This window comes from Suricata suricatta, chromosome 3, assembly GCF_006229205.1.
Source record: "Suricata suricatta isolate VVHF042 chromosome 3, meerkat_22Aug2017_6uvM2_HiC, whole genome shotgun sequence".
NCBI classification, from domain to species: Eukaryota; Metazoa; Chordata; class Mammalia; order Carnivora; family Herpestidae; genus Suricata; species Suricata suricatta.
Window position 1 is genome coordinate 24,832,933 of NC_043702.1, and position 72,089 is coordinate 24,905,021.

A 72,089-nucleotide genomic window follows, 5' to 3' on the forward strand; every position below is an offset into this window, starting at 1 on the left:
CAGCTGAATCTCAGCCATGGGCATGTGTCTTACAAATATATGATTTCTTTTATTATATGGGAAAATAGAAATGTGTTCCAATAAACATTTTATTCTTTCAAATAAACTTTAACTCTCTTCTGTATACATCTTGTGGTTCATTATATAGGTGAGTAAGTCCTAGGTCCATAATAATCTCTGGTGAAACTAAGCCTCTATTTATTTCATTCTGAGAAACAACTTCTAAAATAACACATCATAAGAAAATTATGTCATAAATGTTCTTTTAAGACACACTGAGTTTCAGAGTCCCCAATACAGCTTTCCCCAGCAGAATATATATCAGTTTTGTAGTCTTTAGGCCAAGATAGTAGAACTGCATACTACTACCCCTGTGGACCATGGACCGGTTTTATCATCATTCAGAATATCAGTCTTACTGGTCCTTTGTCCCTCACCCCCAACACACACATTATAGTTTGAGAAGCGCTGGTCTAAACAATGGCATGAGCTTGTCCTACTTAAAGGAATACATGGTTTAACCACTACACTCCCCAACTATTCTAGATTTCAATTCAATTTGAGATGTTTAATTCAGTCTCTTATACGTACATTGTAAGTCTAACATAGAAACAGCTCAAGACAAGGGTAAAGCAAAATCATGAGACTGAAGCCTTACCAGCACACAGGTTTAGTGGTGATAAACTTGTGTGGGCTAAAAGAACTCAAACTACCAATGACTAAAGACAAGACATATTTTGGTTTTATATTAATAACGAGAAGGTACTTTTATGTCTTCAAAATTAATGTTTCCACAGAGGATTACATCAAGGATCAAACTAGGTGAAGAGTATAGTGAATTTTTGATCTTTGCATGTATGGCCACAGAAACAATAATGTCATTGAGAAATTCTGATAAAAAATTTTTGTACTTCTATTTTTCACAAAGGCTAAACAAGTTGGCTGACATAATTCTGGGATATTTATAGTTTAATGTATAGCTTTGGGCATTATTTTGGTATTAGAATAAGAGAAAATTAAGATTAATTAACCTAACAAAGAAGAAAAATGTGAAAAAATCCCCAAGAAAACAAAAAGAAAATCTAATCAGAAAAGTAATAAATATATCAATCATTTGGAAGCATACATTTGGAAAAAATAAGAAGGAAATTTAGAGTTATCCTTCAACAAGAGAGAATTAATACAAAATCATTTTAGCTTCATTTACAAATAAGTAGTCACATATTTAATGTCGAGGGGATCTCCTATAGTACCATCTAATTCTATTTTTTGTCATCAAATCCAAGTATTATCAAAATTATTTCGAGAGTATAAGAGAAATATAATAAAACCTTGGTTTGCAAACATAATTCCTTCCAGAAACATGCTTGTAATACAAAGTAAATTTCAAGAGCCACTGGCCCACTTGTGATCATGTAAAGTTTGGCATCATGTACTACTCATATAACAAGACATCACTCCTTTATCAAGTTAAAAGTTATTTCAAATGTTTGCTTGTCCTGTGGAACACTCACAGAACAAGTTACTCGCGATCCAAAGTTTTACTGTACTTTGATTTTGCCAGTGGCAAATGTAGACACCAAGCATATATTTGAATTTAGGACATCTATAAATATAAGACAGATTCTCCAAACCTTCAGGGAGTGGAATCTATTGTTTTTAATTTTTTGATGTTTTTTTTTTTTTGAGAGAAAGAGAGAGAGTGTATCACAAAATCTGAAATAGGCTCCAGTCTACGGCCATACCACTCTGAACGCGCCCGATCTCGTCTGAAATAGGCTCCAGGCTCCATGCTGTCATTACAGAGCTTGATGCAGGGTTCGAACCCATGAACTGTGAGATCATGACCTGGGCCAAAGTCACACACTTAACTGACTGAGCCACCTAGGCACCCCAACAATGGAATCTAATAGCTCTGCTCCTTTTTCTTCCCCATCTTCTTTCTGATCTACTAACTTCTTATCAATGTAATTACAACTGTCTTCTAGCTGTCAGCCTACCACCACCACACCCCCTCAGAACCACGCTACCTGCATTTGCCAGAATAACCCTTACTTCAGTTCTAATTGTCTCATTTCTGTATTCAAATAAATACATAACATTTTCTTTATTTTTAAGAACACTTACATTTATTTCAAATCCCTTCTAAGTTCCTTCCCTTGGTCTCTTAGCCAAAGTTATGACTAACATTAACCATTAATATTTCTTGATTGCTGAGGCACTATGAATACTTAGGCACTATGCTAGGTAGTGGGGAAGATGGCAAAGTTGCTTTCACTAGTGCTTTTTTGAATGACTGCATAAAGCAGGGCCTACTTGCTGCTGTTATAGGAGTAAAAAATAAACTTGTATTTTATTTCAGCCATTACATTTTTGCGTCTATTTATTTCAGCTATTTAGCATACCCTAACTAATATAGATAGGTAGCTTTTATTATTCCTTTTTATTATAGATGATGAGATGGAGACTGAAAGAAGTAAGGGAGTGTGCTCACCATTCCACAACGAGCTGGTGGTAGAGCTCAGATTGAACTGAGATTGGCTAAGTCTAGAGCAACTGTTCTTAAACACCACATCACAGGGCTCCAAAAAGACTAATTTTAGATTAAATTGTATTAATCTGTGTATGTACCACACAAGCCTTTGCAATTTTCAGAGGCCAATATCTTTGGAATTAAATGACATTAATTTTTCAGAAAAAAATCAACATAAGAAGTTGGAATCCAGTTGTAATGCTTAATTTTATGTATTTACTTGCTCGGCTAGGGTGCCCAAATGTCTAATCAAATAAGTCTAGATGTTGCTATGAAGAAAATTTTGAAATATGATTAACATGTAAATCAGTACACTTTGAATAACGCAGAGTATCCCCTATAATATGGATGGATCTCATCCAATTAATTGAAAGCCTTAAGAAAAAAAGACCAAGGTCCCCAGAAGTAAGAAAGATTCCGCTCCATCCTGATTTTAGACTCTCCCTGGCTCTCCAACCTGCATGTGTGCCCTACAGAGTTTGGATTTGCCAACCACCACAATCACATAAGCCAATTCCTTAAAATTAATATTTCTCTCTCCCTCTCATTTCCCCCATATATATAATTGGTCCTGTTTCTCTAAAGATCCTTAACATACCAGTTATTATAAATTTGTTATCTTATGCCTTCAAAAGTCTATGCCAACCAAAATTAGTCACTATGTCAAATAGAACCTTGGTAACACAGCGGACAACATATGAATAAGCCCTGTGTCTGAAATCTCAGGGTTGCAAGGATGCCAGGTTACAAGGCTTATGTATAGGGGTGCCTGGGTGGCTCAGTTGGTTAAGCCTCCAACTTCAGCTCAGGTCAGATCTCACGTTCGTGGGTTCAAGCCCCACGTCAGGCTCTGTGCTGACAGCTGGCTCAGAGCCTTGAGCCTGTTTCGGATTCTGTGTCTCCCTCTCTCTCTGACCCTCCCCCTCTCATGCTCTGTCTCTTCTGTATCAAAAATAAATAAAACATTAAAAAATTTAAAAAAAAAACAAGGCTTATGTATAAATAAAGACATCCACAACCAGAACTCTTCATCATATAAAACTTGCATAAAATCTTCCAGCAGGTTCCCAGACCATGCCACCCAATTTGATGACCAAGTAAGGCATCTCTTGCAAATCTGTAATAGGTAATTTATAAGCACTAAACCAAAGGTTGAAAGAAATGAATAAAAGAAGACATCATGATATATTAAAACCTGCACTTTCTCTTCACAGCAGAGAAAGCATCAAATTGAAGAGATTCCTGTTACACCGTAGATTAGTTCCTGGAATGACACTGCTGGCAAATGTTATTTTTAACATTACTATCATTTAGAACCCATATTGTTATGTGCCTGGGCATATAGAAGGCATCCTCCCAGGACGCAGTAACAGTTATAGGAGAGGCAGATTCTAACGTAAATACATGTTCAAAGTCAATCATTTCCTTTGAGACTTTGTAGACTTGAGTTTCAGCAACATAACTGTCACTTTTATGAGTTTAGAGCTGTCTGGTAGAAAGAGCAAAGGCTTTCAAATCAGTATCCCTGAGTGTGTATCTCTGTTCTAAATATTCAGTCTATCTAATGCCATAGGAAACTATTGTACTTCTCTGTTCCCCCAGTTTCTCCATCTATAAAATTGGGGGGAAGTAGTATTTTCCTTGAAAGTTTAAGAAAATTAATTAATTAATATGCAAGAAAGAACCCATGAAAGAGGCAGATATTGAGTAGAATGTGGAATAAAATCCCAGGATGGTGTCATTTATAAAGAAGTAACAAATATTGTATTTCTTAAAGCAATATTTAAATTTTCTTTAGAGATAAACTAAAATGAAATTATAATAGCAAAATATAGCCCAGTCATATCATAAAGAAAAAAGTTTTACATATCATGATACAAAGGAAAGGAGAATTAGATGAGAGTTGGGAACTGGGATTTGGAAAACTGAATTGTCAAGAAAATCATTTTAGTTGAAATTGATTACACAGACTGAACAGGATGATGTTACAAGAAAGGTATAGGATGAATATCAGAGCAAAAGGTAGATACCCTAAAAATAGGCACAGAAGCTCATGCCCTAGTAGAACAGTTTGGAGAGTTTTCTGGCCTTAAAAATAAATTCTATGAGAACCAGAAATATTCTGGTCTTTCTCAGATACTTCACTAAGTCTGTATAAGCACACTCCACAGAGTATGCTAATATTTATGCTTCAAAAGTAGGCTTAATGCGGGCTCCATCTTTGAATCAAAACTATTTAGACAATTTAGCCAGATAACTGGAATAGAATTAAGAACATTAATACATCATCCTATCTGGGCTTATCTTTTTGGAGGGCTTTGATAAAAATATCAACAGACTGGGTAATATAGATAATAGTTTGTTAAGGAGCATAAAAATATACGCAAGCTCTAATTCTGTAAGAACAGCAAGATACAATCACTAAGTCATCTGGTTATCTTATGGCTCATCGACAGCCTATCCTGACAAGGATCTCTGGGAACTGGATCCATTTCAGAGAGAGTTGCAGAAGAAATTAAGGTTCAAGGTAAAATATGCATTGCTAAGCAGGAAACTGCTTTAATTAACAAGGCCAGCAAAGAAAATAGTTACTAAAATAGTAAAGACTGTTCTAGACATTTGAGAGACACCTTAAGGGAATAAGATACCCCCCAAAACAAAAACGAAAGCAAAACAAAAAAAAAAGGAAGTAGTTGTTTCTCATAGAAATAAGAAAGAAAATGAAGATGTTGGCCTGTCCCTTTCACAGAGTGGGTTTATACTATGAGGGTTAACTGTCCCTCACATCCAGAAACTCCAGCCCCGTTGATAGTCCTCAGTGAGAACTACCAACTAAGGAGGCAATGCAGCATCGACAATTATAGCCTGTCTTTATGAAGTACGTGTAATATGCCAGGACCAGGACTCTGCAAAGCACCTTACATGCATTGTATCTGTTAATTCCCACCAACCCAATAGGGTAAGTTCTGTTATTATTCCTCTTCACAGGATTTTATCTTGAGAGAAATAAGTCTCACAGCAAATAAGTGGTAGGCCTGGGACTGTACTCTTAGTTTTTCAGTTTTGTTTTGTTAATTCATATCCTATATTCTTAGCATTATGTAATCACTATATCATCTCTTGGTACAGAGAAACTACACAATGGGCATGAAAATATAAAGAGAACCTTAATGTTCTTTTTCTTGATAAAAACATATTTTATATTAAAACAGCATTATGACATTACCCTTACACCATTAAATTATGGACTGGCAAAGAAGCCTAGGACATTTTAGCTTAATTAGTTCATGCTAATCACATGCATATTATTATTGTCCCTCTTACAAATCACTGACGTCTTCATCAAACCATTTTTCAAATCACAGCAGAATTTGCACAAACTTGAGAGAACTAGAACGTTGACTACAATCATACACACAAACTATGCTTTTAAACACCTGCTAGAAGTATATATGCATATTCACAGATTTAAACAACACAAACTACAAAAGTTTAGTAAGCTCAGTCGTAGCTCCTGTGGTTGGTATTTGTCCCCTGAGGTGGAACAGCTTCTTCTGAACCATCGTCACACTGGCAGAGAGAGGCCCCTGCTCCCTACTGGTCCTGACAGTGATGCCTTGTCTGAAGACCTTGTTTGATACCTAAATAATTATTCAAAGAGCACGAATAGTAACTCTGTGAACGCAAGTTAAAAAGAAACTCTGTGAACTCAAGTTAAAAAAAAAATGTAGAGACAGAACTTCACCCTGTTACCATCAAAATATTGCAGAGAATATTAGAAGGAAGTCAAGTCTTCGGCAAAACTCAATTCTCAGTTGTCAAAGTCTGTATTTTGTGCAAATTTGTAAACAAAATTTAAGATCTGATAATAAGCTTATAAAACAGAAACCCAGCGAAATAAGGTCACATAAAAGGAAAACAACGGATCCCAATTATAGGAAGGCTATTCCCTTAGTCATGCTGATGAAGCGTTACAATTAGTTCCTTAGAACAAGGGAGTAGGAGACTACTTGGATATCCTTTGTAACTCATTATATAGGTCGTTATCTCAGTAAATGCAGTGCTGTTCTAATTACACACAGTGGGTCCATTCTCAACAAATCCTATTGTCTTCCTTATAAAGCCCATAGGTAAAGGAAAGTGTCATGGAAGATTAAATAGATTGTTGAATCAGGCAGAAAATATATTTCTCTTACAGAGTGGGCCAAATATGGTACAAGAGATTTCTTTCAGAAGGCCGGCTGGCTGTGTTACATCACAAAAGCAACTTGTGAGAGGTAAAGAGATGTCAAGTGTTTTTAACCTAAAGATCAGACAGAAACCTTTATTTTGCCTTTAGGGAATCTGCAAACCTCTTAAAGTTAACTGTATATGCAAACTGTATGTATATGTGCATTTTTGTGGTAAAAGATTCCCTGGCTTTTATTTTTCTCAGAGGAATTCATGACCCCCTCCAAAAACAGTTAAGAACTGCTGAACTATATACAGTATTATACATAAGAAAACATATCTGTACCACTTTAAAAGGCAACACTGAAAAGCAAAAAGCCTCTCATTTGTCATCTTGAGTAAAGAGAAAAAAACGAGCCTGGTAAAATAAGTGTTTATTGTAGAGAAGAGCAAAAGAGGAGAAATACTCCATAAGTAAATAGTCATACAGAAAAGAGTTATTTCCCTTAACAATGTCCTGAACCCAAATTATATTATTCTCATTTTTTCTGATTTTTAAAAATTTACTTAGGTGTGCCTGGGTGACTCAGTCAGTTAAACTTTCAACGCTTGCTTTCTGTTTAGGTCATAATCTCATGGCTTGTGAGTTAGAGCCCCATATCAGGCTCCATGCTGACAACACCAACACGAAGCCTGCCTGGGATTCTCTTCCTCCCTCTCTGTCCCTCCTCTGCTATCTCTCTCAAAATAAATAAACTTAAAAAAAATTTTTTTAATTAAAAATAAAATTTACCTAAAAGGAGATAAGTTACCTAAAATGCAAAGATAATATACAAGCAGAAATCATCGTGAGCTTATATTTCGTGCAAGGTGTTTTTATTTTAAAATTTTATTGTAATATCATTTGCTTTCAAAGCACATGTATGAATAGATTCTCATCTCTTAATTATTTTTTCAGGAAAGATAGAGAAGTGATGGCTGGTTAAACCATTTAGCAAACACAGTAGACAGGTCAAAGAATAAAAATGAGCTCACTTCAAAATTAAAAGAGAGAGAGAGTAAGAGGAAGGAAGGAAAAAAAAAAAAACCTGAAAAAGATTAGGCATTTAAACTGCAGCGTTAAACGAAATATAATTAGACCTACCTTGGCCCTTCTCCCAGAGTTCATAAACCCACACCAAGGAGCTCTCCAGGGAGTGATAGAGTCAAATTGTGTCTTCCTTTAATGACCCATGTAGATGGCCAGCCCTGTCCTACCTGCTCTCATTTTTTTCTGCTTATACCATTCACCTTTCCTTTAAGTACTTGACTGTTTGTCTGTGTCTGAAGTGTTTTTCTAGAGCAACTTGAACAAGGCAAAATAGATTCTACAATGTCTCAGGTTTGCAAGTAAAAGAACCTTGACTATAATGTTAAAATCAGCCACTGTTTGCCTATTTCAGTTGTTACAGCTAAGTCCCCACTTTAATTAATAGAACTATAGATGTGACTCTGATGTGACTATGGAACAAAGAGACAAAAATGAAAAATATGAGGAAACATGGCTTAAATTAATTTAACTGGAAAACAAGTCTGACTAATGATGGATTTTTTTCTTAAATAATTAAGTGCATAAGGAAAAAATCTAAACTTCCAAGGTTTTATTTTTTAAAGTTTTTTAATGTTTTATTTATTTTTGAGAGAGAGAGACAGCATGAGCAGGGGAGGCTCAGAAAGAGAGGGAGATACATTATCTGAAGACAGGCTCCAAGATCTGAGCTAGTTGTCAGCAGAGAGCCTGACACTGGGCTCGAACCCACAAACCGTGAGATCATGAACCGCAAGATTATGACCTGGGGGGAAGCTGGATGCTCAACCAACTGAGCCACCCAGGCGCCCCTAAACTTCCAAGGTTTAAATCCCAGCCTAGACTTATAGTTTCAGCTCCTTTATGTAAAGAGCTTGGAAGTTGTCACTCACCTTTCAGAAGAAGAAGAAGAAGAAGAAGAAGAAGAAGAAGAAGAAGAAGAAGAAGAAGAAGAAGAAGAAGAAGAAGAAGGAGGAGGAAGGAGGAGGAGGAGGAAGAGAAAGTGGAGGAGGAGGAGAAGCAGCAACAACAACAACAGCAAACTGATCATCAGTGTCTTTGCTTGGACCCATCAAAATACTGAGGTCTCAGGACCATCTTGAAACCTAGAATCCCAGTTGAGAGACAAGATCTTCTTACTGGGAAGAGAATCTGCTGGGAACTCTAGACTGTAGAAAAATTAAGTGGTAATTTTCAGAAATTGATGAAGGCTGAGTATGGATTAGCCTGAAAGTGAGAAACTTCTGGGGGCCCACAGTCTTAGAAGGGATCCCACTTTTCCATGGGTTTTATCTCCAGAGACTTTACAAAGTTCTCATGGTAAAAGTTTTAAAGATTCCTTTATGGCTCTCGCAAGGGGAGGGCAAGTGTAATCATTGTGAAATAAGCCCAGAGGATTCTTCATAACACAGACCTATTCTCCAGAGAAAAAGACTTTACCAGACTGTGGCTCTGGGAAGGGCTCTCCCATTCCAGCCTTAAAACTAGCCTTCCTGTCTCATATGAGTGAGGGGAAGAGAAGGATCAATGCCACTAGAAACAATTAAAAGTCACAGCCCAGAAACACAAATTCACCAAAATAATAAGATTACAGAATATTTACCCTCCCCATCTTTTACTGCTTAAATACAGTACATCACAGTTAGAAGAGCCGCAAACCAGACTCTCTTCAAAGAAGTCTTAGGGAAAACCTTTAAGGAAGGTCTTTAGGGAAACTCAAATTCAAAGAGAAAGCAAAAACAAGGATATTAGAAGCTGACACCTAAGGCTACAGGAAACAGTTTTAAAAGCCTGACTTCCAGCCAGATGAACATAAAGCTTCATGCTAAAGCCCTATTCACCTACATTCTTATTACCCGATGCAGTGTCTGGTTTCCAACAACAACAACAAAATTAGAAGATATTCAAAAAGGCAGGAAAAAACACAGTGTGAGGAGACAATGACATGGATGTTGGAAGTACGATTAACAGGCCAGGGGCTCTGAGGGAAACCATAGACAACATGTAAGAAAAAATGGGTAACATAAGTGGAAGGACAGACATTCTAAGAAAATCAAAAGGAAATGCTGGAGATCAAAACCACTATAACAAAAATAAAGAATACCTTTGACAGGATCCTCAGTGGACTGGACATGGCTGACGGAAGAATCAATGAGTTTGAAGATGTATCACAAGAGACCTCCACAACCAAAATGCAAAGAGAAAAACAAATTTAAAAAAAGAAAATTCAAAACTGCTACGGAAGTTTTTCAAATGTATTAACATGAGTATCATTAGACTACCAGAAATAAAATTTAAAAAACAGAAGAATTATTTGAAATAGTAACGATAGAGAACTTTCTAACTGTGATGACAGACACCAAAGTACAGAATCAGGAAATATGAAGCATACCAAGCAAGATTTTTAAAAAATTAAAAAAATAAAACAAAGCAAACAAACAAAAACTACACCTAAACATATTAACTTTAAGCTTCTAAAGACCCAATCAAAGATAAAATCCTGAATGATGCCAAAGGGGAATAAAGGAATGCCTTACTTAGCTCTGTAAGAACAGTGAATTTCTCATTGGAAACCATGCAAGAGAGAAGAGATTAGAGTGAAATAAGTAGTGTTTTTATTTTTTAAAAAGAGAGGAAAAGCAACTACCAACTTAGAATTCCATATCCAGTATTATTATGCTTACAAAAGGAAGCAGAAATAAAAACTGTCTCAAATAAAAATGGAATTCAGTGCCAGCAGAAGTATCTTTCAAAAAATGTTAAATGAATATCTATCTTTAAGGAGAAGGGAAATAATATAGATCAGACATCTACATAAAGAAAGGAGCAATGTCAGAAAAGGAATAAATAAATATAAAGTAAACTATTCTATTTTTCTTATTCTTAGTTGATCTAAAAGAAGACCTTGTGTAAAAATAGTAATTATAGGGGCACCTGGGTGGACTCTTGATTTCGATTCAGGTCAGGATCTATGGTTCCTGGGATTGAGCCCTAGGTTGGGCTCTGTGCACTGACAGCACAGAACCTGCTTTGGATTCTCATGCTTTACCTAATTCAAAATAAATAAATAAATAAATAAAACATTTTTAAAAAATAGAAATTATAGGGGCACCTGGGTGGCTCAGTTGGTTAAGCGGCCAACTGCACTTATGATCTCACAGTTCGTGGGTTTGAACCCCGGGGTGGGCACTGTGCTGACATCTCAGAGCCTGGAGCCCGCTTCTCTCTTCAGATTCTGTGTCTCCCTCTTCCTGCTTCAGATTCTGTGTCTCCCTCTCTATCTTCCCCTCCCCACTCGTTCTCTCTCTCTCTCTCTCTCTCTCTCTCTCTCTCTCTCTCTCTCTCAAAATAAGTAAACATTAAAAATTTTTTTAAATAAAATAAAAATAGTAAATATAGCATATGAATAAGCAAAGTGAATGACAGCAATGTTGTATGGAATGGGAGGGAAATACACTGTGAGAAGAAACCTATGTTATACATCAAGTGGTAACAGTGTCATTTAAAGGTGAACTTCATCCCACAGATAAATTCTGAATAACCACCATGGGTTAACACATCTGTTAAATCTGAAGCCAAGAGCTTCTTTCTATGATTATTTTCTTCATTCCATCCCCATTTCTCAAAACCTCCACCAATATCTCCTAAAATACTGTAAACTTCCTACTTTGACTTATGGCAAGAAACAGGACTGCAGACTTTAATTATATGAGATGAATTCTTGAAATATATGTTTATATAACATTGAATAGGGGGGTTAGTGCTCAGATTATAAAATGTTATAATTAGCAAGAAATTATATCATTTTCTAAGTGCTATAGTTGAGCTGTGTTATAGTTGTGCTCTGATATTTTCCTATAAACACCTTTAACTGAAAATTGGCAATGGAAGGTATTTGAAAGTAGATTAATATAACCCTGAGGCTCTTTATGTATCCCTACCTTTTCCAAGGGAAATAACTCAAGCTACATTTGCTGGCAGAAACCAGAGAACAATCAAGCACCTGTATAGGATTTCTCTGGCTAAGAACAAGCACAAGAAAATAAGGAAGAAATGATATATAAACTCATTTCTTCCAAGGAGAAGAGATTTTATTTTGGAAGTTAAAATCGCTTTGAAAATAATAGAAGGGAAATGTCATGGTTTGGATCTTAATTTCCCTTTTAGAAATTAATAATGATAAAAGGATTTGAGACCTTTATTTGTAGCTTTTTTTTTTAACACAAGACTTACATAATGTTCTTTAGAAAACCCTCTCTGATGATCTTGGGCAATATAAGTGGCCAAAGTTTGAGATGAAAAATAAAATAGGAAGTGAATCTTCAGCATAATACATGATATACTTTTTGTTAATATTATTATAATCTGCTAACTCAAGTTTCTAGGAGATAAAATCTGAACTCTTCATTTCTCTAATGTCACCTAAGTGAATTGTGGTTGTGCCCACCTTGCTTCACTGAAACCTCAAATATACTTAATGGATATTAAGAAGTAAATGTGGATAATTAAATAAATACAGAAAAAGAAAGAAATTACAGATGTATGTAACTGATATAACAATATATTCCATGCATGGTGATTAGGCAGTACCTTAAGAGTTGGCATACCCTCACTACAACCTAAAATAGGTTGAATCTACAGTGTTGGGTTTTTGATCTGGCAGAACTTTATTAACAACCGGTATGACAATCAAGAAATGAGCTGAGAGCTGCATCTTATGATCTGGAAATATGTTACTTGATCTTATGTTTGGCATGACTCACTAGATTATTTTGATGATAAGGGTAAAGAAAAATTAATTTCCACCAGGTTTCAGTCATCATTCTTATCAATTCTGAAACCTAGTTCATCCTTTGGATGAGTCTAGTTCATAGATAAACGAGCATCTGCAAATATAAGTTTCTCAGATGCTAGATTAAAACTTATCTGGAACTCTGGTGGGTTTTTTTAATTTAAATTTTAGTTAATGCACAGTGCAATATTGGTTTCAGGAGTAGAATTCAGTGATTCATTACATACATACAATTCCCAGTGCTCATCACATCAAGTGCCCTGCTTAATACCCATCACCCATCTAGCCCATTCCCCATTCACCTCCCTCCATCAACCCTCAGTTTGTTCTCTATTGTTAAGTCTCTTGTGGTTTGTTTCCCTCTTTTTAATAACTCTGTTAATATCATCTGCCAACAGAGACCGCTCATGTTCAGATCTTCAGAATCTTAAGTACTTGGTCCAGTAAGCCAACAGGAAGCAATGAAAAATAAAGGATGGAACAAGGAACATAAATCTCCTCTCTCATCACTCTTCTTAGAGGAGGAGAAGATGCTAGGTTGGTTTACTGTCTTTATCCTTGGTTGTAATTCACATAAGTTTAGATCATAGTCAAGTAAGAAAAAATGAAATTATGTATGTACATAAAAGAGAGACCCTATATAATGGTGTGTGTGTGTGTGTGTGTGTGTGTGTGTGTGTGTGTGTGTTTACAGCTTATATGACTAGGAAATACAAAAACTGAGTTGGCAGTGGGACTCCCAAACCAAGTGTTGTTAAATTTTACTCCGCAATCTGTTTTGCTTCCCTTTCTTACTATAAATAGGAAAGAATGAGATCAATTCTCAGAGAAAATAAAAACTCATCCCTACAGGGGCACCTGAGTGGCTCAGTCAGCTGAACGTCTGACTTCGGCTCAGGTCATTGTCTCGTGGTTCGTGGGTTCGAGCTCCATGTTGGGCTCTGTGCTGACAGCTAGCTCAGAGCCTGGAACCTGCTTCGGATTCTGTGTCTCCCTCTCTCTCTCTCTCTGACCCTCCCCTGCTCACGCTGTCTCTCTCTCTCAAAAATAAAAAATAAAAACATTAGAAAAAAATTAAAATAAATTCATCCCTACATATGGTAGAAAGAAAAAAATCAGACATACCTGGATTTGCATAATTCCAATTTAGTAATTTAGTACTCTCCAAAGAATCTCCCTCTCTCTCTCTCTCTCTCTCTCTCTCTCTCTCTCTCTCTCTCTCTCTCCATATGGTAGTATGGCAGAGGGATAAGCCAGGACAGGAATGTTCTCTTAGTAGGTAGGCACAGAGACTTCATTCTTCATGTCTCATGTCTCCTATTAATAGGAGAGCCAGAGCTTGCCTGAAAGCTGACTTAAATCCAGTCCTCCTTCACCACCAATTATGTGCTCTGAACCTTTTGGATTTGGAAGTCAGTGGGGATTTGGAGAACAAAGCATATCTGTGCTCTGGTCAAATGTCTCAGTTCAGTTTACCAGAAAGCTTCGGATTGAGAGTCACAGACTCTCTACTAAAATGGTACTCCCCCCCTCCACCCCATATGTCATGGTCTCTTATAGACAGGGTGAATATAGGTCCCAGTTTTCAAAGGGCAGTCCTGGTTTTCCCGCTCAATTATTAACAGTATTCCCTTCACACAGAAGGGTTCCACTTTGGATTTAAAAAAACTGTTATAGTCAATTCCTTAGAGTTGGTTCTCTTTTCTTAGGAACCTCACACTTAGGAACTGGACTGTACTGGGTACCCCACTGAGCCCCGACCAAATTGAAAATTTGTAAACAAATGCATAATAATTGTTTTAGGCCCCTGAAATTTGGCAGTGGCGGTGGGGGGGCGGGCGGGGAGTGCCACAAACCAATAACTAACTAAAAAATCAAAACCTAAACTGTGTTCTTAACATTAGCCAATTCTCTTCCATGATGACTTTCTGAGAAAGAATTAGCCTTGAGCCTGAAACACTTCCTTGCCCAGGTATAAAGAGTTCTCACAGCTGTGCTAGGCTTATCATCCTGTGTGGGAATATCCTTCCTCCTTTCATTCTCAGCATGTGCTCTTTTGTTCCGTTCACAGTGTGTGCATCACAGAACACCTGGCCAACCTCCCTGCTACATCCGCCCCCCACAGAGTGAAGACAGATTTCCTCATACTCCAGCATGAGAAGAACGCAGTGGAAACACCCTGACAATGGGGCATTGATGCCCACTCTTAATGCTGATTTTGCTCTATTTGATTAAAACACTGTTCCATCCGGTGCCTGACTGTGTGGGGTTTTCCCCAGAGACTGGAATACCAAGATGCAATGTCAGAAGTATTTGGACATCTACCTGTTCCTAGTGGTTGGCATAGTGATGATCTTTGTTATCCTCCATGACTCTTGTGTAAATACCAATTCTCCCCTGGGATTCGTAACCAGTGCACAGTACTCTGCTCAAGAATGATAGGTGGCTTGGGACGCCTGGCTGGCTCAGTTGGCTAAGTGTCCACTTTGGCTCAGGTCATGATCTCACAGTCCATGAGTCTGTGCCCTGCATTGGGCTCTGTGCTGACAGCTCAGAGCCTGCAGCCTGCTTTGGATTCTGTGACTCCCTTTCTCTCTGCCCCTCCTCCACTTGTGCTGTTTCTCTCTCTCTCAAAAATAAATAAACATTTTTTTAATTTAAAAAAATGATCTATATATATCTTCAGAAGTCTCTTTTCCCTCAAGTACCTGTACCATAAGGAGTACCTTAAAGCATTATAATTCCTTCTCCATGAGTTTCTCTTTCTTTTAAATTTATGTATTTATTTTGAGAGATACAGAAAGAGAAAGAGAGTGGGGGGAGGGTAGAGAGAGGGAGAGGGGGAGAGAATCCCATGCAGGCTACATGCTCAGCACAGAACTTGGCTCGGAGCTTGATCTCACAAATCTTGAGATCATGACCTGAGCCAAAAGCAAGTCAGAAGCTTAACCAACTGAGCCACCCAGGAGCCCCCCGCCCATGAATTTCTAATACCTTCTTTGTCACAGAGATTTGATCAAAGACTAATGAATTTATAGTTAGGTTTGGAAAGAATAAAGCTCTTTATGTTGTATTTATACACTTTTCCATTTACTAATTAATAACACAGCAAAAATAACCAACACATTTCATGTGTCTTTTACTCTCTTAATACAATGAGATAAGGAATAAGAATTAATCTATCTTCTGTACACTTTAGCAATACTGAAAATAGTTTCAAAATTTTCTTTCCTCAGTAGCCAGGAATTTTACAATAAGTTTATCATATAATTTATCATATCATTCTTTATGAGAATAATTTTTAATCTGATTTGGTGTAAATTAGAAGAAATTTAGTATTAATCAGGTAGAAAATATTACATTTAGACAGCAATTGTAAACCCCAAGAATTAAAATGATGCGAAAGAAGATTTATGAGAGTAGATTAAAGGAATAGTATATTTTATCTTGAAAAAACAGACATCCTCTAGGTAAATTAATAATAATTATTACACACATGATCAATTATGATGTGCAAGATGTTGACCAGCTGTTCCTTATTTCCACTGAGTACTGACTATGAGGAAATACATTTTAAAACACAGCAGAATTTTAAAAACAATAGCAACAGACTGTTTTAGAAATCCCTTTTTAAAATGTACAGTGATTATTAACATTTAAAAATGTAAGTATAAGAACTATAAAGCTTCTTTTCTCAAAAGCATGGAGTCTGAGTCTAATGTCCTAACACACGATGGCCAGTAGAGCCCTTGCCAAAGAATGTTGGCCTTCTCATGTTAAAGTTTTTTCCTCTAAGATGAAACATACAGTAGTTTACAATGAATAACAGTGTGATTTACTTTAATCTTCAACTTTTTGCGACGTATTATTCTTCTTGAATGTTTCATTATTATTATCACCTTGTCACATTTCATGTATTTGTAATCTAACTGCCTTTTTAAAATAAATTGGTGGGAGAAATTCCTTACAATCACTGAGCCCTTTATCATTTGCCACCTTGCCTGGTTTACCTGTATAATCGCCTACTGGCCTGGCCCCCCACCCCATCTGGTCAGAATGTGGCAGCCCTGGCTTCTCCTTCAGCCTGGAGCTCTCGGTCTTGTACATTGTATGGCTAGCCCTCTTTCTTTCAGGAGATTGCTGAAGCATTCCCATTTCAGGAGGTGATTCCTGACAACACTATTTTATTCTGAAGTCAACCCTATCCACTGCAAATCCTGGGGCACTCTCAATTCTCCTTTCTATATATGTTTGCCCCCCCTTTTTTACAATGCTCAATCACTCTCAAACATATAATATTTTTATTACCATGTTTACTATCTATTGTCTGAGGTATTTTTTCCACTAGAATGCATTGTAATCTCCACACATTTAGGAACCTTTGTCTGTTTTGTTTGTTGAAACACAGATACATCAAGAGCCTAAAATAGTGCCTGGCACTCATTATATATTCATTGAATGAATGAATAAGTGAGTGTAAAAGATAGATCCAATTGAGTATTGGCCCGAACTGAGTCACTGAATGCCTGATTACATGTAATTCCTGATTAGATACACAGATGTCTGCTGTTAAGTCTTAGGAATCCTGTGGTTTGAGTACAATGAACTACAGGCAGAAGAAGTAGATGGGCATACATATATATAACACACACACACACATATATATATACATACATATATATAAAACACACAAAACAGATGTCATAGGATCAAAAGATAATGGCAGGCCTTGCTGATATAGGCTTTATAGAGACTTACAACCCCAATTATCTTAGAATATTATGTTAGCCTTGATATTCCATTTTATATTTATTAGTTCCTGATACTATTAATCTCAACTCATATATGATTGACAATTAGCAAGTCAAGGAGGGATATTATTTTTATTTTTATCTTATTTTACTTAATATTTTACTTATTTATGAGAGAGAGAGAGAGACAGGGTAAGAGCGGCAGAAGGGGAGACAGAGGGAGACACAGAGTCTGATGCCGGGCTTGAACTTGTGAACCACAAGATCATGACCTGAGCCAAAGTCAGACACTCAACTGACTGAGCCACCCAGGAACCCCAGAGGTATATTGTTTTTAAACTTGGAACTAGTGAATCAAAGAAAAAAAAGTTTTGTAAGTGTGTTACATAGAAACAATGTTTTAGGTTTATCATCTCTGGCCCTCTAGTAATGATTGTAAAATACATATTGTTATCCTATTCTACAGAAGAAAAAAATAAGGTTCAAAGAGGTTAGTTAAGTTCTCCAAAATCACACAGCTAAAACATAAAAAAAGCCTGGATTCAAGCCAAGGCTGTGTGGGCTGTTTAAGACCCATGTTCTTTCTGCTACAGCAGATTGCCTTCCTTACATTGATTGTTTTCGCCACTCTCTGAGAGCAGGGGCATTGCTACAGATCAGCAGCTCAATAGCAATTTGGCTTCCTGGCAGCCACCATGAGAGTGAACTCAGGATGTGGGGAAAAAAATCTGAAAATCCTCAGTTCCCTTTGCCACTGTCACATCATGAGTTTTGACAAGACTCCAGATCATCAAATCAGTGCCTCCTTGATTCTGTCTCCTCTGCGTGTTGATCATTCAGACAGATGACTCAGTGCCACAAGCAAAATGATCCATAATCAACCATGAGGCATGTTCTAAGAAGGTTCGGTGAATCGTAGCACAGCTCTGGTTTTTAGCTCTCTCTGGAAAGCATTTTGTCTTTTGTTTGCTTTATTTTCTTGCAAATTAACAAAAAGTTCTCACTGGGTATGTATTGAGATTCAAGGCCAAAACATTCCATATGGTCTCTACACACGAGAGTATGAATGTGAGCTTTTTGTACCTTTTCTTGAATGCTCTCATCCTCTCTTTTTCACATACCACGTTTGTCTTTCCTATACCTACAACCTGTAACTGATGGTCATTGATGGAACTCAAATCCCAGACAATAAAGGCATCCTAAGTAAATATAATTAATCATTCATTCATGAGCTGCTATTTTTCTATCTTGCAATGTCTGACACACAATAAAGAATAAAAGCCAACAAATACTTGAATTTTAAGTAAAATCCATCCAATTTTAATCAAATAGAATTTATTAAAAACAACCATCACATCTACTTGTGAATGAAGATGGTATGTGGTATCTACCTTCAAGAGTTGACAGTCTATGGATTATGAGTCCTACATCCAGTTGGGTGATGCTAGAGAAGTCATTTTACCTACCTTCATCTATAAATATAATAATAATAATAGTTAATTATAAAATGATAACAGATTAAAATATACCTCTCAACATTGTACAGTTGTAGCAGAAGAGAGATGAGCTCACACATTTGAAAATGTGCAGCATATGGGTCCCCTGGGTGGCTCAATTGGTTAAGCATGCAACTTTTGATTTCAGCTCAGGTCATGATCTCACCATATGTGAGTTTGAGCCCCAGGATGAGCTCTGGACTGACAGGGTAGAGCCTGCTTGAGATTCTCTTTCTCCCTTTTCTCTACCCTTCCCCAGCTCTCTGTCTCAAATAACTAAACAAAAAAACACTTAAAAAAAAAAAAAGGAAAGAAAATGTGTAGCAGGGATACTTATGTTCACTCAAAACATCACATTCTCCCCTATATTTCCTTACTCCCCCTCCAGGATCATGTGACTATTTCTTGCCAATGATTTACCAGAAGTGTCGTAAGACACATCCAGACCTAATCATTTAAGGAGTTTGACACCACTAGTGTTTGCCCTTTAGTAAAAGTGATGGCTTTGTCTTGGGATGGCAGAGGAATGAAATGAGAACACTAAAATTACGGGGTCACTGCTTGGAAAACCTATACCAAAATTTTCACGTGTCAGAAACAAACTCTCATTTGTTCTACTGACTTTCAGTTTGTTTTTCATTAACAAGGTATAACCTTTCTTATGGAACAGAAATGGCCTGATACAGGGAATATTGTGGGCATTTAATAAATCTTTTCCTTTTAAAAAAAAGCCATGAATGCTTCATTCTATAGGCAATTTGAGATTGGGTGCTAGCTTGTACAGTAAAAACTACAATTGAAAATTTACCAGAGAAGGGACAGAGATGTAATTGATGTTGGATGGGATTTCATGGGGGTAAAGTAGACAGGAGAGAGCTGTTTATGCAGGTAAGGATAATCATGAGTAAGGGCAAAGTAGACTGGGATAAGCATAGTAAGTAAGTTGTGAGACCCGTATGCTTGGAACAGATAATGTGAGTTGTAGAATGTTACAAAATCATGAGATAATAGACATGCTTAAAGACTGGACAGAATTTAGATCTCATTCAAATACCAATGAAGAGCCAGAAAGGATTGGGTCAGTGATAAAAGTAGGGATTAAGGAAAATGTCTGGCTTCAGTGTTTATAAAATATTAATCAGGACAGTGACTCTCAACTGTGTCTGTACATTAGAATCACATTGGGAAGCTTGAAATATTGCCTAGGTCTCTCCCCTAATTTCTGATTTAATTGGTGAGTCAGGGCATCAGTGGGCTTTCAGAACTAAGCAGGTGATTCTAATTATTCTAAATTGCAACAAGTATTATAACAACTTGAAATCAGGGGGTCTTACCCACTAAAAGGCCAGTTAAGAAGATGATATGCAACACCCCTTCAAGTGTGATGACACCAAAAAATTCTGCTTATTTTACTCAGGGCTTGAGGTAGAAGTTATTAAGGGGAAGTGATACTCTGAGTGTTGTTTTCCTATTTTTCATTCTTCTCCCAACATCAGAGCAAGAACTAACTACATTGGTGCTCTACTGTTCTATTCTCCATTTGTGTTTTCAAAAACGCATACTTTCCAAATATAGGATCTGCAGCACAAAGTGTGAAGTAGGGCCATACAAATTTCTGTCTGTATTCCATCTCATTCACCAACTCCCACTTTAAGCCCTAGATTTTACCTTCATATTACAGAGCAGAAGTTTAAGTAATTTGTTGCATTTACTTGTAAAAGAGTTATCTGGGCCTCCAGATGGTTTGACCAGACTTCCTTGCTCCCATACTTTAATTCATTTTTAACTCTGTAACATACTAAAAATTAGCTGAATGGGTCCAATCAAAATCTTAGATACAAATTATAAGGTACCAATATAGTAGTGTTCTCAGCCATTTATTACATACCTTCTTATTCATGACTTCCTTTCTCACACTCCCAGCAGGAATCCAAACACATAGAATGTCTTAGAATATGCACCCAATATTTGAGTGAGCTTAAAAAAAAAAAACAGCTTTTCCAAAACATACAGACTTCAGCACAATGAAAATTTTCCTTACCAGAGACTTATGATGGTGGCGATCAATTTTTCTAAAGGTTAACAGAATTCCCTCTCACTTTTTAACAAAATTATCCGTCATCAGGAGTTACACAGACCGGAGACTTCAGCGTGTTCAGCTTTATGATTTTGTAGAAAATCTAGTTTTTAAGAGAACTGAAGGTCTCTTACATGATCACACTTATTTATTTGGCCCACGCACTAATGTGTTGGTGTGTTTATTGAGGAGAGCTTTTTGTTTTATTCTTTCTGGCTTGTTGGCTTCAAAACACTCTCTGGCCCCATAGGAAGTCATTTCGATCTAAAGAAGCCACTCTCCAAAGAGCATGGAGCTGCTGCAATATTTATGAAATCTAAAACCTCTCTTCTTGATCTTTTTAATAAAGATCCTAGAGGAAGGTGTTGAGGCTAATAAAGAGAGAAGGGAGAAGGAAAAGCCGCTTGTGAGGGAGTCTTACAGTGCACTCTCAGCAGACTGCTAAAATATAAACAGAGAGGTGATCAATGACAGACTCTGTTTCTAAATTAAGTCTTAAAATGCATATTAATGAATGCTTTTTTGGAAAAGTATTTTACATTGAGAATGACATTTTAGTAAATGGAAGCTACTTTAATTTTAGATTCGGCTTCCCACTCAACTGAGTTTTTTGACTGGAAAATACTTGCAAAGTTAGTGGGTAGAGTTGTATGGTCCATTTTTAAAGTAATCTGGGAAGAGGATTTGGGGGAAAAAAACAACTTCCCAAACATAAACAGGTCAAATGTGGCTCTCAACTCATCCCCGAAGGGTCTCTTAGAAAGATTCACAGCTGTTCAGTTTTATAGGGCCACCTGCCATACTGATGAAAGGGATGGGATCGCTTTGAATAGCAAGGGAAAAAAGCCAACCTCCTGGAAATGAGCATGAAAAACTGAAAAGATTACGATTCAGTATCTTGATTCTATGAAACAACTGTGCAACGTAAAGCATATTCATGAGTCCAAGAAGAAACAAAATTAGAACTGGTCTAATTCAAATTGAATATTCTTCTGAGGGCAGTCGCACAGTGAAACCCCATCTTTCTTTTATTAAGTAAGTGGCTAGATGAATGTGATGGAGCATAAATTAAAAGGCAGAAGAATTTTAAAGAATGAGGCTGGTGAGCTGGTCACAGGCTAGGTCATACAGAGGGTTGCCAATCTTGGATATTATGCAGGCTGATGGCTTTCAGACTTTGTAAAAGCAGTCAGTTCTCTTCCTTTCCTCAGCTCCTCCATCCCTTTTCCTCTCCCCCACCCCCATGTTATGTGGCACTATAATGTATAAAATATATTAACCTCTAACTACTCTGGTTAAGAATGGAAGGAGAGAGTACAGGCTTAGTGAGACGCTGGAAACCATACTGTCTCTATCTACATAAATCCACCCCAACTGCCACCATCGTCATGTGGACCGACAAACATTTCCAATGAACCTTGAGGCTTTCAGAGAACCATTTTGAAAACTGCTCCTGTAAACAATGAAGAATATTTAAAAGTTTTAAGCAAAAGGTTAGCATGTTCCAATTATGAGTTAGATGCTGAACATCATACTAAGGTGGGGAAAGAAGATGGGTTTGAGCTTGTGAACTGGAGGGCAAGGCAAGAGTTAGATGACTATTGCAGTTGTCTCGAAATAGAAGACGAGTAGCCCAAACTAGGACAGAGGTCATGAGAATGAAAGTATAGGTGATATGAAAAGACTTGATAATTGACTGTACATGGAAAATTCAGGGGTAAAGAGGATTTATAAATATACCCTAGATCATTTCCAAGCACCATAACTGGGTGGTGGTGTAAAGAATGCTAGAGGAACAAATGTTTATTTGGTGAGTAGGGATGAATCCAGTTTGGTTACTTTCAGGTTGGGGTGCCTGAGATGTTCAGTCAGCAATAATATATATGAATCTGAGTCTTGAAAGACAATTCTAGTTTGGATATTTTTATTTAGTGCTTTTAACATATAAATAGAAATAAAAATATAGCAAAGCAATAGACAGAAAAGAAGAATTTATTTAAATTTGAACTCTTGGGCCAACATTTAAGGGATTAACAATGCAAAAAGGTAGATGATAGAGTCAGAGAAGATGCAGTATGAGAAATAAGAAGGATAAGGAGAATATTCTATCATGAAAACCACCAAAAGGGTTTAAGAAGAAGAAGATATCAGCATCATTAAATGAAACAAAGAAGCCCACAAAGATGAAAAAAGGAAAATATTTCTTTAGTATTTAAGAAGTGATTTGGGGGGTTCCTGGGTGACTCAGTTGGTTGAGTGTCCCACTCTTGATTTGGGGTCAGGTCATCATCCCAGGGTCATAGGATTGAGCTCCTATGAAGGATGAGCCTGCTTGGGATTTTTTTCTTTCCCTTTCTCTCTGCAAATAAATAAATAAACTTGAAGAAGTTTATTCACACAAATAAACAGAAGAAGAAGGAGTAGTCATTTGGAACTATTAAAAAAAATGTCAGAAGTTGGGTTACAGTCAGTTGACAGTGAATGGAAGCTTAAAAGAAAGCAGTGACAACTACAAAGAGGGAAGATGGGGAAAAAAGCCAATTGGACAGTAGAAGAGGATTTATAAATGAGTAGTGTAGCATGTAAAACAGTGTGTGACAAACAATAGGTATGCAAGCAATTCTGAAGGAATAAATGACTGAGTGATTACCAGAATGAATGAATGAACCAAACAGACAAAATAGTTAACAGGATAAAATTACGGAAACAACATGTTCATGATTATATTTCTTTTACATTCTTCAAGCTGCTTCAAGTCCTTTTGGCAATTGATTGAGAAATTAATCAATTTAATCAATCAGGGATCCTTAGAGTGTTCAAATTTGTCATGAGTCTTACTATGTTCCCTTATCCTTGGACTTATAAGGAAAGGGATGAGAAAGGAAGGGAATTGAGCTAACATTTATTCACGGAGAGTACTTTGTTTGCATTATTGCATTTGATCTGTGAACAATCCTGTGAGGCAAGTATTATTATTTCATCCTCTTACAAATGAGGAAACTGAAGTTCAGAGGGGTTAAATGATTTGCCTAAGGTTTTACATCATTATTTCTATGGTACTATTCTCAGCTATCAAAATCAGCTACTATAAATACTGTATAAGAGGAGAAAATAGGTCTGTAAGTGCAATTTAAAACTCATTTTGACTGGAGAAATTGAGTGGCAATAGAATGTGTCTAGAAAAACAGCATGGGAAACATGAAATTCTTCAAACACTGAAGGATATAGAGGATGAGAATGTAGGTTTTGAGATCAGATTGTCTATGGTCTATGACCTTGGGCAAGTTATTTATCCTTTTCATGTCCTCATATGATGGATGGGGATTAGAGTCTTCCCTCCCTAATTCATGATATAATTTATGCAAAATACTTGGCACAGTTTCTGCCACATGGTAAATAATTTGTGAAAGTTATTTCTCATCCTTGGTATCATTAGCTTTTATTAGGGTGACTAAAAGAGGAAAATCATAACTGTGATATTTCCTTTTAAAAGTATTCAGAGATTGTTGCTTAAGAAGTACAAAAGGTAATACTACAAAATGTTGTCTTAGAGAATGTTCCATCTGGAACAGTGCCAGCAGACTCATGAGTGAAGAGATATATGTGGTCTGCCGAAGAATATGAAAGTCAGGCCAGATTTTTCCAAGATCTATGCCTGAAACTCATTAAAAAACAAAAAATAATATCTCTATTTACAGTAGAGAGATTGTAGGGGAAAAAGTCCTTGAGTTCTATAGCTGAATGGTAATGTGACTTGGTTTGGAACCTTGGATACTCATAATACATGACATGTAGCCAAGCTGACAGGACAATGCTGCTTCTGACAGGTCTACCCTGCTGTGGAATGAATCAGCCCTCTTATCTTAGAAAATGTTCCTCTTCTGACCTGAAAACTCCAAGAAAGAGAAGGCAATTCTATTTCTCTGGACATTGTAGAGATTAACTAATCTTGAAAAAGTAACATTAGCACCCCACCACTTCAGAGTTAACCACTGAGTCACCTATTCTGACCATGATGTGCAGTTGTCTTTATGTATCTCCCCATCTTTGGGTGAATCCAGTCTGGAAAGAGGGTTACAACTGTGGAAATGGTACTTCCCCTTCATAACATTAACAGCAGTGGCTAAGTGAATTGAAACGAGGATATATATATATATATATATACAATTCTAAAGTCAAATCCACATGAAAACAAAATAAAATTCTGGAAAAAAATAGGATGGCAAAGTACAGTTATTTATCAGGCATGGAAACTTGATCTTTGAGTGGCAAAGTCGGCAGAGACCATGTCCTGTAATGGAAACAAATTCCTTAAAGGGTGCCTATGGGAGTCTAAGAGCACATAAAAGTAAAATATAGCTGAGGGCTAGAAATGATGAAAAGATGACCTGTGGTCCCTGGGCATCCCTCCAGTCTAAGGAAACATTTTATTAGATTGGGATAAAAAGAACAGCAAATGATTTTCTCCCCCTCATTTCTCTTCTCACTACCTCTGAGTGTAAATGCCACCTATGGATCATAAATACAAATACTACAGAGTAGCATAACAGATTGGAGGAATATGAATGAATTTAGTGCAAAACCAGAATAAAGATGATATAAATGCAGTTTATTTCTAGACACAAGTATGAAAGGAGATCTATTATCATTGTGTGTACAAGCCTGGGCACTATCACCAAACTGTCCAGGAATGAATCCTATCAGGTGTTAGCAGTGTGCTCTTTGGCAAGTCACTTGATTTCTTTCAGCCTCAGTTGTCGAATCTGTAAAATGAGGATTACATTGGTACCAATGTCATGGTATGATGAAGAAAAATGCTTTTCTTCTTCCTTAACTATGAGTTCTTCAAGAGCACAGAATGTTTCATGTAGTCATCTTTATATGCCCAGTTCCTAATAGAGTGTCTAGTACATAGCAGACAATAAAATATTTGTTGGATAAGATATGGAATAAAGTATCCTTTTAGCACAACCACTGAATTACATATGAATTTTCCTAAAATACACCCAAAATCATGTTTTACTTAATGCAAAACAGAATCAAGTATCATTTACATGATCCTTAGCTTGCATTTCTGAAAGACTTTTTAATAAAAAGCATTAACACTGTAATCAAATTTTGGTAAGCCATAAAAGATAGAGATCGAAAAGAACTGTTTATTAAAAATAGTTTAACATGAAAAAGTCTAATGGACATTCTAAAATCACATTGCTCCTTAGTGTTATCAGCTATATAAAATTAGGCTGTCAAATGCTGCTTTATGAATAGTCAGTAAGGAAGAAAAAGAAATCACAAGGGACAAATCACTGTCATTCACAGAAGACTACCTGGCAGTCTAAGAATTAAGTTCATTCTTCAGGGCATGCTATCCTCAGCTGTTATGAACATGCCAGAATGCCTCTGTCAGCAGGCTCAATAAAGAGGCTGCCTCCACCAATATGGTGCTTGTAAGGTGCAGTCTGTTGCTCAGAGGGAAAGGGAACAAAGACATTTTGTTTCCAATTTGCCTTTTAGCTCAACTGAGCAATTTCATGACCAGTAAGACAGACAGGATTCTGAGCAGTAGAGTAACTAAACAAAATCCCTCTAATTAAATGACACTTGGCAAGGGCAGAGGACACCCAGAGTCTAGTTCAGAGCAGGTTGTCTCTACATGGAGTCAGCAGCTTGGCATTTGGGGATTCGGAAACACTTTTTGTGCAGACTACTGCACTGCCTCATTCTGAACTACTTTTAGGCCTTAGCTATGCCTGAATTTTCTCAGGGCTCACTGATTTATTAATCCCTTACAATATGTCATGAAATAAATAAAATTCTTTGATACAACCATGGTCTTTTACAAGTGGTGTACAATAGCAGCTCCTGATCCACCTTTCTGCCTGCTTTCATAACTAAATACTTTATTAACCTGCATACGGGGCAGCATTTGGTGCTCTCAAGTTTACATATTTAGCCTACAAGTTGCCAGAGGTCAGAAAGTGGTTTATACACTGTATTTAGGAAAATCTGTTTTCTTAAGTCATGGAAACGGCAGGCCTGTGAAATTGTAGTAGAACCCATCTGCAGCTATTCTTTAAAGTCCTAGGTCTAAAATCACAGAAACTTCTGGAACTCTGAGATCTAAGAAGCCCCAGGGACCAGGGCAGAAAATGAATGGCAATGCATGGTCAAGTGATATCCATGGACCACTGAATAAATGAAGAGAACATAGCTGTACAAATCAGAACACAAAATATCAATGGTTATTTTCTTACAGTCATTTGTGGATCATATAAGGCTGCTCTTCTAGAATTTTCCAGTGGAATTCATTGAACTACTTCCTACCCTAGAAGCTACCCTGGGGGCCTCTTTGAAGTAATTAAGAGTCTTCAAATCCAAATGCAAAAGAAGATTTGCTAGTAGAATGAATAAAATGTTTTTTGTACATGAATACTTTCAAATGTATACTGACACTAATAAATATTTACTGAAAGCATAGTCTATTGATTGTTATGTGTTTTTTTTATTATTAACTGATACTAAAAGTTGAACTGACAGCAAGAATGTGAAGAACCATAAAAAAAATATTGGTAATCAGGCCGCCTGAGTGGCTCAGTAGGTTAAGTGTCCGACTTTGGCCTAGGTCATGATCTCACCGTTCCAGAGTTTGAACTCCATGTCAGGCTCTGTGCTGACCGTTCAGAGCCTGGAGCCTGCTTCGGATTCTGTGTGTGTGTGTCTCTCTCTCTGCCCTTCCCCCACTCATACTCTGTCTCTCTCTCTCTCCAAAATAAATAAACATTTAAAAAAAATTTTTTTAATGTTGGTAACCAAGTGAGTGCCTCTAATTCCAAAGAGTTTAGAAGATTCTCCAAAGAGAAAACAATAAATGTGATATATATGAAAATAGAAGGGAAAAAAGGAAAAGTGTTTCAGCTACCAAATTTTCAAGCCAAAGAAGAGATCTGGAATTACTAAAACTTATTCAAAGTGAATTCAAACCTATCTACCTCTATACAGTGCCAGCATTCTACTGTACGGGACATATTAATGTGGCTTTCTGATTAGTTCTTTGATATTTTTCACCTTACTCTTCCTTTACGTGACAGCAAGATCTCAACACTAAATTTGCCGATATCTGTTGCAGCATAAGTTTTATGAGACTTTCAGTAAGCCATTACGCTTGCTTACTCATTCTTTTTCTCTCTCACCTTCTATCTGTAGAGTTCTTAGTCATAGATGGGTGGTTTATGCTGACATGCTGAGAATTTTTTTAACATTTATCTTGTGATAGGTGAAATGGTCTACACATTTTAATATCTGAATATATCCTCCACGTCTAATTCAATTCCCCAAGCAGTATAGAATATGGTATCTAAACATTACAGGTGGAATGAATAATTTACATAGAGAAGTAGTTCTTGCTAATAGCATCTAAAATGATTTATATTTTACTCATGGAGACATGAAGAGTAAGCTTTCTCTACTAATGACCTTCACATCATGACATGGATCATATGGAACTTAAAAATGTAATTATGAACTATAAACCCTCTAAAGGTAAATATTTTAATCCTTTTTTCATATTATGTTGTATCATTGACAACTAACATAATAACTGATATAATGTAGATGTTTGTTGGTTTTTTAATGAATAAATAATCAATGAGTAAATCAGTGAATTGTATCAGTGATCTAGTAACTCAGCAAACTCACTTTGGCCTGAAATAACTAGCTTAGTAGTGGAAATAAGGTGTAATTGGGATAGGGAAGAGAGGGCTTTAGAATCCATGCCTCCATCACCTCTTCTCCGAAGCCATTTCAAACAACCATGAAATCTAAGTTAAAACAATTTGCTATCTTTCTACACATACTTCAGTTCAAAGTTGGTCAACTACCACATTCTTCCAAGAAGACTATCCCAACCCAAGCTTGTTGTACAATGAGATTCTAGAATTGCAATTGAACCAGTAACTATAAATTGTTCATCATTTCATTTTTCTCCAAAATATTTTGTTAAAACTTCCAAACTTCTGTATAAGTCTGCCATAGCATTGCCTCTCTCTCTCATTACTCTGAATCACAAAATAGAAGTTCCATGAGTACAGTGGTTTTGCTCAATTTGTTTAATAATGCATGTCTAGAACCCAAACAATATTCAGCATATAATTGACACTAAATATTCATTTGTTGAATTTTTTCATATTCTATCCAACTCAGTTAATCACCCCATAGCCTTTGATGCTTCATAACATTGTATGATTCTCTGCCTACATTCATTCCTTGCTCTCTGACCGACACCTTTTTGTCCAAATTATGTTCTCTTAGCTCAAAACCCATTAACAACAACAACAACAACAACAACAACAATAAACACCACTACAATCAATATAGTGGAGACGCTTAGTTAATTGGAATCCTACTTAGATATTGCTTCTTTGAGTGTCCAGTAGTGAAATACTATAAGGCTACCACTGAGCAACAGAAGAAGAAGGTATCAAAGCAAAAATGTCAACCAGTCATCCCTACCCACATCAGCAGCTACACTTCACAAAGCACTTTGACATACACTACCTTATTTAATCTTCATAACTGTTTTGTAGAATCAGAAAGATCTTATGTTCTCAATATTCAGGAAAAGAAACTGAGACTGAGTGAGGTTGAGTTGTCTAGGTAAACACAGACTAATAAAATTTGACCAAGTCCTGGGGCAACTGAGTGTCTCAGTTGGTTGGGTGTCCCACTCTTGGCTTTGGCTCAAGTCATGATCTTACAATTTCATGGGTTCAAGCCCCTCATTGAGCTCTGTGCTGTCAGCACGGAGCCTGCTTGGGGTTTTCTCTCTCTTTCTCTTTCTGCCACTCCCCCACTAGTACTGTCTGTATTTCTCTCAAAGTGAATAAGTAAACTTACCAAATCCTGACCCATTCTTTTTAGAAATTTGCTTTCTCTATAGCACTCTAGGTCCACATGCACTCCACAGAGTTCTTATACACTTAGGACATTGAAAACAAAGCAGCAAATACTAAAGAGAGGATGTGTCTTATACTTGCCACACTGGATTTCTGTACAATAGTGGTAATAGTGAAACTAATAAATAAAATGAAAGACTAAAGAACAAACCTTAAACTCCAAGAAACTCCTTGTCCCTTCAGTGGAAAAATCCATGTGCAGTAAAAATTGGAAAACTGTGCAGAAGACAGAGAAGTTTGTAAAGGCCCAGGTGGACAACCTTTCAAAGTGAAAAAGATAATTGTAATTCTGCAGGGACACACACCCTCCAGACCATGTGGCAGCTGCTTTCCAGACCTCTGTCACACTCTGCTCTGCATGCCCCTGAAGTCAGTGGGGGAAGGAGGGCTTCTTTCCTTTCTCACTAATCATCCTTGACATCCAGTTGGCACACCCATCAGAGACAGTCTATTTGTGGCTTTCTAGGTCAGCCCGGCACTGTGCGAGGAGAGTGTCAGTATTTATAGGTAGCCTAAGGTTGTAATTAGAGTCACTTTGCATTGTTTGGGGAGCTCTGTGACACCTGCACTTGCCCTGGGATTCCACCTGCAGATGTGTTTCCGTGTCCTTTGAGGGAAGCAGATTCAACCCGAAGTTAAAGAAGTTTATGCTGTGGGACCCCTCACGTGCATGGGCCCCTCCAAGACCCTGGGGAAAAGTCCTAGTGATATCTGTACATAGTCATATAGTTTGCATAGTTTTTCTGTATGTGCTATATTTTTCTGTTGTATCTACTCTTCTATTATATTTTCCCTTAAGTCTGGGGGGCATTAGAGTAGCTACTGGCACTTTTTGGAACTGGCTAAAGGGGATACATTAATTTGGGTTTCCAAATATATTTGTGTAGTTTAAAGTCACTTTCATGTACAGTTAAGTTACTGCTAATAAGTTTGTTCAGCTAGTAAGTGTAAGAGATGAAACTTAAACTGACCTTTGACTCTGATGCTAATGAACTTAGTACTACACTATATGGCCCTTCATAAGCTTAGTGATCCACCCACAGGCATTTGATTTCTTAACCTAAAGGCAGGAGTAGAGGGCTTCAGCCACTTGCCGATCTTTGACAGCAGATCACATTTCTTCACCTGACTCTGACACACTTGTCTAGCCTTACCCCTGATCGCTACCTTGTTGTACACAGTAAGTCTGCTACAATCCCCTATATTCTATTCATATAGGTCTTCTTGCACATGTTCTTTCCTTGGCCTAAAATAGCCAGACCCAATACTATTTCTACAGATTTTTATTAAGTTCTGATTGACTTAACCCAAAGTACTGACATTTACAAATAATAAAATCATAATAAGCCGCTGCTTTGAGGATACCAATGGCAATTTCTTAATGATATTATCGAGTTAGACAGTATTTAAGAATACTCGTGGACGTGTAATGCTGTGATACTTTACAATTCAAGTAAGAAACTTTTTTCCTAAATCTAACAATTCCAAGAATTCACTTGACAAAACCAATAGAGCTGAAAAGATGTAAAGAACTTTACCCTGTTGTCAATGGGGCACCTGGGTGGTTCAGTCAGTTTAGCATCCAACTCCGGATTTTGGCTCAGGTCATGATCTCATAGTTTGTGAGCTCTGCACTGACAGTGTAATTCTCTCTCTCCTTCTCTTTGCCTCCCCTCTGCTTTTGCTTTCTCTGTCTCTCTCAAAATAAATAAATTTAAAAAAAAAAAACCTTTACCATGTTGTCAAAATTAGATAAAGTTGGGTTTTTTTTTTTTTTACAAACACTGGTAAAGACTTAATCATGTTTCTCTTTTCTCTGTAGAAAACGGTATTTTAAAATTGTTGTCAAAGACTATACAGCCAAAATGTAGGCCAAAAGCTCTTACAGAGGTGTGTCACGCATTTAATTCATAAAAAAATAACATACTATTTTTCCAGATTGGATCATTGTTGTTGTATCTGTTGCTTTTTTCAAAGTTTGTACTTTGTTGTTGATTTCTTTTTTTCATTCTACATGAAATATTTATTTTGTATTGGCAATTTTATATTCTTTTTCTTTCTATTTTTTTATTTTCATTTTTATTTATTTTGAGAGAAAGGGAGGGAGAGAGAGATTCCAAAGCAAGTTCCACAGTGTCAGCACAGAGCCCAACACAGGACTTGATCCCATGAACTGTGAGATCATTACCTGAGTGGAAATCAAGCATTGGACACTAAACCAACTGAGCCACCCAGCCACTGCTATATTCTTTTTCTTAAAGATGAACCCCAAACTGAGTAGCTTCAGGCTCATAAAAACTTGAGTTTGGTTTCATTGGAGGAGGGCTTTAAAAGAACTCACAGATTTATGATGCGTCTAAAGGTCTAAATTCAGACGCTGTCAGGACAACACAGGGGGTCTCCCTGGCAGTATAGAAAGAAGAAACTCACTTGGATCAAAGGAATATTAATGGAGCAACAGAGACATAAAGGAAGCCCCGGGGAGTCAGGAATGTGACACTCTGTGATGTTACATGGATTTGTCTCCTTACGCATCACAAACAATACAGAGAGAATTCTTAGTAAAGTGGCTCTCAACAGATTTGGATTTCAGTGGTGCTGATGCTGGATAGTTCAGTGGAGAGAAGGTTCTATTAGTTCTCTAGAAAAATTGGGGGAGAGTCCCAGAAGGTAGCTTCAGGGAGTTACCAACAAGGCCTGCTGAAACCAGGATTATCTGAAGCCCACATAGGCTGGTCAGTGGTGACAAAGAGGCCAAGAAGCATTTGACTGAAGAAGCTATTGAGCCATAGGATGCTAAGCACATGATGAGACCCCACACATAGAGAAGTAGTTCTTGGTGAGAACCACATAGAGGATATTTCAGAAAGGCATAGAAATCGTTTCGGTTGTGGCAACGCTTGTGCATTGCTCATGGTTTACTGCTCAGGGATCCTAGATGGTCTTCAGTGTGCAGAACAGTCAAGCCTAATGAAGGACCACTGTATGTTATGCTCTGCCCTAGTTTAAAATGTTCTTCTGGGGGTGCCTGGGTGGCTCAGTCGGTTGGGCCTCCGACTTCGGCTCAGGTCAGATCTCACGTTCGTGGGCTCGAGCCCCGCGTTGGGCTCTGTGCTGACAGCCAGCTCAGAGTCTGGAGCCTGCTTCCAGTTCTGTGTCTCCTTCTCTCTCTGCCCCTTCCCCTCTCATGCTCTGTCTCTCTCAGTATCAAAAATAAATAAAACATTAAAAAAAAATTTTTTTAATGTTCTTCTGAACATCGATGCAGAATGGATGACAATCCTAATTGTAATTATTGGAGTCTCTTTATATAAATACAGTGTATTTTTGTATGGTTCTAATATAAACAGGATTTTACACCATGGGAGGTTGTTTTTAACTTCCCCACGGTTTGTTCATCTCTTTCAAATATCATGTCCCTCTTGGGAAAGAAGCACCCATCACCAATATACCATACCTAAGTCATTTTGCATTTGCATCTGTTGCCTTTACAGTTATTTTACCCATACTAAGAAATATGCTTACATTTCACTAACTTCAAACTGTCACATGTAGGTGTGCTTGGGTGGCTCAGTCAGTTAAGCCCCAAGCTCTTGACTTTGGTCAAGTGATTATATTCCAAGCTCTTGACTTTGGGTCAGAGCAGTACAGAGCCTACTTGGGATTCTTCCTCTCTCTCTCTCACTCTCTCTGTTTGTCCCTCCCTTTCTCATGTGCTATTTCTCTCTCTCTCTCTCTCCAAAATAAATAATTAAACTTAAAAAAGGTCACAGGTAAAACACAGTTTTTTAAATAAATCTTAGAAACCTATTCACTATAAGTATGTGCAAGCTCTTATTTCATCATTTATTCTATTGTGGTTATTCCTGAATATGCTCATAGTGGGGTCAAAGAATAATTCAGAGATGTTTACATAGTTATTCTGCCCACTAAAAAGTGGTTCCTCAAATATGAGAGAGTAAGTTTGTAGGTTGAATAAAGTAATAAAGGCAAAAAAAAAAAAAGGAATTTATAAGAGGAAGGAGGCTATAGCCTGGAAACAGTGAATCTTATGTGTACAAATTTGTGGCACACGAAGCCTATTAGCTGGATTTGTACTTTGAATAAGATAACTAGGATATGGAAAAAAGACAGTTTCAGTGATTATGGATTCTCTAGAAAGCCTCAGGAGTTTTAGATGTAAGCATTCATGACCTTAAATACTGGCATATACAATATTTTATTTTAAATTAATTTTCTTTTGTATTGCTCTAGGGTTATTACTGTTTTTAGGAGTCAGGCAAATAGATGGGTTATATTATCTATGACTTTTATATCAGGAGAATAAAGGGGTGCTACAAAATATTCACTATGAAACAGGAGTTGGGTCTGATAGATCTGAGGACTAGGAGCACTGAGCATACAACAGGACAAGTTCATGCTTAGAGGCCCTTGGCTTGGACTCTCCCCATGTCTGGAGGTCTCCTGTGGGCAGAAAGGGGTCCCTAGCAGAGGGTCTCCCATAGGGGAGGAATTCAACTCATGTTTAATATATAGACAGATGAACTTAAAATTAGATTTCACAACCCTCACATGACTCTGGAAGGAAAGTAGCATCTTTTGGGGGGGAGGGTTGTTTGATTTATTTTAAGTAAATGATCCTCTGAATAGAAAGGTTATCCGCTGAATAGGAAGTTTGCTGTTTCAGAGAAATTATAGGTAAAGAAACAAATGAAAGGAACTCAAGACTTCCTCTCCAAAACCCTTTATATTTGGCCTGAGGAAATACAACTGGACATCTTTTAAAAATCAATAATTTCAAATTTTACTAGAAATAAAAACAGAAGTAGAGTCATATGCCATGAATTCTCTCCAGCTTCTAAAAACCACAAAGAGGTAGGCCATGCTGGACACGCTTGCTGCCAAGAAATTGTATGGCTTTATAAAATAAATGGCCAAATCAATGTGGATATTGTATTGCTATTCCAGAGAAGGTGTTTCACATATTGGAGTGCAGACATACAGCAATTTACTGTATTATTAATAGTAGTTACACCATGATTTTTCTCAAAATGATGGAGACTTGCCATGCTGTCTCTCTATACAGTCATCAACTCAAGTGGCCCTCTCCTGGTTAAAATCCTTACTAGTACAACTCCTAATGGAATTCTTATTTCCAAATCACCAGTCCATACCAACGCCTACCAATGCCTTCTGTTAATAATACGGTCATCTTAAACTTTCTACTAGCACTGTAAATAAATCTATATCCCAAATAATATCTCACCTCAGACTTCTGTATCTAAATTTTGCTCCTTTTGGAACAAACTTCAGAAACATTTTTTTTTTCCTCAGACTCAGCCTCTCTTGTGAGCTCATGGCTTCCTTCTTCCTGGAGTTCTGCTTCCCTCTACAAGTCACTAGCAGTTCCAGTGATGAGTATGGGTGGATGGGAAGGACTCAGCAAAAGTCATTACACCCCTAGAAGTCTCACAGGCTGCTCAGCGTTATCATAGCCAGATATATCATAAGATGGCAGAGCAACTACTTCCTTCATCCACCCATTCATTCACTCACTGTTGGATGAGTATTTGCATTGGGCCTTAGAGGTTTAAGGTGGTATAAAGTCCAATACCTTATCACCTGGTCTCAGAACAAACAGTCCCATCATGGGGACAGCTACTTTCTATCACTTGTCAGCCTGCTGCCAAGGTGGCAAAAACACAGCGTGTCTCTGACAAGGCTTTTTCACAAAATAACGAACTCACATGAAAATCATCAATAATTATTAAGAGCCACTAAAAACTCCCTTCAGCCTTTTGGAAGTTAATGAAAACAACAAGCAATTTAAAAACTGAGCAATTTAAAATCTTTTCTGTCTCTCCATTAACACATTGTTAAGCAAAATTCATGACTAAAAACTCCTAAACCTCCTTTCTAGAATGCAAAGCATGGTGGTAATGGCTTAGAACTACAACAGCAGGAGAAACCGTCTCAGGCACTAATGTGTATGCAAACAGAGCACCAACAAAATATTCAGTTTACTTTGAAGTGATTCACAATTTCTATGCTCCTTTTCATTCCTATGTTTTCAGGACTTTTTTCATTAGCCTAAACATGGTAAATCCTGCTTAGCAATAACCACCGAGGATGTTACTTGCTACTTACAAAAGAATTAAAATAAAATAAATGCACTGAATTGGATTATTTGACTTAAAAGTGCCTCCGTCACCAATCTTTCCTTTTCCAGCAGCAGCTGGAGAAAGGCAGAAACCACACCATGCTTCAGTTCAGGTTTACTTTACAGCCTGACTAACTCCAGATGCTAGGATTACTCTGGAAATGTAATTAGTTTCAATTAACTAACATCTGGCCAAACACAAACATATTTGGAAATCAGGTAAAGGAAAGCACAATCCTACAGAGCAAGCTTATTTACTAAACAGTCTGAAAAATGGTTAAGAAATCCTATTTAGGTTGATTGAGGAAAAACTGTTTTATTAAAAGTGGCTTTTACAACATATTCTTTAAGATTTTCTCCATGTCAAGGTTTCTGGATTAACTTTCAATATAATTACAAGAGACAAAATCTGGCCAATTTCTATCCCATCTGAAATCTCTGCATCAACTTCAGCCAAGAGTTCATCTATTTCAAGGAAAAATTTGAATCCATTTTCAACATGACAAAAGAAGCATCTCCTTGGAATTGGCCGTGATAGGATTTGAATGGCTCTTCCAGGAAATAATATGTACGAGGGAAGAATTTGGCTTCATGATAGCTCTAAGTAATTCTTTACATGGGAGCTGTACATAACAATATCAATGATAAATCTCTAATTTAATGTGCAGCATGTAGCGATCAAACCAAACACTGTGAAGCTTAGTGGGAATCAAAGTCATGTTTCATTAGAGAAAAAATTTTCTGCCCATGTGCTTATGGGGCTATAAGCACTACACACTTCTGTTTAAATTTGGGACTTCAGAAAATGTAGGCTTCCCAATGAGCTGAACGTTGTCAACTTGGACAGAAGGCTTCAGTCTGTAGCTATAAAATAGTAAATAGCTCATGCCCTGTAAGACCTAAGTGGGAAACCATTTGGTTTCTTGCTCATTTCCACGTTTGTAATATTCAGACAAAATTATCTTTAATCATCATCCATAATAAAGAATCAAATAAAAAAGCATGTCCCACTATAGGAGGTTGAAAATCTGATGATAATGTAGCCTCAGGCTCTCTACTAAATACATATTTTTAAAGCACTTTGGCACTCTACCCTCCTATATCCGAAAGAATTAGACCAACTGCAGATATCACATTTTACTTCCTTAAAGTAACTTTTTCATTTTACTGATTCTATGTATAGAAGAAAATTGTCATCAGTCACAAAATTCAATCCAGTAAATCAATTAGCATCATTGCCCTAATACTTGCAGCCTGGTTCAGGTAATGCAGATCATACACATGGAGTAAACAATGTACAACCAAGGAATACATGTAATAGTGACAAGATAAAGTTTTCAGTTACTAAAAGAAAACCTCAAACTTACTACACTTTTCCTTAGCATTATTTACCTCTCTCTAATTCATAGCCAAGATTCAACCGACATTCACTCTTTCCATTTTCTCACCATCCCTCATCCTCAAGCCAAGCTCTACTTTCAAGACTTCATTGAAAAACAAGTCTGTCTCAATGCTTTTCTCAATATTATCTCTGTATCGAGTTGAACACAATAAATCTTCCCTCCATTTGGAAATATTCTGCTGTCTTGCCTTCCAACCTACTCTTTTATTCCCAGGACCCCACGCATTCCTTTTCTGTCTTCTGGCCCTCCTTCCTCCATCCATATTGTCCTTAAATGTTGGTATTGGCCTCAGGTATTCTCATGCTCTGCATTCTCCATGGCTGATCCCATTTATTACTTCAACCACCTCCTCTATGCTGACAGCTAAGGAATCTATACCTGTAGCCCAAGTCTCCTTTTCAAGTTCCATAATTGTATTTCTAACTGCCTACTACTTACTAAGTCATAGGTGTTGTCAAACTCATATACCCAAAATGAACTGCCTTAACTCTTCTTTATGAACCAGCTCCTCCTACTGAATTCCTAATCTAATACCTCCTATCATCACCTGCATAATGTCTCAAACCAAAAACAGGAGTAGCATCCCAATTCCCTCAGTCTTTCTGACTATTATCAGTGCTTCAGAATGGGTCCCCATAAGGGGGAGGGGCCAGTAGCGCAATGGATAACGTGTCAGACTACTGATCAGAATGGGTCCCCATCATTTGACAGCTTCATATCACTCTCATTGCTTTGAGACATGATCTCCCCACCTTGAAACCCAGGCCCTGACAATTTACCTTTCATAGTCTAAATGAAAATATGATATCATTGCCTTGAATAAAGGCTATATATGGCAATTATGTTTTAATTTTTCAAGAGTTGTATACCATAAATTCTGATGTGCTAGATTTTTTTTGTCAACTTGGTTATACTAGGAACTATTCCCTAGAACCCCCTTTCCTGTAGAGTTCCAGGTCAGAATTGACCAAAAGTGAGATTGTAAGAGATTTGGGATGCAGAAGTGAAGCAACCACCATTACATTGTGAAGGTCATTGTTTAGAGATGATGAGACAATGCATATATGCTGAAAAGTTCCAGTTTGGTCTCTTTCCACTCCACTTCCAGCTTTTCTTCCTGATTGCCAACCATGCTAAGTGACAGAGGCCCTAAGCCAATGAGCAGACTCTATACTCACAGAGGCGGTGGTCACCAAGATTAACAAATGTCCGTAGACTTCTAAGCAAGCCTTTTTTTGCAGCTCTACTTCAGAAGCTATTCCTTTCTCATATATTTGTGTTGCCAGCTCCATATTAGGTGTGGGTAGGTGACACTTTTCTGGTTCTTCAACTCTCATTTCTGAACTTTTTTACTTCTCCACTTCCTATATTTGTGTAAGGCCTAATTCTTATGATAAGTTCCTTATTTCATATTTCATAAATTCTTTATTTCTAATTCCTGCCTGAGCCCTGACTGATACATACAACACACAATATCCATATACAATACTTCTGTAGCTGAGGGCCCCTAAACACGCCCTGCTTGTAAGTGCTTTTGCTCTTCTCCTGCCTACTGCTCACCTGCCCATGCTAGTCCTCTCCCATGTCTCCCTGACTATTCTCTCTGGGTCTCAGGTTCCAGTCCATTATCACTTCTTGTCAGAAGGACTTCCCCACTATGCACACAATAAACTGACATTATATTAATCACTATGACATATGATTACTAACTGATTTAGTTTTTCTAATTACTAAATTATCTAATTTATATCCTGTTATCTTCCCTAGATTGTGAGCTCTCTGAAGGTGGATACATGTTTACAGAGTACCTTCAAAACCTGGCACAAAACTTATCAATGAGATCTAAAAGAGTAGCCAGATAGGAAACCACTCCAGCCAACCAAATTATCTGACATATGGACTGAAACTCTCCATTTACAAAGACCTCAAAAGGTCCCACCTCAAAAGAATTCACAACTGAAGTGAGACCTTTGATACCAAGTAGAGATGTTTTGCAGAGTTCAAAACTCAAGTTCAGTGCCTTAAAGACTTGTATTCTTACTTCCATTTCATTCTACAACCTGTTTAAACTCTCCAGCTATACTTCATCCTCTGCAGCAATGGTTTTCAAACGAGGTTCCTAATTCTAAGGTTTCCCTAGAATGATTTCAATGGTCCCTCTGGGAGAGAATGAATTGGTAAATCCTACATGGAAGAATGTGAGTTACCTTACTCTCCACTCCTATTACATGAGGTTCCCTTACAGGCTTGGTTGGGGAAACCAAAAAAAAAAAAAAAAAAAAGTTTTCTTTGTTTAAAGTAAGATAAAAATACTTGGCCTACAGTATAATGGCAAAGTCCTCAAAATCAAGGTCTCCATGACTCCATGACTCTGAAGATTCTTCTCTTGCCTTCTCTTTACCTTTACATTGTCATTGTTTGCAACAGAGCATGATTTACACTCATTCTGCCTTGGTTCATGCTATTTCCTTTTGCCTGGAATGTCTGTCCCTCCCACTCCTCCTCAACTAACTAACTTCACTTATGTGTCTAAAAGAGGCCTAGACATCACCAGCTCCAGGAAGCCTTTTCTGAGACCACAGACTAGAGTGGGTTTTCATCCCCTCCACTCTTGTGGTCCCAAAATACAATTCTATTGACTTGACTTTGTCTTCCTAAGTGACTATTCCATTTATGACTGTAAGTGTTGCAAGATGTGCTTACAGTGCTTTGCCTAGCCATTAACATAGTCAGTGTTCGAGAAATTATTGACTATTACCTTTCCACATATAAAGATCATAATTCATGAAAAATTTCATTCGTTTTTCAATCAAAAAATCTTAAAGAAAAAAAAGGAGCAAAGGAAACGGAAGGCAATCCTGTTTATTTAGCTCACAGACTGTGCAACCTGATTTCCATACATAGCCTATTTGAGCCTCACAAGAATTCTATGACAGTGATACTACTGTTTGCATTTTATAGTTAGGAAATTGTGGCTCCCAGAAGTTAGGTAAATCATATGGGATTGCCTATCTAGGAAGAGGATGAAAAGGATTTTATTTCAGGGTTGCCTGACTCCAGAGTCAAAGTCTTTATGCCATACTACATGTGTGATGGTTAACTTTATGTGTTAACCTGACTGAGCTAAGGGATGTTCTGACAGCTGTTAAAACATTAGATCTCTGTGTGTCTGTGAGGGTATCTTTGGAAAAGATTAGGATTTGAATCAGTAGATTGAGTGAAAAAGATTGACCTCACTAATGTGGGTGGATATCACCTAATCCCTTGAGGCCCCAAATAAAATGAAAATGTGGAGGAAGAACATATTTGTTGTCTTACTTGAGCTGGACTTACATTTTCTCCTGCCTTTGGACATTAGCACTCCTGGTTCTCAAGTCTTTGGACTCAGACTAGAACTTCTACTAGTGGCTTTCTAGTTTCTCAGGCATTCAGATTTGGACTAGAACTGCACCACCCATTTTTCTGGGTCTCCAGCTTGCAGATGACAGATCATGGGATGTCCAAGCATCCATAATCACAGGAGCCCATCCGTCACAACAAATTCCTATCTAGCTATCATCTATCTATGCATCTATCTATCTTTCTATAATTTATCTTTCTTTCTTTCTTTCTTTCTTTCTTTCTTTCTTTCTTTCTTTCTTTCTTTCTATCATTTATCTATCTACCTCCTATTGGTTATGTTTCTCTGGAGAATCCTGACTAATGGAGCATATTAATATCATACATTACTGCATATTAAAATGTGACATCAACAAAAACTGACCAAGAGAGTGGGTTTGCCCTACCAAAGTCCCCATAATATTTAAGCCTGTTATTTTTCCAAGTTTTCCTGGAAACCAAGATTTTTACTTCTTTAAATTTTTTAATGTTTATTTATTCTTGAGAGAGAGACTGTAAATGGGAGAGGGGCAGAGAGAGAAGGAAACACAGCAGGCTCCAGACTCCACACTGTCTGCACAGAGTCTGACAGAAGATTCAAACCCATGAACCATGAGACCATGACCTGAGCCAAAGTCAGACACATAACCAGCTGAGCCACCCAAGCACACTGGCAACCATGATTATAAAACAAAACATTCCTTTTGAACAATAGCAGTCTATTTCTAGGTATATGGTCACCTACTCAGTCAATTTAATAAACATTTATTTAGCACCAACTAAATACAAGGCACTGCGTATAGCTATAATGGAGATATAAAATGAGAAAAGCATGGTCCTTGCCCTTCAGGAGCTCATAATCTAAAAATACACATTAACAACTCTGAATGGAGGCAGATGGTGATAAGTGCTTTAATAGAAACCCTTACAACGTGCTAAGGAAGCGTAAAGCAGGGAGAGATTAATTCCAACCGTGGAGTAATAAAACACCTTGGTAAATGTATCTTTCACTATACACCAAGAAGTCTTTTATGACCCAAGCCAAAGGATTCATTTCTTTGTGAATTACCAGAGCTTATTCAAGAAACTAATAGACATGGCTTTTGTTAGCAAGAATAGAATTTAGCAACAATAGACACAGACCTACCTACATGTGCTTCCCCTAGCAATCAGAGGAAACCCAGGAGCCTATTTACGTAAAGGGCTCTCCATCTGTTTGGAAGAGACTGTACATGGTTCTGCCTACAAATCCATGTCCATTCACAGCATTTCTTTTCAGTACACTTGTGTGCTTAGGAAGAGACAGAATAGTCAATCTCATTGTAGCAAATGTAGATTTCAAAGGCTATGGCTTGGGCCTCACCAATGGAGGCTGAAGAAAACATTTTTTTTTCTTTTCTAACAAGAAGCAACTACAGCAACGTATCTAGTTGAAACTCTGACTCAAAGTACTTACATGACTGTGAATGAGGCCAGCAATGCTAAATGACTTCCTCTGTGTGCCAACTAGATTTATTAGGTGCTGGCACCACCATATCAGGCTAAAGTCATTACATTAGAATTACAAGTGGAAGCACAGACAATTCATACAATTCCATCACTAAAAGATCAATTTATAAAAATTTCCCTGTTGTTTACACATTGATAGTATGCTGTATAAGGTCAAAGGAACATAGATCCTTTGCACTAATAATATTTCAAAATAAATTACTTTTTGACATTTATTTATTCATTTTGAGGGGGCAGAGAGAAAAAGGGAGAGAGAATCCCAAGCAGGTTTCAGCTCAGTTCAGAGCCCGACAGTGAGGGCCGGAGGGCTCGACCTCACAACCATGAGACCATGACGTGAGCTGATATCAAGTGTCTGATGCTCATGTGACTGAGCCACTCTGATGCCCTAAGATATTCTTATTTAATATAAAAATATACACATGGTATATTTAATGTATTTTTTCTTTTTTTAAGTTTTTAAATTTACATCGAAGTTAGTTAGCAATAATGATTTCAGGAGTAGAATCCAGTGATTCATCTCCTACATATAACACCCAGTGCTCGTCCCAAGTGTCCTCCATAATGCCCTTGCCCGTCCCCCCATCCACAACCCCTCCAGCAACCATCAGTGTGTTCTCTATATTTCAGAGTTTCTTGTATTTTCTCCCTGCCCCTGCTTTTATATTATTTTCCCTTCCCTTCCTTAATGTCAATCTGGTGTAAGATTGTGGTTCAGGTTCATTTTTCTACATATTCCTGTTTTTCCCAACACCATTTGCTGAGGAGATTGTCTTTTTTCCATTGGATATTCTTTCCTGTTTTGTCAAAGATTAGTTGGCCATAATTTTGTGGGTTCATTTCTGGGTTCTCTATTCTGTTCCATTGGTCTGTCTGTCTTTGTGCCAGTACCACACTGACTTGATGATTACAGCTTTGTAATACAGCTTAAAGTCCAGGATTATGGTGCCTCCCACTTTGGTTTTCTTTTTCAGGATTTGACTACTTGGGTTTTTTCTGAATCCATACAAATTTTAGGATTGTTTTTTCTAATTCTGTGAAGAATGCTGGTGTTATTTTGATAGGGATTGCATTGAATATGTAGATTGCTTTGGGTAAATATCGACATTTTAACATTTGTTCTTTCAATTCATGAGCATGGAGTATTTTCCCATTCTTTAGGGTCTTCTTCAATTTCTTTCATAAGCTTTCTATGGTTTTAAGTGTACAGATTTTCACCTCTTTTGTTAGGTTTATTCCTAGGTATTTTATGGTTTTTGGTTCAATTGTAAATGAGATCAATTCCTTGATCTCTCTTTCTGCTGATTCATTATTGGTATATAAAAATGCAACTGATTTCTGTGCATTGATTTTATATCCTGTGACTCTGCTGAATTCATGGATCAGTTCTTAAAGGTTTATGGTGGAATCTTTTGGGTTTTCCACGTAAAGTACCATGTGAAGAGTGAAAGTTTGACATCCTCCTTGCCAATTTAGATGCCTTTTATTTCTTTGGGATGTCGGATTGCTAAGGCTAGGACTTCCAATACTATGTTGAATAACAGTGGTGAGAGTGCATGTCCCTGTCGTGTTCCTGACCGTAGGGGGAAAGCTCTCAGTTTTTCCCTGTTGAGGATGAAATTAGCAGTGGGTCTTTTATATATGGCTTTTATAATCTTGAGGTATGATCCTTCTATCCCTACTTTCTTAAGACTTTTATCAAGAAAGGAGCTGTATTTTGTCAAAGGCTTTCTCTACATCTATTCAGAGGATCATGTAATTATTGTCCTTTCTTTTATTACTGTAATGTATAACATTGATTGATTTGCACATATTGAACCAGCCCTGCATCCCAGGTATAAATCCCACTTGATTGTGGTGAATAATTCTTTTAATGTATTGTTGGATCCATTTTGCTAGTATCTTCTTGAGAATTTTTTGCCTCCATTTTTATCAGGGAAATTGGTCTGTAGTTCTCCTTTTTAGTGGGGTCTTTGGTTTTGGAATCAAGGCAATGCTGGCCTCACAGAATGAGTTTGGAAGTTTTCTCTCCCATTTCTATTTTTTGGAACAGCTTCAAAAGAATAGGTGTTAGCCCTTCTTTGAATGTTTGTAGAATTCCCCTAGAAAGTCATCCAGCCCTGGCCTCTTGTTTTCGGGAGATTTTTGATTACTAATTCTATTTCCTTACTGGTTATGGGTATGTTCAAATTTTCCATTTCTTCTTGTTTCAGTTTTAGTAGTTCATATGTTTCTAGGAATTTGTCCATTTCTTCCAGATTGCCCAATTTATTGGCATAAAAGTGCTCATAATATTCTCTTATTGTTGTTTGTATTTCTGCAGTGTTGTTGGTCATCTCTCCTCTTTCATTCTTGATCTTATTTATTTGGGTCCTTTCCTTTTTCTTTTTGATCAAACTGGCTAGGGATTTATCAGTTTTTTTTAATTCTTTCAAAGAACCAGCTCCTTGTTTCATTGATGTGTTCTACTAGATATTGTTGTTTGTTTGTTTTGGTTTTGGTTTTGATAGCATTGATTTCTGCTCTAATCTTTATCATTTCCTATATTCTACTGGTTTCACATTTTATTTATGGGTTTTTTTCCAGTTCTATAAGGTATAAGGTTAAGTTGTATATCTGAGACCTTCCTTTTTTAGGAAGGCCTGGATTGCTATATACTTCCCTCTTATAAACACCTTTGTTGTGTCTCAGAGGTTTTAGGTGGTAGTGTTATCATTTTCATTGGTTTCCATGTACACTTTAATTTCCTCATTAATTTCTTGGTTAACCCATTCATTATTTAGTAGGATGTTCTTTAATCTCCAAGTATTTGTTGTCTTTACAAATTTTTTCTTGTGATTGATTCCTAATTTCATAGCACCATGGTCTGAAAATATTCACAGTATGATTTCAATCTTTTTGTACATGTTGATTTGTGTCCCAGTATGTGATCTATTCTTGAGAATGTTCCCTGTGCACTTGAGAAGAATGTACATTCTGCTGCTTGAGGATGAAATGTTCTGAATATATCTGTTTAGTCCATCTAGTCCAGTGTGTCATTCAAAGCCATTGTTTCCTTGTTGATTTTCTGCTTAGATTATCTTTCCATTGCTATAAGTGGGGTGTTGAGGTCCCCTAGTATGTTATTAATGTCAATGAGTTTCTTTATGTTTTTATGTTATTATTGTTAATGAGTTTCTTTATGTTTATGATTAATTGATTTATATATCTGTATTTTTTCACGGTGGGGCCATAAATGTTTACAATTGTTCAATCTGGCTAGACCACTTATGGAAGATATAATGCCCTTTTTCATTTCTTATTACAGTCTTTATTTTAAAATCTAGACTGTCTGATATAAGTAGGACTACTCTGGCTTTCTTTTGGTGACCATTAGCATGATAGATGGTTCTACATGCCCTTACTTTCAATCTAAAGGTGTCTTTAGGTCTAAATAGGTCTCTTGTAAACAGCATATAGATGGATCTTATTTTTTTATCCATTCTGTTACCCTATGTCTTTTGATTGGAGCTTTTAGTCCATTGACATTTAGAGTGAGTACTGAAAAAAATGAATTTATTGCCATTGTGTTGCCTGTAGAGGTGGAGTTTCTGGTGATGCTTATTGGTCCTTCCTAGTCTTTGTTGTTTTTGGTCTTTTATGTTTTGTTTTGTCTTTTCTCCCCTCAGAGAGTTCCCTCTAAAATTTCTTGCAGGATTGGTTTATTGGTCATGAACTCCTTTAGTTTTTATTTGTCTGGGAAACTTTCTATCTCTCTTCTATGTTGAATGATAGCCTTGCTGGATAAAGAACTCTTGGCTGCATATTATTCTAATTCAGCACATTGAATATATCTTGTCACTCCTTTCTGGCCTGCCAAGTTTTTGTGGGTGGGTCTACTGCAAACCTGATCTGTCTTCCCTTATAGGTTAAGAACTTTTTTTTTCCTTGCTACTTTCATAATTATTTCCTTGTCTGTCTATTTTGTGAATTTGACTATGATATGCCTTGTTGTAGTTGACTTCTGTTGAATCTAATGGGAGTTCTCTGTGCTTCCTGGATTTTGATATCTGTGTCTTTTCTCAGCTTAGGAAAGTTTTCTGCTAAGATTTGCTCACATAAAACTTCTATTCCTATTTCTCTTTCTCTATTTTCTGGAACTCCTATGGTTCAGATTTTATTCCTTTTTAATGAGTCACTGAGTTCTCCAATTCTTATATTGTGCACTTTTGTCTCAGTTTCTTTTTTTTCTGCTTCATTATTTTCCTTAATTTTGCCTTCTATATCTCTGATTATCTACTCTGATTCATCCACCCTTTTCACCATAGCATCCATTCAAGATGCATTTCAGTTATAGTATTTTAAATTTAGTCCTGACTAGATTTTTACATCTTTTAGCTCTGCAAATAGGGATTCTATGTTTTTGTCATTCTTATTATCATAATTCTAAATTCTAGTTCAGACATCTTGCTTATATCTGTGTTGATTAAGTCCCTAGATGTCATTTCTTCTTGTTCTTTCTTTTGGGGTGAATTCCTTCTTTTTGTCATTTTGTAGGAAGAAAAATAACTAATGAAATAAAAGATTAAAATTTTAAAAATTTTAAAAACACAAAAAACATCAACAAAAGGACTTTAAATCCTAGGTGTGTTTTTGTCTGTTTGTTGAAAGAAGCTTGATAGAATAAAGGGAAAGAAAAGAAAAGAAAGAAAAGAGAAAAAAGTAAGAAAACATTTAAAAATTTTAAAAATTGTATACAATAGAATAGAATAAAATAAAATGAAGAAAGTAAAATAGAATTTAAAAATTTACCAAAAAATTAAAAAATATTTTTTATAAAAACAGAAAATAAAAATAGGGTTTTTTTCTTTCTGTATCCACAAATAAAAGGAAAGCAAAAGAAAAAGAAAGAAAGAAATGGATCAGCAAACAATGAAATTCGAATAAAATTACATCCAATTTCCCCTAGAAGTCAAACTATGAGGCACTTGATAGTCTGTACACTAAGCAGATGGAGACTTGTGGTTATCCTCTAGGCTTTTTTGGCAGAATTGGATGGGGCTTGGTGTAATAGCTCCGTTTTCCACTAGGTGATGCCACTTAGCTTACTGGGATGGATGGTTGAAGCACATGGATGCATGGATGCCCAGGCGAGGGAGATGTGAAAATGGAGTCACCCAGCTTCCCAGAGTTTAGCATCAGAACTCTGTGGTCTCACCTACCAGGCACCCGTCCTTTGACTCCAGCTTCCAACCACTCCCCACTTCTACACTGTCTGCAACCAAGCCATTAGCCTGTCAGGTGGCACTTCTTTCCCAAATTTTATCTCAGAAGGGGCTTTGTTTCCAAACCCCTCACTTCTGAGTCTTCTTTAGCTTGGGTCAACTTTGACCCTCTGGGGAAAGGTCTCCTCAAGCAATGGCCAAGTGTCATCTTGCCACTGGGAACACTTGAAACAACCACACTGTTGCAGAAACCCAGAGACAGTATCCAGGTGCCAGCCCACCCTAGAAAAAGTTTACACTATTATGTAGCAGATGCCATTCATGGACTGTGGCAAATCACAACACGCAACGGCCACCAGGCTTCACCGGACATTAGCATCCTTATTCCAATACTAGCAAATGTGGCTATTCTCTGGGGTCTGATGGGATCTTATCCCATGGGGAGGTCACATGGTCTCTACCAAATGTCCTCCCACAGATGTACTGTCTCTCTCCATATGGACCAAGGGCCCTTCAGACCTTGCTGTCTTCTCCTGGGGATTTGTCCTTCCCACCAGAGCATTATCAGGTATCAAACTGCAGAATTTCCTACTGTGGGCTCCCCTATTTATAGAGTCCTAATTGAAACCGTTTCTTCTCTCCTTTCTCCTTTTCTTATTCAGACCCTTGTGGGTGCTTCCACTCTTTCTCTTTCTCCCCTGCAGCTTTCAAGGGGAGTGCTTTTCCTACTCTCCCTCTTTCCCCCCATCTCTCTCCTCTTTCCACAAACAAAATACCTCCCTACCCACCACGGCTTCTCTCTCCCCCGGTTGCCTTGTCTGTACCGCGTACCTGCTGAGTTCTGTTGCTCAAATTATGCAGATTGTTGTTTAATCCTCAGATCAATTTACTAGGTGTGCAAAATAGTTTATTGCTGACCTAGTTGCATTTCAGGGATGAGAGAAGCAGAGAACATCCATGCTTATCTGCCATCTTGGCCCCTCCTCCTTAACAGTTTTCTTAAGGAAGAGAAATACACGGGGAAAAAATGTAAATAAATAAAAGATCATTGTGTTGTAATTTTTAAAGGCTGTCTCCCTGGCAGGATATTCAGATCCAAGAGGAGAGAATAGGTGGAATCTGTCAAAAGCCAATGGGCCAGTAAAAAGTTTTGCTTTTGTGAAATCTTGAATTGATTTTGATATAATGAGGAATTGATGATGAAGTACCCATGACCTTATTGCATCCTTATTTCTTTGAGCCTTTTCTCCTTCAGCTCTTCCACATCTCCAACATTCTCAGTCTTTAATTCTCCAGTGTCAGGTTCCCCCACAGCCCCAGAGATTAAAAGCTTCTCCTTGTCTTGGGGGAAAAAATCCATTGCTACCTATACATTATTCGATCATAATAGACATATTTTGCCCTTCTATTTAATTGGAACTAGCAGTTGATAATACTTGCTTTTACTTTTGCACCAGTGTTTTGTTTCTTAATGCATTTAATCTGGTCTTTGTCCCAGCCATTACCATTGGACTAAACGTTCTCAATATTTATCAATTATCCCTCTAAATCTGATAATCTTATCTTTGTCTTTTTAAAGATGATGCTTCTCTTTTATCTAATACCATTTGTTGGATGAGGAACACTTATTTTCAATTCCTGACATCTCCTTCCTATGAAGAGCCCCATGAAGAGGGCTCAATTAATACAACCCTGAGCTTCAATCTGAGACTGGGGGAGTGACGTGACTTATCTGACTCATAAATTTGAAAGGGAAAACGAGACCCATTGAGCTCATGTCCACCTGTTTCTTCCTGGTAATGAATCTACTGCAGAGAGCATGTGTTCTCTGCTTCTCCTTGGCTAAGGCTTATACATTTATGTAGCCACATCAGCCAATGCAGATATAGAATTGACTGGTGACAGATTAAATACCATTTGTCTCTGCATTAATAAGGCTCTTATTTTTCTTTTTTTCTTTGCTCTTTGTTTTATTTGTTAATTAATTCAATGTCTATATATATAAGAAAACCCCAATAACATTTTGTCCATGAAACTGTCTCCTCCCATGGCTTCTGGTACATATTTCAGTTTTTCCTCCCACCTCTCTGATGGTCCTTCCTTTTTTGTTATTTTAATAGCTTTTAATAATTCCTTTATTTTCCTCCTCACAAAAATTTTATGTTGAATTTACTGTTTCTCCTTTTTTTCCTCTACTCCCAACACATACATCACACACACACATATATACACATATATACAAACACATATATAAATACATATACATATACACACACACATATTCTGATTGCACACAGAGAGGAAGCTCAATATGTTTTTCTTGCATTGAATACATTTTCAGACTGTTCCTCATTAATGTTCATGTTTTGTGATTAGAAATTACCATTATACCAGGCATTCCACATCAAAAAATCAAGTGATCTCAGACATCTGTAATTTAATTCACTGTATCCAAGCATTTGCTAATAACTGATTTTGTACAATGATTAACTTTCAGAGCTTTCTGTATTCTCAATTAAATAATTATCAATAAATTTCCAAATATTTATGGAAAATCTACTATGTGCCAGCCACAATAGTAGATGAACAAAAGAGTAATGTACAAAACAGACACAAATTCTATTATCAGAGAGATTACAGTTTAGAGGAGAAGAAAAACACTAAAATCCATAATTACAAAATGTGGCAAGTGGTATGGGGAGGGGAAATGTGCTTTTATTAAAAAAAAAAAAAAAGTAACTGATTTACATTGGTAGATTAGGAAATGCCTGCTGGGGAAGTGACATTTGACCTGAAAACTGAAGAATGATTGGATTGTAAGAGAGTAGGAAGAAATTGTAATTCTTAGAATGAGATCATAGATGTTTGTTTTATTGTTCTTCATAAGGGACATACATGTAGTATATATTCAAGTTATAAAACTTGCAAAATAAAAAGAAGCTTATATGCAAGCTTTTTATACAATTATAGGATAGATGGTATCCATTAAAAGTATACGTTTTTAGGGGCACCTGGGTGGCTCATCCAGTTGGGCAACTAACTCTGGATTTCAGCTCAGGTCATGGTCCCAAGATCACAGAATCAAGCCCCTAGGCATGGAGACTTCTTAAGATTCTCTCTCTCTCCCTCCCTCTCTCCCTCTGCCCTTTCCCCAATCTCTCTTTCTCTAAGAAAAAAAAAAGGAGAATATAGAATAAAAAGTGTAAGGTTGTATACGTACACATTCATGTACCCACATGCACACACATGTTTCCTATAGGAACCCAATGAGCTTAATAGCTAGAATGAAATTAGTCAAAGACTCTTGGTATTCAGACTTAAAAATTGGAATCTCTGCCAGCTGAGAAGTTTTAAACTGGACTTGCAACAAAATATGCAACATATATGGTGTTGATGTCACCTTGTAGCAACTCCTTTGAAAATGGATTTATAGTAGGAAGCTAACTCCAAATGCATTGATTCTCAATGTTACTACCTCAAAGTGAAAATTATGGAGATGATGAAGACAACTACAGTCTCATGAGGTGGAGCATGAGCACTGTGTTCAGATAGGCCTAAAATTATATCTCAGATATGATTTCTCTTTCCTCATAAAATTGGACTCTAAATTTAAAGAAATATTTATGGTATTCTGGATGCAACCCCTAGACAATACTCTTGGTAGGTCCCAGAACAGCACGTCCTAATGTAATCTCCGTGTCACCTGTCAGGTACAGCCATGGAGTCCTGGGGGGATGCCTCACAGTTGCTACGTGGAGCATTTTATGTCTTAAAGCATCAGCTTAATTATTCACAGCATTATCATTGCTTCCCTGCGAGATTGTTTTCTCAAGTTTAAGTTATGAAGGCTTTCGACAAATGGCAAAATTATTGTTGTGCAACATACTTAATGATATTTGTTGGGTTTAAATGAAGACCAAGAGAATGTGTGTCAAATAGACAATTAGGTAAATATCAAGCTCAATATATATTTTGTGAATTTAGCTTTCTAATGAACATGCACACTTGTTCACAGACATAAAACAAGTAGTAGATGCATTTCTTATATTCATTAAATTGCTATTTCTAATTTTTTAACCAGGCAGTGATTTTGGTGGCCACGCAAGCAATGTCTGACATTATGTGCATAGGAAGTGTCTTAGACATTGGCAAAGAGAAGCCAGGTTTCTATCTGGATGTCACAGTCCTCAGTAGCTCAGACCAGAGCTTATTCCTAACAGGACTGTGCTCAGAAAGTATGGCTCATTTCCCATAACACTAGTTAAGTTTCAAATACACAGTTTAGAATGAAAAATGAATAAACAAATTGGACCTGCCAGAGCCCACATCACCAGTCACAGCAGCAGAGAAGAACAAAGAGGAAAAGCTAATGTGCTCTTGTCCCATTCCAGGGCCATGCATATGGTTTAGGAAAAGTCTTTTTGCCTCCATTTAACCGCCATAAAGCCTGATGTTGTAGTTCTGGTGGAGAGGGGAGACGCACCCTCATGCAAGGAATCCGACAGTAAAGGACTGCCCCCAAACATCCCTCAGCTCACTCTGTGCTCCTTCAGAGCAGGACCGCATAGAGACCGTTGACGATGCCACATGCTACACTCATGCTGTGCTTTGGTGGGCACGATTTGTTTTCCTGTTAGACAGAAATTCACTAGGGACATAAGTGAGACTGCCACACTCATTCCATTTGTGTGCTGAGCTAGATCAGAATGCGAAGGTGGTGAGGTGGCGTTGCACAAAGAAATAGTTGCAGGATCACTCCGCCTCCTTTCTTGGCTGAATTATGGGGCGTGGCCAAGGCAGGCATCCTTCTCATTTCTTGTTAGGAAGAAAGCCTCAACAAACACCAGAAAAAAAGAAAAGGAAGGAAGGAAGGAAGAGAGGAAGGAAGAAAACCCATTACAACTCTCAAATTTAGCTTTAAAATGCTTTTGGGAACTTCAGGGTGTTATTTTAAGCAGTACCACCCCACTGTGCAGATGAATACAGATTTTGATTCCTCCGTGTCTATCTAACACTTCTTCATAAAATACCTTCCCATGCTTCACCCCCAAGCATCCCCACAGCCTCCCCCCAAAGGGCAATTAAACCCCATTACCCTTCAGCAGGACCACTCAGGCACGACTGACACTGACAGCCTGTGAAATTGTCGTCAGGTAATCACCATCAAAGTGACTCAGCTTCTGTCAAGAGCAGCCCGCAGAATTCAGCCTGGAGCCCCGAAAGCTGCTCTAGGACTCTCAGGAATCCAGGCCACTTGGTGAGAACACTGCCTCCGGGTTTTTCCTAGTGATCAGTGGTGACTAGAGAAGAAAGCCTTCTGGGATGTCCCTCGGGGGATGGAAGCCGCTTGTCTAGTCATCCCCAGTATCTAACTGCCACCAGAATGGGAGCCCTTAATGTGGACGACTTCCAGGACCCTAGAGGGAATCCAAGTGTTACTGTCATTTACATATCATTAAAGAAAACCCCACGGGAAACCACTAGATGCTATCAAATCACCCGGAATGAGTCGTGAATGTCCTGTGGCAAATCCTAGCCTTGTCACCTTGTCAGTCTCTTCTCTCAGACCACCAGGCCTGAAGGGCCTAGTTAAGGGCCCCCTTCCCCAAGTACCGTATGTTCTGTTCAGTGTTCCTTCCTCACCACCGACTTTGTGAGGTGCCAGGACAGTTTCCATAAGTCACGTCAGCCTATTAACCTTTAGAATATTGGCATTTTCCAGTCTTGGAGGTAAATGAATCTTGTAAGATGAGAGGAGACAATCTGCAGTGTGCAGCTCAGAGAGCAGCATTTGAAGGCTTCCAGCCTGGCTCAGAAAGGGCAACCACCTTTAGCCTCCCTCAGCACATTTCAACAGGCCACCAACAGGAAAAGACTTAAAGTTTCACCTTTTTTTCTCATCTCAGACAGGCACAGAGAAGTGGATCAATAGGGTACAATTAACAAATATTCCTTGAACACTTGCTGTGGCTAAGTTTTCCATGGAGGAAGGAAAAAGGGAAGTTGTAAAGGAATTCTTCCCACAAAATTAAGTAGGGGAAAGGGGAAAAAATAAAAGTAAAAACATACTGGTTTGCATGTTTATATTTAATGAAATCTATGGTCTTTATATCAGCAATAAGTTAATTTTTAGGAATTCATGGTTTATAAATATTTAGAGAAAAAGATATACGGTAAACATTATCCAGCTCATAGACTAAAAAGGTAAAATGGACCCTAGAGATTACCTTGATTAAACTTTTCTGTTTACCAATAAGAGAAACAAGAGCTCTGGGAGGTAAGTGGCTAAGAGCTGGTGCGCTGTAGGGGAAACACCAAGTAGCCACGTCTTTGACTAGCGAGTAAGTGGATGGGCACAAAAATTAACCAGAAAGTTAGCATCAGACAAAGAATTGGAATGTCACTGGATTCCCAAGTCTGTTTGTTTTCTTCCCCTATTTCTAGATAGAAGTTATTTGACTTATTTATGCAGATAAAATATCGGGGAACCACTATAGTAGTAAAATATTTATTTGTAGACGATAGATAAAAAGACAATTAAAGAGAGAAAGGGAAGTAACAAATAGGCACTATAAAATCTGACTAACTCAGAATACAGGGAAGAGGAGCAAGAAGAACTGTCCCATTTGGGTGAAAACTGTTTTATACACTTTATGTACAGAAATACGGCTTATAGCATTGTCTTAGAGAGCTACTTCCACATCAACTTGAATGAAAACGAGCAGTATAACATGAGGATGTGTCTTCTAGAAAGGTATGTGGTGGGGATGTTATTTTGAAAACCTTTCAGGTATATCATCTCTTCTTGATACAGATTTTACCTTTTCCTTAAGCTTTGTATCATTCAGGGTAGGCCAAGAGAGTGCCTAAAAGAGGAAAGAAGAAAGATGTAGTATAGTCATCGTTATCTACTTCAAAGGAAGAAAAACGAGGTGGAAAAAAACTTACTTTGGTGAGAGTGGTTTTAGAGTTTTAGAGTGGTAGGGCCTGCAGAGGAAAAGAATGGCCAGATTCTCCAGCTCATAGTGTAGAGGGGGGAGCTGGTAGAGGATGAAGCACTGAGGGGTACATACAGCACAGGTAGGGATGGAAGAATCCAAACCCCCCCGCCCCCCGCACTGCTCTGCACACAAACCAGAGGGAACTACATCTTATGGAAGCACAGTACGGAATTCAACATGGTGTGATACTCTCTCCATGAGGTCACTGTGGCTCAGCAGGTGCCTGAGTGCCATCTCCCTGAGCCATGCACACTGCAGATGAATATGTACAAACGCATGAAGGGTGTGTGTGTGTGTGTGTGTGTGTGTGTGTGTGTGTGTATGTATGTAGCACAGGTATGCATTGGACTCATAGGTAGTGAGAAATTAATAGACTGGAGTCGACCTTGAGTAAAGACAAGGTTGGCATCCTCAAGAGGCCTCTGAAATGCCTCCTTACTCATATGCAAGCCCTTCTATTCAGATTTTTCTCTGGACCTCCCCTTATTTGGTTAAGAGAAAACTGTCTCTGCCTTAAGAACACTGCCTCTAAGTGGCGGTGGTTTTCCCTTCCACCTTCTTCACATTACTGTCTTTGGAGGTGTGGTAGGTGTTCTTGGTCCTCCAATCCTCTTAAAAATCCATTCCATCTGATACACCACTCACACGGTGAAGCGTGTCAGTGTCTCCATATTCCTTATCACAGTGATCCACAGACTCATGACAGTGGGGAGATGAGTGTCACTCCTATTTATTTTGTGAAACTTAACATGCTGATTCACTGACACTCGCACAAATATACTTGGGTCATAACTGGTACTTCCGTTTCTACTTCGGTACACAAGGAAGCTTCCAATATGCTTGCCATTTAATTCTTTGATTTTTCCTTGATTTACTCTTCACTGGCCTGTTCTTCTATGTCTCCCAGTTGCTCCTGCAAATACTAGAAGTTATCTTTGACTTTTTTTATTCACTCCTACTGTCCAGGCAGCTTGTTGGGTATCTACCTCACTTCCAAGGAGGTGTTTCAGCAGGTGTTTCCTGGGATGGAAATAGGGGAACATTCTGATTCTCTGAGCCAAACTGCACATCCCTGACCACAGTAATTGGTTCAGAAATGGGAACATGACCTATAAGACTCAAGCAATGTAAGGAGATGTTTGTGGAGAAAGCATCTTTCTTGATCATCTCAGAAAACTCTCAATGAAGCTCTTACTCTTTCACTGGCCAATGTCATGTGAAGATTTGCTATTTGGACCTGATCTGGCCAGTTCTGCTATAACGCTATATACTTCTAGAACAAAGCATATTTGAAATTAGATGAGCAAATAAATCTCTTTCTCTATTCTACTGATCCACTAAGCTGAGGAATGGTCTGGGCAAAGGAGAGGCCGGAATTATCAAAATAAATAAATAATCAAAGCTCTGATTAGCCAAGACACACCAGTAAATTTTCAAAAGGGGTCCATTTGTTTCTCTAACTGTGATTGGAAAATTTAGTAAGCAACAGATAAATGACAATTTTTTTAGTGTCTTAGAGTTTATTTATTTATTTTGAGAGAGAGAGAGAGAGAGAGAGAGAGAGTGCAGGCACATGAGAGAGGGAGGGGTAGAGAGAGGGAGAGGGAGAATCTCAAGCAGACTCTGCACCAACAGCACAGAGCCTGTCAGTGCAGAGCCTGATGAGGGGCAAGATCATAACCGGAGCGGAAGTCCATCACTTAACCAACGGAGCCACCCAGGCCCCCCAGTGACATTTCCTTTAAAACCTTATGGTCACCTGCAAACTTTGTGTCAACCACTAGAAGGCTTGTTATGTCATCACAGCTGGCACTGATCCTAACTGATATATACGCTTGTAAGCCCTGGTAAGACGCTGGATTCTATTCTTCATGCGAAAGGGGAAAGCCACAGGAAGGTTTAAAAGACAAAACAAAACAAATGAAATAAGCATTTTTCTAACTTTTCTCAGTGACTATCCACAAAATTCAAGTCTCCAAAAAGTTTTCTAACTAAAAACTGGGCCCTGATCTATAGACAAATACACCCTAAAAGGCTATATTCACAGAAAATGACCATAGCGTTTGCCATATGATTTCTTTATGCACTATGGGTCCGCCTGCATTTACTTTTGTTTTTCCTTGATAATCACTTAAGTAATAATTGATTCAGAAACACAGCAAAGGGAACTTTCAGATAGTCTTTGTGTTTATAGCATCACTCAAATTAATTGTATATTGCTCTGGATCTTTCTTTAAAATTTTTTAAATGTTTTATTTATTTTTGAGAGAGAGAGAGACAGAGCATGAGCAGGGAGAAGGGCAGAGAGAGAGGGAGACACAGAATCAGATGCAGGCTCTAGGCCTTGAGCTGTCAGCACAGAGCCTGACACTAGGCTTGAACTCATGAACTGTGAGATCATGACCTGAGCTGAAGTAAGATGCTCAACAGACTGAGCCGCCCAGGTGCCCTGACTCTTTATTTAAAGTAGGCCCTCACACTGTTTATTGTTCCTACCTTGGGCCAACTTCATGGACGAACACCTGTGTGGTCACACCAGCTGCAGGCTGGACAGGGCCCTGCACTTGGTTTAATGTTCTTTTGTTGCCATTTGCAATTCTTAATAAAATTTGAGAAAATCCATAGTGTCCTTTGCCTTGGGCCCCCTAAATCATGTAGCCAATCCTGCTCCTCCTTAGGTGCCATTGTGCACGTGCAAGTGTGCACACACGCACACACAATTACATAATTATTAAACAGTAACAAAAATACCTAAGGTTCCATCGGTTTATTCCTGTGATGCACTAGATAGTATACTTAGCACTTTATATACATTATCTTATTTAATTTTTATAACAACTGTGTGGGGAAAGACTTATTATTCCTATGTACAAGATAAGGAAAGATTAAGTCATTTTTTACACAGATTTGCCCAACTTGTAAGAAACTAGACTAGGATTTGAATTAAAAGATTCTAACCTTTAACTGCTATGTTATATGATAGACATTTTTTAATAGACTTTAGATTCTGTGTTTAACAAAAAGTTAGGGGCAGAAGAAAGAATATGTTCCACCTAGTTCTGCTTTCTGGTATAAACTGGCATCACCGTTCTAGATCAGAGCCATATCAGGTGGTCCATATTGAGTATTAAAAGTCAGTGAGAATAATGACCTTTCTTGAGTAAAACATATGGACATGTGGCTTCAGTAAGAGAAGCAAATTTATTTTAAATTATACTCTACTAATATTCTATAAGGCAGCTATGGAAACTAAAATATATGCACAATATTCCCCTTAATCTCCTTAAATATCAAATTCTGACTCACCCAGTTGTTTAACATTCATAACGTAATGTTACAGGAGTTACAGATGAATTATTAATCAGAATCTGGAAAAAAATATAATTACATATTTATAAAAGTCACCCCTATCTTTGGTTCGACACTCACTGAGAAGAAAAGGAAGCTGAACCTCAGCTCGGAGGAGCCAGCTGCCAGCCCTTTTCACTGCAGCAAGAAGCAATTACAGATGTGATGCCTTTTAAATATGCTTAAAATGCGACTTTCAAAAATATTTTAGTATTTCTAAAATATAAGCTGAGAAGTATTAATAAATTCTGGTGTTACTGATACCAATCGGTTGGTAAAAAACAAAGACCATTTATCCATTTAAAAAAAAGGAGTTTGGGGCACCTGGGGGGCTCAGTTGGTTAAACATCCATCTCTTGATTTGGGCTCAGGTTATGATCTCACGGTTTGTGAGATCCAGCCCTGCATCAGGCTCTGTGCTGATGGTGTGGATCCTGCTTGGGATTGTCTGTCTCCTTCTCTCTCTGTCCCTCCCCTGCTTTCTCTCTCTCTCTCTCTCTCTCTCTCTCTCTCTCTCTTTCTGTTTCTCTCAAAAATAAATATCTTTAAAAAATAAAACAGGTTAATTTCTGTGAATGTCTAAGGTTGATGTCACTTAACACAGGGTACATTTGTCTTCTCTTTTTGGGCACTAAGACAAGGCAAAACACTCTCTAATTAAAGATGAATGATCTTTTGCCCCTGCTCTGTCACCTTCTACTTTAAGATACTCCTTTCAAATCACTGCTTCCTCTGCTTCTTACTTTCAGGAGATGAACCACACTTATTCTAGTAATAACTCATTTCACTTTCTACTTTAATAATATAAATATCCCAATGAATTCCATTTTCCTATATTATTGCATAGCAGCAAAAAAATTCCATTGCATTTATCTTCAAACTATTCATGTTTCTTATGATCAGATTTGTCCTTTTGGGGGATTTTTTTTTTTAATTTTTGATTACATTTTCCCATTCACAATAAATCACATCAAGATGATTTTCAGTTTCCCTAATATACAGTCATGATGTTAATCTCCCCTTGTTTGAATCACATGGCAAATGAATCCCAGACTCCCAAAATACTTTCAGAAGCACCTTTCTTAAGATTTCCCTGCTCCCATCCTTCCTTAACAAACACTGGGGCACTGGGGGTGCCAGATGGCTCTCCTAAGTTTCCTTTTACTGTTGTGTCACATTTTTATGCTTTTCTGTGGTTTTGATCTCTGTTCCATGGAGGAAGAAAAATAATTTTCCTTCTCCCTTTCTCAGTTCTTGGCTGGGACCCTGGCAATACAGAACAGATTAACAAAAGAAAACCAGAAGCTTATTAACATGTGTACCTCATGTGTACATGAGAGATGCCCAAGGAAAAATGAGTAAGCCAATGAGGTAACCTTAGAATTCAGGCTTAAGTAGCATGCTAGGAAAAGGGAAAAGAGACCTTCTAAAATGGCAATGTAGGTCTCTTCAGGGTATATGAGTTTTAGGAAAAATGAATGAGTCTTTTGAAAAACAGATGAGAGGTGTGACAGTTTGTGACAGTGTCTGGGTGTGGTGTCAACTTCTATTTTTCTCTTCTGTGATGAAAGACAATGTTGGTGAAACTCCTGTGGAGGAGACAATTGAGTTCCTTTTGGAAGTTCCTTTTGTCTTTAGTCAGGTAAGGGAGTTCAGAGAAAGCTTCTCTCTGCATTTGCTGTTTTTCAAGTGCCTCCACGTCAGTCATCAGGGTACCGAAGGGCTGGATTTGGGGATGGCATACCCGGGACTCCCGGTTGTATTCTGGGGCAGCATATTCTGTGACCCTTCAGTTCCTATCACAGCCTCACACATAGTAGTAAATATTTGTTTTAAAGTGCTGAAGAAAATGTACATTGCAGGGAATTGTGGGGAGGTATTATTAGCGTAGGAGGGACTCTTGTCCATTGCCCAGTGCATTGAACCACTGCAGCGTTCGGACACACTGCATTTGATAAAGAAACTCCTAATGATTATTTGAAGATTCTTACCACAGCTGAATAACATTTCCAGCCTTTGGTCTGGTTGTACATGCCATGGGGTCAGTCAGCTAACCAGGGCTGAGGCTACTGTGACTCCAGGACAATGTTTATACTAAGCATTTGAGAAAACATCTTTAACAGCTTCTTTTCTGAGTCCTGGCTTCATTTTACAAAAGGTGATATTAGAATAAATGCCAACAAAGTCAGTTCCCAAATAAGTTGGGTTCGTGACATGGTATTCAATTACTGTAGTTTGACTCTTAGGTCTTTCCTTGGAATAATGTAAGGTAATCTATAAACTGTTTCTTTACTTATAACACCAATCACCTTACAAAAGCTCTACCTGATGATTCCTTTAGGAAAGAATCCTTGCTGAAGCCTGGCACTTATCCTTCATCCTTGCAAGATAAGCACAAGGGGCTTTGCTCTTTAAAATATTCTTCATATTATGGCACACAGGTGGTCCTCATGCTCTAAACGTTATCTGGGACATCCAGAAATGTTGAGAATCTATGGATTCATGAACAGAGTTTTAAACGAGTGTTTTCCTGGTAACAAATAATTTTGTTAACCTGTAATTTTCAGAGCTTCAAATGCATGTGTGCCATAATATAAGGTTCATATATATGGTAAACTCCTAGTAATGTAACAACACTTGGGGAAGATGGAAAATATGAAAACTTTATTATTTGCACCCATGAAACAACACGTTTTCACAATAACAAAATGACATCTAAGCTTGTGTGCATTATGTCATTCTGCATCTACTATATGCACATTGGTGCGCATTCTTTAAGAATTCTTTGCTCATGGTAATTTCTTTCTACTTACAAAGTTTTATAAAAAACTAAATTTCTGTTAGGCTATTATTATATTATGCAAAAAAAAATGTCCAAACATATTTGCATGGGTCTGGAGTATATGAGGCAAAATACAGGCGACAAAGCATTCTCGAAATTCTTTCTTTGAGACCTGTGGGAGGAGGCTCCTTGAAAGTAAAGTCAGGACCTTCAGAAAAGGTAAAACTGGGACAGAGTCATATAAACTTTCAATCAGAACTACACCATATATATTAGAATTCAAGAAAAAGGAAGACGCGGGTCCAGATTAAGCCTCACATCTAAAGTTTCAAGGACAGATGTTTTCAAGGGCAGGTGCTAATTTTCCTATCTGAGCTACTTCTGATGTGGGCAACCATCAATTCTTGAAGTGAATATCAACAGGAATTGATTTATTTGATGACAGTTAATGATTACCTATAATGCCAAGAGGACAGCTAGTGTAGCATAAGTTTAGAGAGATATATATATAAACACAGAAACTAAATATTCAGATGAAACCTACTACTACTTTGGAAAATAGACTAGAACAGTCTGAATATTCCAAACAAACAAACAAACAAACAAAAAGCCCACCCCAAAACAAAACCCTCTCATTAGTAAAAGAAGTATTTCTCTTTCATATTCATTTAAAATTTGGAACATCCTGTAATTATTCTGAATTATTCTGACTGGTGAAATGTGTTGACAAATCAGTACCCTCACTTTATTTAAATGACCTAATAATCTGTCATTTGTATTTTACGAAATGGAAAGAGAATTTAACATCTCACCAGTTTAACCATGGATCCAGATTCCTTTATGTGCCAGTAATTTTGATAATATTTGCTCATAGAAAACAAATATAAAGCTTGTCCTTGCAGGATCTATAAACTCATTTATATGAATAATCACCAACAGATTATGACTGTGATGTAGCTTCACAAATCCATGGGGTATAAAACTGAACAGAGAAATTAAATAAATCACAATAGCCCAATTCAAACTAAGCCAATTGTTCTTCTCACTGCATTTTACATTAAACGGCACAAGGTCATTTGACGCACCCTGAAGGTTGCCTGAATTACCCAAGTAATAACTACTGAATTCCTTGCCTTCTTTTAGCAAAGTTAGCTGCTGAAGTGGCCACGCTTGAGACATCCATTTGATTTTGATTTAACATAGTCCCTTAACAAGGCTGCAGAATGACCCAATCTGACAAATCCACCATTAGAGGAAAGATAGCCCATTGACAGATCCTGCTGGAGGAGTGGCTTATTTTCATATCTGTTAACAGCACACAGCTGTAACTTCCAATATTCTTGCCAGACCTCATATTCTACATGTCTTGTTATAGAAACAGAATCATTATAGCCGAAAGGATCCCTATGAATACAATCCAATTCTAGGTGCCTGGTATTTTGGACTCCAAGGTAAAAAATGAATGTGTTTTCTATACATCATGCTATAGTGCAAAGTTAGAGCTCTGATTCCATTGGGGTTTTTCCCATCACTCACTCCATGCTGTAGTTAAAGGAAAGGATTAGCTAAGAGTAATTTCTGTAGCAAAAAGGTCTGTCTCTAAAACTTGTTCATCTTTTGCCTCTTACACTGTTCCAACACAAAACAATTCCTAGTAACAAAGCTAGAGCCTCTACTATTGAAAAACACATCACTCAGAAGTCAGACATATCACAGCTCTTCTTTAAGTCTCTTGAGAATTTTGCTGAACATGAAATTTTAGTTACTTTTGCTTTCTAGCTCATCCGTTTTCAATCTGAGCTTTTAACAATTCCTGAATAGATGATAAATGATAAGATTAACCCCAAACTTATTTTCTTTTCCAAGGTCATTCTCAAATTCTACATTCAGTCTTATGATGGCCAACTACATCTTCAACTGGATTGGCTTCTCCATGAAGTTTATTCACCCTGTTGTGAACAGAGGGTCATATCAAATAATCTCAGTTAATAGCAACTAATCACCACCTTTCATGAAGCTCCTACTTTGGCTCACAGAGTTGCTGCCATAACTGAATAAAGCAATGTTAAATTGGCCAGTACACATGTGAAAAGCGGGTTTATATTTCTGCTAACAGGCATAGACAAGATCAAGCACCCAGGAAGTTAAAAATATCACTAAAAAAAAAGAAAAATTCAGGGCACTTGGGTGGCTCAGATGGTTGAGCATCCAACTTCAGTTCAGGGCATAATCTCATGGTTTGTGGGTCCAACCCCCACCTTGGGCTCTTTGCTGACAGCTCAGAACCTGAAGCCTGCTTCAGATTCTGTGTGTGTGTGTGTGTGTCTCTCTCTCTCTCTGTCACTCCCCCACTCATGCTCTTTCTTTCCTTCTCTCTCAAAAATAAACATTTAAAAAAAAAGAAAAATTCAACAAACCATAATGGTAATCAATTTAATCAAAAAAACCACATTAAGTTATTTTCTTCATTCATTTATTTAAGAATTCATTCACCCAAGAAATGTTTACTGAACACCTACTTTGTATCACTTTATAGGTGCTAAGGACAAAGCAAAAAAAAAAAAAAAGTCACAACCTTTGCCTTTTTAGAATTTATGTCTTAGCAGAAAAAGACAGAATAAGCTGACTAAATAAATAAAATATTTCATATATCAGCTGGTAATCAGTGACATGCTAAAAACAAAGCAGGAAAGCAAAGTGTAGGACATAGGGTCAAGGAGGAAAAGGAGCAAGAAGGGACAAAGAAGGTCACAAGGGAAGGACCCAGTGGAAAGGGAACCATGAAGAAATATTGAACAGAGATGAAGGAACAGACATGAATATCAGGGACCATTCCAGGAAGAGAGGGTAGATGTATGTCTGGAGCCACGTGAGTCCGAGCAGGACTAGACAGAGATGAGGCAAGGGCAACAAAGCTGTAGACAGGCCAGGAGGGAGGAGCACAACTGTGCACAGCCCCGGACCTGGCCAGCCACGGTAGGCACCCTCAGGGAGGCTGGGCGCCATCGAGGGCTTCCGAGCAAAGGAACAACACCATCTGCCATGGGTGCCCGATGGCTGCTGGGATGAGAAAAGATTTGGCAGGACAAGAGCAGGACAGACAAGCCTTCCTGCTGTCCAGGACTGGCGGACAGAACTTTTTATCCGTCCTTTCCTAGTGAGAACTCTCAGCATCTGTTTCCTGATGCAGCAAAAACAAGTGTAGCTGTCGTGTCTTCCAAAGGGAAACTCCTCCACAAATACCAAGGCAACTTAGAGTGTGTTAAGAGTCATTCTGTCAGTGCAGCCAAGGCTCCCTCTGGGCCTGAATGTTTTGAGAGAGTTTCTTAATTGCATCTAATTAAAGAGCATGTAAACAATCTTAATTTGAGATGTCTCTGTGAAGATGGATTTTAATTATTTAATACTAAATTTAAAAACCCTCCCTTATAAGTGGAATTTTTTTCCCATACGAAAGATGAATGTAGCTACATTCTCTGGACTAGACATATGGTGAGGTAGTTTTATAATCAAGGAAAGAGAAGCAATTTAAATCTGACACATGTTTAGAATTCTGTAATATTGGCATTAAATGTTAAGCACCTTAAAATTCAGAATTACAGAAGAAAAAAAATTAAATATGTTTGGGTTTCAGGGAGGTTTCTTTAATCTACAAATCACCATAGGATTCCATTAAATAGAAAGCTCCCATAGTGAATTATTAATATATGGACATCAACATGTTTATAGAAATGTAGTTATACTTTAAAGACTGAGATTTCTATCCTGAGTTACTTGGGTTCATTACTAAGTTTCCTGAAGTCTATAAAATCCCTGAAATTATATGCAAAATTCTGTGGGTACATATGTGTGTATATACTTTTTCTGGAGTGATCATAGATTTCACCAGAGTTCAAAGAGGATTTTTACCCAACAAATTTAAGAACCATAGTATAGTCGCTATGAAGGAGATTGTAGAGTCTAAGCAAATATTTTAGTATTTAATCTGAAAAACTTTTTTAGGGTCTCCTAAGTGCAGAGTACTATAATTCTAATGCAATATCTAACTCCTCTAAAACTTATGAACTTCTCTAAAAGATAAATAAAACTTACATAAAACAATTCAGGGAAAAGGCAGGGAAGTGATCTGAGGAATTATCAGAAACCAAGTCATAGTAAGTAAAAGACCATGTAATACAGGAAATGGGAGAATTGCATGGGCCTCAAGTGCCAAAAGGATTCCCAGCTGGCATAGGAAACGAGTTTTTTCTTGCTCTCTCTCTCTTTCTCTCCTACTCTGCAATTCCATCTGCCAACTATCTCTAACAGGCTGGTAATTTTTGCCCCTCCAAACATTGGGTTATGATGGACCACCATGATGTTGATGCCAAATTCTTAATTCTCCAAGCTTCTAAGTCTCCACACTTAAGGAATCAAATTTGGCTTCTGGTTCTTTTAAGCATATGTCAGTTTTTTAAAGAAAGAGAATCTGATATTCGCAGCTTAGATTTTGAATCCTTCCTTGGTCCAAGAGGTAACATCATCTGGTATTAATCTGGCCACATGGGCTGATCCTTCTGTTTCAATCGAGAGCCCTAACTAATACAGATTTTGCTACTGAAAACAGTTCTAGCAAACAGAATCTTAAAAATGAGCTTTCTAAATTTGTTTGGGGGTTTCTAGAATTCCTATTCTGATTAGATTTGAAGACAAGAATGACTCTATTTCCAGTAGTAAAGATAGCCCTGATAGTTCATAGTGTAAGGTGGCAACAGACATATGGAAAATACCACCATTGGATATTCCTAATAGATACTCACAAGAGATGGGTTCTAAGTGACCATGTATTTGATAACTTAGGACATTTTTGCCAAATTAATAAATATTATGAGATTGGCTTGTTGCTCCTAATTGTGCTGGACAAATTAGGAAGAGAAAAAAGAAAAGGAGAAAAAGGATTTGAATTCCCAGCTACAGCACTGTATAAACGACCTATAAGTTTCTCTGTCTACCTTGAAAGACACCTTAATCTCCTATAGCTGCAGGACTGAGGTTGCTGAAAACTAAACCCAGAATCTTATTCTGTGAATGGCTGAATTACAACACAAATTGAATTCCTAATCTTAGAGGGTGTCTGCTGTTAAAATAAGGCATAGGGGCACCTGGTGGCTCAGCTGGTTAAGCAAATAACTCTTGGTTTAGGCTCAGGTCATGATCTCATGGTTCATGAGTTCAAGCCCCAGATTTGGCCTTGCACTGACAGGGTGGAGCTTGCTTGGAATTTTCACTCCCCTTCTGCTCCTCCTCAGCTTGTGCACTTGTACTCACACACACTCTCTCTCTGTCTCTCTCAAAATAAATAAATAAACATTAAAAAAAAGAAAAGAAAAAAATGAGGGCATGGATTGGAAAAGAATGGGACTCTGAAAATTAGCATAGAGATACATGGGAAAATCCTGATGAAGCTAAAGAAACAGAACCCCTAAATTTTGTTGAAGTGTCTTTGCCAGTAGAAGTAACCATTCAACCCCCATTTGAGGCAATTAACCTGGCTTTGCCTGAGGAAACTGAAATGGCTTTCCCTAAGGAATTGCCTTGCAAAATACTCAAGTTCACATCAGTACCCACACCCACACCTCCTCTTTGCTTCTAAACCTAAACTAAAATCAAGTGCCAGCAGGCCCAATAAGATTATATGTAAATCATGGGGTGCCTGGGTGGCTCAGTCGATTGAGCATCTGGCTTCGGCTCAGGTCCTGATCTCACGGTTTGTGGGTTTGAGCCCCATGTCGGGCTCTGTGCTGACAGCTAGCTCAGAGCCTGGAGTCTGCTTCAGATTCTGTACCTTCCTCTCTCTCTGACCCTCCCCTGCTTGTGCTGTCTCTCTCTGTCTCTCAAAAATAAAAAATAAAAATAAAAAAATAAAAGATTATATGTAAATCATGACCCATCAGGAGGTGAGCTATACTCTAAAGGAACTATATAAAGTTTCAAATTTATACAGACAGAAATCTGAGGAATATGTGAGAATGGATATTAATGGTGTGAGATGATAGTGCAACATAGAGTTTTATCGGGTCAAATGTATTAGTATGAGTCTACTAAGTGGAGATTCTGAATTTAACATTACAGTTTGATGGGTGAGAAATAATTCTAACAGTTTGGTTGATTAGTTGGCTGAAACATAACCTCAAAGATGACCTACAATACATAAAATAACATTTCAAAACTGCCATGGTGTATTGTAGAGAAAGGAATACAAATGCTTAGGGTGATTTGAATGTTAGAGTGGACTTACATTTAAGACCTGCTCACTCATCCTGGAAGAGTACAGAGGACACCATTTTCTCCATGACTGTGAGAAATAAATTTGTGAAAAAAGTTCCAGAATCCTTGAAGAGATATGTGGTTGTTATCTTTTCTTTCTTTAGGTTTTTGTTTGTTTGTTTGTTTCTGTTGTTTTAGATTAGGAATTACAATGACTACTCCTTCCACTGAACCAGAAATCTAAATTCAATAGGAATCATTGGAGCCTGGGATGGTAGGGGTCAAAAAGCAGCACTTAACTGCCAAAGGCAGGTGGGCATAGTCACCATAATTGACAGTAGAGTCAAACAGCAATCAGAATAATCTGACTCCTAGAGACCAATGGCTTGGTTAGCTGTTCTTGGTATTCCTAGAAGTAAAACAGATGTGCAGTCAATGAAATTCCTACTTCATCTGTATAAGAGGCAGAGTTCTAGGTCAAGTGAACAAAAGTCTAACTTGAATAATAAAAACAGAGAGTCACAATCTCTCAGTCAACCCTCTAGAGAATCCTGACTACTAGAAGGTTTTCCCACTTTGAGACAGTTTTATTATCTGTATTATATAGAGAAGGACACCAAGGCTCAGAAAATTTAAATACTTATACAAGTTTATATATTAAAGAATTCAGTAGCCATGGGATTTTAATGATGATCTGGAAACAAATTTAGATTCATAATCACTTAATTCTAATTGCAAGCAGAATGGCTCTCTAGGCATTCAATAGATAGTTGTAAAAAAAATGTCCAAGAATTTAAAAATAGCATCTAAAAATTAGGTTTGCATTAATAATATAACAATTATAAAATAATATTACTAATAATATACTAACAATAGAAATTAATAAAAACATAAAAACATCTACCTAATTTGGTAGATGGTTGGAGGCAGGAGGAGGGAGAGGGATGGCATATGATAACCACAAAGAATTTTAAGGTTAACGTTCTATCCTGAAGTGTGGCACATCAAGGCTCGGAATACCTTACCTTTTGTTCTTGCTACATATAATAAAGGAAAACAGAACAAGAAAATCACAATTTTAGAAAAGACCAGCTCCTTGTGGTACAGTTTTTCTACCAACCTACTGTTCTCACCTTTGATCTACACAGTAAGCTTTGAAGAATAGAAAAGAAAATGTTCTCACTTGAAAGTTTAAGATCATAAATCTTCTTTCCTTGTTCCAATTATAAATTTGTGAGGAAAAACCCATCATAGATTCTTGAGTGTGTCTACATCACTGTGAAACTAAGATTTAGGAAGGACTTTTTCTGACCAGTATTCTCCCAAAACATTATAGAATTAAAGTTTGTTGTAATAACAACAGTAATAAAAAATCATTGGGCCATGTTAAATTACTGGTAAGATCTTTATCTCTACCAAGCTAAGATCAAATAGATATGGAATTGATATTTTCCTGACTACAAAAGTAATTATATATTGGCAAACATATAATTGCCAGTTTATAAGATACAGAGGTAAAATCACAAGGTACCAGAATAGGTAGACAATGTAGAACTAAATCCAAGATGAACAAAAAGTAATTAATGTGATTGCTTTTTTTCATTCTAAAATTTTATTATTTATCTGCTGTTTACTAAATACATACCACAAAATATTTATGTAACAAAATGAAGAATCTTTCTCATGCAGTAAAGAGTCATTTTCAGAACACTGAATAGAGTTGGATGCATGCTTTCTGGGGTCTCATTTCTTCATTGCTTTCTAGTATTTTGCAGATATGAACACACATGGTCAAGACTCTTAGTATCTTGCTAAAACACACAAATAAGTTATTAAATTTGCACCTGACTTGTATAGGACATATTTTATGTTGTCACTATAACTGTACATACATTCAATAAAAATAAAATTTTAAGTGTGGCAACTTGGGCATTTGAAAAGCAAGTTAAATGTGCCTTCATTTAAGCTCAAATGCCTACAATGACTAGGCAGTAAAGTGAGCAGGGATAAAGAAATGCGAAGGTACAGACTATTAACATGCAGAATGTGGCCCATGTGAAGTAGAACAAAATCTCTGCATTCTAGTTCAGATTTGCCATTTGGGAACTAAAACCAAACATTGCAAGATACTTTGAATTTTCAAGAAAACCATAAATCCAAATTTCATATTATTTTAAAGTATCAATAATGTACTTTTTAATATGTAAAACTGAACGGTGGCCAGATGACAAGGTGATGGGTACTTGGACATGCCCCCTCTTCAGACCTCTGGCCACTCACTTGCAAGTTCTTGGCTAATGATACTTAAAATTAATTTCATATTGGGGCACTGGGTTCCTCAGTCAGTTGAGCACCCAACTCTTGACTTTGCCCAAGTCAAGATTTCACAGGTGTGAGATTGAGTTTTGCATCAAGCTCCATCCGTACTGGGCATGGAGCTGCATAAAGATTCTCTCTCTCTTCCTCTGCCCCTCCCTTCCCACCCCCCTAAAAATGAGAAAAAAAAAATTCCATATCATAAAGCCTTCCTTAATTAATGGTAATAGAGTGATACACAGCTCAGATGCTCAAACATAAAACTGTGAACTATGATTCAGTTTATGAAAACTAATACAGAAAATAAATCCAATTCCTGTTGCAAAATTATGCAAACTAATTGAGCAATATTACCTTACATGTGCAATAAGATTGGGGTGGGCTTATTTCAATTAGGCAAACACACAATGCTCTGACAGGCAGAACAATTTCTAAGAAAAATTTCAGGAAAAATCCTATATAAGCAATTTTGTTATGATCACAAATTGTTTCAAATCAACATCATCAATCTGTTTTAAATAAGCAATAAACAACTAATTAAAACTAGAATCATAACAGATTCAACAGTTAAAATTCTTGCTTCCAAACCAGCTATTTTTTTCTAGAAATAAATCTTGGGTTGACATACACATAAGTTATAGCTTCTAGGCTGTATGCACCTGCCTCCCTTTTAGAAAGGAAGAGAAAACAACATTTAGTTTTTTCACAAGTACAACAATTACAGAATGTAGTCCAGTCAAAAATCCTGTCAACTTCCTAGCTAGGAAATACTCAGAGTCTTGCTTCGTGAAGTTGCTTTATTGTTCATTCCTATACCCTGTCTGTAGCTGGCCATAAGAGTCATTGTTGTTACATCCTGGAAATAAAGTCTACTCTCACAGGGAAGCTGCAATGACTGCTAATTATATTTAAAGCAAAATTTAAAAATACAATGGAAGGAACATTTTCCTCAAGTGCAACATTTCCCAAAACTTCCAAAAATGCCTCCCTGCTTCTAAAGCTCTGATCAGCCCCCAATACCTAACCTTTTTAATAGTGTTAGAACTCGTATTGATCTATTTATTTGCTTTTTCTATTGAAGTATAACTGATACACAAGACTGCATTAGTTTTGGGTGTACAACAGTGATTTGACACCTAACTTTCTTACATAGCCCTTTTACTCTACCTTTTCCCTCATGCTTCAAATAGAGCATTATTAAAGAACTTATTTCAAGTCTTGTTTTGTTTTTAAATAAGTTGTGTGTGTGTTTTTCTTCACAGATTAGTATGAGGCATATGGAAATCAGTAATTTGGACTTAATATTCATTTTTTGTTTATCCAAAGGAGACAACACATCATTAGACCTTATACAGAATAGTAGATACTCAACAGATATTTACAAATTAATTGAAATAGAAGAACTTGGAGATTTAGAGATATGAAAGTAAACCATCCTTTCCCTGGCACTTTTTGCTTTTTATTGTTACCAACAACTAGAAGCAGCTGCCAACCAATAAGTTTATAATATATATGTATATATACATATATCTATATATATATATGTATGATATATATACATATTATATTATGTTGGTGCTGAATTATACAGATGAGCTTTTGAGTTTCCCATTTGCCAGCAGAAGATATCTCTTAAGGGTATGAGGATGAGACATAAATATATTTATCCTTTAAATGGAGTATGGAAAGTGATAAGACAAGAGTAATTACCACACTAGAATACAAATTCCTTAGGATATTGATCATATCAGTCTTTTTCACACTTCCAAAACTCCACACAACACAGAATTTCACACTTAAGATATGGTCAATAACTACTGACTATCTGTTAATATAATATCAATGAAAACTCAATGGCATCACTGCTCTCATAATCATACCCAATAAAACATAGTAAGGACACTCCCAGGTGCCAAGATAATGGTAGCTGTCTAAACCCAAGGCTCTCCGGACATCTTCCAAAAATTATATAGATCAACAAAAAGAACAAACTCTATGTTTTTGACAAAAGTAGAAGACAGAGAACATAATAAACTTCTGATAAACTAAAAGTCAAAAAATAAATACCAATTTTCATCAGAACTATTTCTTGAGCCCCCATACAATCTTTTGTAGAGTTAGGGAGACTTGGAAAGATAGTCCAAAAGAGAGAAGAGGGAATTGAGATAAAACATATCCCACAGAGAATAAACATAATATATCAAAAAGAAGCAAAATCAGAAACAGTCATCCTACATCAGAGCAATGACTTAAAAACTAACATAGAGAGTGGTGTTAACAGAAAGGGTGAAGAAGGTGGCTCCAAGGGCCCATCCTTCCACAGAATGATTAAAAAATAAAGCATAACAGTAAGAATCAACTTGGTAAGAATTCTTAAAAAAGCCAAAGATTTTCAAAACCTAGTGAACCCTGAATCAAGAAAAATACAGCTTAAAAATGGAAAGAAAACTTTGCAGCATTAAAAAAATATTTTAATGTTTATTTTTGAGAGAGGGAGTGAGACAGAGCATGAGTAGGGGAGGGGCAGAGAGAGAGGGAGACACAGAATCTAAAGCAGGCTTCAGCCTGTGACCTGTCAGCACAGAGCCCAATGTGGAGCTCAAACTCACAAATTGCAAGATTATTGCCTGAACTGAAGCCAAATGCCTAACTGAGCCATCCAGGTGTCCCAACTCTGCACCATTTTTAGTTGCTTTTGCCCCACCTACCTTCACAGCTCAGTGGTGGTCTTGAGATACACTCCACATTTACAGAGGGAGGCCTGGGTCCTGGGTTCTGGAAGGTAGAGAGTAGATCTTATTCTCAAAGAATTGTTTTTGTCTGTTCTAACCTACCTGACTGAATAGCTGCCTATTTGCTTTTGTTTTGCCTAACTCAGAATGTGCTCAGGGAAGAAAAGCAGCAAT